The following is a 67,072-nucleotide window of genomic DNA, read 5'->3' on the forward strand; positions in this document are numbered from 1 at the left end:
TCTGCTATGGAGGGCAAGTCTGTCATTCATTCAACTGTGTAAAACTTTCAATGGTACTTTCTCAGTAGCACGGTGTCCACGGGTAATTGCCGGGGGAATCCTGGTTCGATTCCGGAGTGGGAGCCTAAGAAACGGCTACCACCACCACACATCCAAGGAAGGCAGCAGGCGCTCTGTGGGCAAAGGAGCAGGAACGGCTACCACACATCCAAGGAAGTTCAATGTATCTTGTGCTGCGCTTTACCCTTCACTAAGACCACAGTACATATGTCCACCGATTCCCCTTCCTCTGTGGATCGCTTTATTTGCAGATTACCAATCTGTAACAGTCCATCAATTTTTCAAAATACTGTGATCGCTCCTTCTAATCTCAAAGCATCAATCTCTGCCAGCATTACAAGGAAACACCTTAGGATGGGGAAAAAAAACGTATATGGTGTAGCCTGTTAAAATATCTATTCTATCACCCTTATGTGGCAGGCATTCATAAACATACAAGGTGTGAGAAACACAGAAGGGGACCCACCACCTGCGGGCTCAGGCGCTCCCCCCCCCCCCCCATATATCCCCGCTCACCAGAAATTCGCCTTTAGTCAACAACCAATGTCTGCCACCTGGGCATTTCCTCATGGATAAATCTGCAACCAAACTTAGAGAAATGCACTATGGGTAAAACCAGCTTTAATACTTAGATTAAAAGTAAGTAATGCCCGTACATTAAAACAAAACAATAACAGCGTTGTATATCACCATCCCCTCGGGTAAGGCAGGATTCAGCGTCTCGCGTCTCACCAGCCTTCACGCCGCCTCATAGACTCTGCTCGTATGTCCTGTAGCTCCGCCCTATCGGTTTCGTCATGTCACATGACTCATCAGTGGCAAGGAAGGCAGCAGACATGGCATGCACGTCCCGAGGTAGTGACCAAAAATAACCATACAGGAGGACTTTCTAGGCCCTGCTGTATATGACACTGATCGACTTTACTACCTGTAATGAGAATCTGTTATGGAGGGCAAGTCTGCCATCCATTCAAGTGAAAGGTATGCACTGACTGCCAGGTATAATACAATGTGCAGTCACAGACGCAGTGAAAGGTATGCAGTGACTGCAAACAGCTGTTTGTGTAATAACGGCCATGCTGGACTGGTGCGCACCATGACGAGAGTGCAGGTGATGGTGGCTTTCCAGCCCATATGGTCGCCGGGCTGAGGTAGCTGAATGACAGAACCGTGACTGTCCAGCTGATCAAATTTGGTCTGTCCACAATGAAGCAACGACCTTATTATTGTGGGTGTGCCCTGGTACTGTGAACAATTATGTAATGACTGGTATTACAAATGTGCACCTGTCACACACAGACAGGTACTGGACAGGCACAGTGACACTGCGTGCGCTCACGTAGGTAGGTGGGTGCACAGTGAACAACAGGTAGGTGTATGCAGTGATGGGTAATGTGCACCTGTCACACACACAGGTAGTCACTGAATGTGCTGGCCCTGGCAGTGGCACACACAGTAGGAATTACCAAGGCTGTCTATGCAACACAAGTGTCAGTGGGACACACACAAAAAAATAAATAAAAAATAGATCACAAGAACAAGATTAGCTCTCAAAAGAGCTGTTGTGGGGTGCTTTTTTAGCAATAAGAATCAGCAAGGAGCAAGCTAACGAGCCTACAGGAGCCTAACTAAGCTTTCCCTATGAGAGTCTGCAGCAGCTTTCCCTTCTCTAATTAATGCAGGCACACGAGTGAGTCCAAGGCCTGATGCTGCCTGCCTTTTATAAGGGAGGGGGGAGTGGCTCCAGGAGGGAGTGTAGCCTGATTGGTTACAATGTGCCTGCTGACTGTGATGTAGAGGGTCAAAGTTGACCCTCATGATGCACTATGGGGGCGAACCGAACTTCCAGAAAAGTTTGCAGTTCTCCACGATCGCGAACCCCTGAAGTTCGCCGGGAACCGTTCACCGGCTAACCGTTCGGGCCATCTCTATTAGGAATTATTGCCCAAGGACTTCTTACTGAATAGGTACTGGCACTATTCGAACTCTGGTCTCCGACTCCCATGTCAAAGGCAGAGCCCTTAACCAGTACACTTTCCAGCCACTACTTACACTTTCCAGTCACTACTTACTCTGCAATTGTCCTGCTTTTATACTGTGATTGTGCGTCCATTATACCGTGATGCCCTTATACCACGATTGTAATGCCTTTATACCTCAATTGTGCTGCCTTAAGGGCCCATTCACACTTACAATCGCAGAACGCCTGCGGGAGTGATTTTCCCGCGATTAGCGCGGAAAAATCACTGGACACTGCGGCGGTTTTGGAGCGATCGCGATTAGCGTGCTATGCACGCTAATCACGATCGCAAATCGCGGAACGCTCGTCGCCGGCAAACCGCTGCATGCAACGCGGTTGCGGTTATCGCTAACCGCAACCGCGGCAGTGAGAACACGGCCACTGGCTACAATGTGTAGCGGTTCTTGCAGAACCGCTAGCGGTTTGCCGCGAGCGGGAATCGTGCGATTCCCGCTCAGGTGTGAATGGGCCCTTATGCTGCAATTGTTATGCCTTTTTACTCTGACTGTGATTGTGCTGCCTTTGTACTGCAATTATCCATCCTTTATATTTTGATTGTGCTGCCTTCATACCGTGATTGTGATGCCTTTATATAGCGATTGTGATGACTTTAAACCGTGATTGTACTGCTTTTATACCGCGATTGTGCTACCTTTATGCTGCAATAGTCCTGCCTTTATATTGTGATTGTGCTTCCATTGTATCCTGGAACCAATCGTACCTGTCTGGACATTATTTTACCGTCTACTACAATACTAACTCCTGTCAACGCCCGCTGTCTGTTGGTCAGTGTTGCCAACCTTTCACGTTATTTTTTACTGACAAATACCTTAAAATTTACTGACAAAAGGTTTTTTTTACTGACAAAACCCCCTGCGCCGCTCGCCGAAAAAATGGGCGTGGCCACGCAACAGAATGTGGGCGTGGTCATGGGTGGGGCCAAATATACATGATTTTAATATTGCTGTGAAAGGTCTGCCAGGGAAGTTTGAGCTCTGCCATAGTGTTTCCCCCCCTTCCCCCAAAATACATGTAATCTTACAGCATTTCACCAAATATCCACGTAATCTGTCAGAGGTTCTTCCAAAATACAGATAATATGGCAGTGGTTCCTAAAAAATAGATGTAATCTGGCAGCAGCGAAGCGATTCCCCCAACATACACATAATCTGGCAGCAGTTCCCCAAAATACATTTAATCTGACAGCAGTGGTTCCCCAAAAATAGGTAGCCCCAGGTCTATAGGTGTCCCCAGAATAGGTGGCCAGGGGTATAGATGTCCCCAGAACAGGTAACCGGGGGGAGAGATGTCCTCAGAACAGGTAGCCAGGGGTATATGTGCCCAGTATATGTAGGCAGGGGTACAGGGCTGGTTCTAGACTGGCACATATGAGGGGGCAGTCAAATGGGTAGGGGGCAACATGTTCAAGGAAATTTGCGGCGACTAAAGTGGGCATGGCAAGTAAATGCACATAATGAGAGACAGAGTTTCACCAGTAAATGCACATAAGAGACAGCCTTTCACCAGTAAATGCACGTAATGACAGACAGATTTTCACCAGTAAATGCACATAAGAGACCGCCTTTCACCAGTAAATGCACGTAATGAGACAGCTTTTCACCAGTAAATGCACGTAATGAGAGACAGCTTTTCACCAGTAAATGAACATAAGAGACAGCTTTTCACCAGTAAATGCACATAATAGACAGCTTTTCACCAGTAAATGCACATAATAAGAGACAGCTTTGCACCAGTAAATGCACATAATAAGAGACAGCTTTTCACCAGTAAATGCACATAAGAGACAGCTTTTCACTAGTAAATGCACATAAGAGACAGCTTTTCACCAGTAAATGCACATAATGGCAAACAGCCAGTGTCCTCAGTATATGTAGCCAGCAGATATATGTGCCCAGTATATGTAGCCAGAGGTATATGTCCCCAGTATATGTAGGCAGGGTTATATGTGCCCAGTATATGTAGCCAAGGTTATATGTGCCCAGTATATGTAGCCAGGGTTATATGTGCCCAGTAGATGTAGCCAGGGTTATATGCGCCCAGTAGATGTAGCCAGAGGTATATGTGCCCAGTAGATTTAGCCAGAGGTATATGTGCCCAGTAGATGAAGCCAGAGGTATATGTGCCCAGTAGATGTAGCCAGAGGTATATGTGCCCAGTAGATGTAGCCAGGGTTATATGTGCCCAGTAGATGTAGCCAGAGGAATATGTGCCCAGTAGAGTTAGCCAGGGTTATATGTCCCCAGTAGATGTAGCCAGAGGTATATGTGCCCATGGGTAGCCAGGGTTATATGTGCCCAGTAGATGTAGCCAGGGTTATATATATGTGCCCAGTAGATGTAGTCAGGGTTATATGTGTCCAGTAGATGTAGCCAGAGGTATATGTGCCCATGGGTAGCCAGGGTTATATGTGCCCAGTAGATGTAGCCAGAGGTATATGTGCCCAGTAGATGTAGCCAGGGTTATATGTGCCCAGTAGATGTAGCCAGGGTTATATATATGTGCCCAGTAGATGTAGCCAGGGTTATATGTGGCCAGTAGATGTAGCCAGGGTTATATATATATATGCCCAGTAGATGTAGCCAGAGGTATATGTGCCCAGTAGATGTAGCCAGGGTTATATGTGCCCAGTAGATGTAGCCAGAATGTATATGTGCCCAGTAGATGTAGCCAGATGTATATGTGCCCAGTAGATGTAGCCAGAGGTATATATGTGCCCAGTAGATGTAGCCAGAGGTATATATGTGCCCAGTAGATGTAGCCAGAGGTATATGTGCCCAGTAGATGTAGCCAGGGTTATATGTGCCCAGTAGATGTAGCCAGAGGTATATGTGCCCAGTAGATGTAGCCAGAGGTATATGTGCCCAGTAGATGTAGCCAGATGTATATGTGCCCAGTAGATGTAGCCAGGGTTATATGTGCCCAGTAGATGTAGCCAGGGTTATATGTGCCCAGTAGATGTAGCCAGGGTTATATATGCCCAGTAGATGTAGCCAGAGGTATATGTGCCCAGTAGATTTAGCCAGAGGTATATGTGCCCAGTAGATGTAGCCAGAGGTATATATGTGCCCAGTAGATGTAGCCAGAGGTATATGTGCCCAGTAGATGTAGCCAGGGTTATATGTGCCCAGTAGATGTAGCCAGGGTTATATGTGCCCAGTAGATGTAGCCAGGGTTATATGCGCCCAGTAGATGTAGCCAGAGGTATATGTGCCCAGTAAATTTAGCCAGGGTTATATGTGCCCAGTAGATGTAGCCAGAATGGATATGTGCCCAGTAGATGTAGCCAGAGGTATATGTGCCCAGTAGATGTAGCCAGGGTTATATGTGGCCAGTAGATGTAGCCAGGGTTATATATATATGCCCAGTAGATGTAGCCAGAGGTATATGTGCCCAGTAGATGTAGCCAGGGTTATATGTGCCCAGTAGATGTAGCCAGAATGTATATGTGCCCAGTAGATGTAGCCAGATGTATATGTGCCCAGTAGATGTAGCCAGAGGTATATATGTGCCCAGTAGATGTAGCCAGAGGTATATATGTGCCCAGTAGATGTAGCCAGAGGTATATGTGCCCAGTAGATGTAGCCAGGGTTATATGTGCCCAGTAGATGTAGCCAGAGGTATATGTGCCCAGTAGATGTAGCCAGATGTATATGTGCCCAGTAGATGTAGCCAGGGTTATATGTGCCCAGTAGATGTAGCCAGGGTTATATGTGCCCAGTAGATGTAGCCAGGGTTATATATGCCCAGTAGATGTAGCCAGAGGTATATGTGCCCAGTAGATGTAGCCAGAGGTATATATGTGCCCAGTAGATGTAGCCAGAGGTATATGTGCCCAGTAGATGTAGCCAGGGTTATATGTGCCCAGTAGATGTAGCCAGAGGAATATGTGCCCAGTAGAGTTAGCCAGGGTTATATGTCCCCAGTAGATGTAGCCAGAGGTATATGTCCCCAGTATATGTAGGCAGGGTTATATGTGCCCAGTATATGTAGCCAAGGTTATATGTGCCCAGTATATGTAGCCAGGGTTATATGTGCCCAGTAGATGTAGCCAGGGTTATATGCGCCCAGTAGATGTAGCCAGAGGTATATGTGCCCAGTAGATTTAGCCAGAGGTATATGTGCCCAGTAGATTTAGCCAGAGGTATATGTGCCCAGTAGATGTAGCCAGAGGTATATGTGCCCAGTAGATGTAGCCAGGGTTATATGTGCCCAGTAGATGTAGCCAGAGGAATATGTGCCCAGTAGAGTTAGCCAGGGTTATATGTCGCCAGTAGATGTAGCCAGAGGTATATGTGCCCAGTAGATGTAGCCAGGGTTATATATATGTGCCCAGTAGATGTAGTCAGGGTTATATGTGTCCAGTAGATGTAGCCAGAGGTATATGTGCCCATGGGTAGCCAGGGTTATATGTGCCCAGTAGATGTAGCCAGAGGTATATGTGCCCAGTAGATGTAGCCAGAGGTATATGTGCCCAGTAGATGTAGCCAGGGTTATATGTGCCCAGTAGATGTAGCCAGGGTTATATGTGCCCAGTAGATGTAGCCAGGGTTATATGTGCCCAGTAGATGTAGCCAGGGTTATATGTGCCCAGTAGATGTAGCCAGGGTTATATGTGCCCAGTAGATGTAGCCAGGGTTATATGTGCCCAGTAGATGTAGTCAGGGTTATATGTGTCCAGTAGATGTAGCCAGAGGTATATGTGCCCATGGGTAGCCAGGGTTATATGTGCCCAGTAGATGTAGCCAGAGGTATATGTGCCCAGTAGATGTAGCCAGAGGTATATGTGCCCAGTAGATGTAGCCAGGGTTATATGTGCCCAGTAGATGTAGCCAGGGTTATATGTGCCCAGTAGATGTAGCCAGGGTTATATGTGCCCAGTAGATGTAGCCAGGGTTATATGTGGCCAGTAGATGTAGCCAGGGTTATATATATATGCCCAGTAGATGTAGCCAGAGGTATATGTGCCCAGTAGATGTAGCCAGGGTTATATGTGCCCAGTAGATGTAGCCAGAATGTATATGTGCCCAGTAGATGTAGCCAGATGTATATGTGCCCAGTAGATGTAGCCAGAGGTATATATGTGCCCAGTAGATGTAGCCAGAGGTATATATGTGCCCAGTAGATGTAGCCAGGGTTATATGTGCCCAGTAGATGTAGCCAGAGGTATATGTGCCCAGTAGATGTAGCCAGATGTATATGTGCCCAGTAGATGTAGCCAGGGTTATATGTGCCCAGTAGATGTAGCCAAGGTTATATGTGCCCAGTATATGTAGCCAGGGTTATATGTGCCCAGTAGATGTAGCCAGGGTTATATGTGCCCAGTAGATGTAGCCAGGGTTATATATGCCCAGTAGATGTAGCCAGGGTTATATGTGCCCAGTAGATGTAGCCAGGGTTATATATGCCCAGTAGATGTAGCCAGAGGTATATGTGCCCAGTAGATTTAGCCAGAGGTATATGTGCCCAGTAGATGTAGCCAGAGGTATATATGTGCCCAGTAGATGTAGCCAGGGTTATATATGCCCAGTAGATGTAGCCAGAGGTATATGTGCCCAGTAGATGTAGCCAGAGGTATATGTGCCCAGTAGATGTAGCCAGGGTTATATGTGCCCAGTAGATGTAGCCAGAGGTATATGTGCCCAGTAGATGTAGCCAGGGTTATATGTGCCCAGTAGATGTAGCCAGGGTTATATATATGTGCCCAGTAGATGTAACCAGGGTTATATGTGCCCAGTAGATGTAGCCAGGGTTATATGTGCCCAGTAGATGTAGCCAGAGGTATATGTGCCCAGTAGATGTAGCCAGGGTTATATGTGCCCAGTAGATGTAGCCAGAATGGATATGTGCCCAGTAGATGTAGCCAGAGGTATATGTGCCCAGTAGATGTAGCCAGAGGTATATGTGCCCAGTAGATGTAGCCAGAGGTATATGTGCCCAGTAGATGTAGCCAGAGGTATATATGTGCCCAGTAGATGTAGCCAGAGGTATATGTGCCCAGTAGATGTAGCCAGGGTTATATGTGCCCAGTAGATGTAGCCAGGGTTATATGTGCCCAGTAGATGTAGCCAGGGTTATATGTGCCCAGTAGATGTAGCCAGGGTTATATGTGCCCAGTAGATGTAGCCAGAGGTGTATATGTGCCCAGTAGATGTAGCCAGATGTATATGTGCCCAGTAGATGTAGCCAGATGTATATGTGCCCAGTAGATGTAGCCAGAGGTATATACGTGCCCAGTAGATGTAGCTAGATGTATATGTGCCCAGTAGATGTAGCCAGGGTTATATGTGTGTGAATGTGTGGCTGGCAGTGGCAGGCGGCAGCGAGCGGAACTTACCTGCGTCTTCTCTCGTCGCCGGCGCGGGATGATCTGCCGCTACTCTGGTCTGGTCCAGACCAGAGCAGCAGAACTTCCGGCGCAGGAGCGAGACGGAAGGTAAGTCCCGCCCGCTGCCAAACGCCACTGCCAGACAGATCAGGAGGGGGACAGTCAGCGAGGGAGGGAGAGCACGAAGGTGAGAGAAGGGGGGGGGGAGATTGCCCCCCTTCTCCACCGCTGCCCACAGCTCTCCCTCCACTGCGCTGCTGTCCTCCTGCAACAGAGCGGGCGGCCAATAGGCCGCCCTTTTACGGACGCTGCTCAATTCCTTACGGAATTCACGGGCAGGGTAATTTGTATAAAAAATTACGGGCTGCCTGTAAATTTACGGGCGGTTGGCAACACTGCTGTTGGTGTACCACAATGCTCCGTCTTGGACCTTTCTCTTCTCCATTTGCTCTCATGGCCTAGGACAATTTATAAACTATTTTGCTTTTCAATATCACCTCTATGCTAATGACACCAAAATCTATTTCTCAGTCCGTGACCTCTCTACGCTAATATCTGGAGGCCCTGGCTCCTAAGGCCTGAAACACACTGCAGAGAGCTTTTGGATCCATCAGCACTGCGTTTGCATAAAAAAACCCCGCTCAAATTGACTTGCATAAAAATTGCTACAAAATCGCTGTGATTTTTTTTTTTTTTAAATTTGTGATTTTGGCGATTTGGCCGCATTTTTACCACAGTTTTTCTGCAAGTCGATGGGAGCATTTTTTAAAAATGCAAATGCAGTTCTGGTGGATCAAAAAGCGCTATGCAGTATGTCTCAGGACCAAGGGCCTGTACACAATGGCTGCGTTGCACTGCATTTTTTCAACCGCAAAGACTTTTTAAAAAAAAAAAAAAAATTGTGATGAACTGTACACAGTGGTGCAATGTGATGTTAGAAAATCGCAGTGACTTCAGTGCTTTTTGATCATTGCATTTGAAAAATCGCATATAAAACAGTGATGCGACTGCATTGTGCTTTTTTCAAGGTCAAGTCCCAGGAGACCTTGCAACAGCCTGTTGAAGTACTTCTAGCCAATCACCAATAACAAGAAAAACACAAGTGCATTGAAAAACGCAGGCTAAAATGCATCTCAAAAATGCAAGTATGGTCAGTGTTTATAGGTCCTTATATCCGTTACATTGCTGCTAATATTGTAAAAGGAACGTTTTGTTGTTCGGTGGTGAAAACAACGAATTACAAGGATTAATGGCAAATTTTATTTGAATTTATTTACCTTGTTTATTTTCCTCGTTGTTTCTAGCAGAAATGCCCAAATGAGTTTATAACCCGTATCGATGAGTTTGTCAGTAGTTCCCACCTCAACCACTAGAGGGTAGGCTACATTTACTTTGTACGGAAATACAACACGGCACCGGAGTGAAGTCTCCCAACCTCCTCTTCCCTTTTTCCTGCTCGTTCACAGTATCATAGCAGGCAGTGGCTAGCAGCATATCAGCAATGGCTACCCGACTCCGGCTGCTCGGAAGATCCCTGCAACAACTGAACAGCTTCTCCAAGCATGTCTTCTGCGCAAGAGCTGCTGTGTGTGCTGGCAGCACCCGGTGAGACTATTGCCTGTCTGACGCTGTTGTTTATCTGCACTGACATTGACACCTTTCACATGGAGGTCTAGAAATCCTGTTTCATATACTGCTGTCTATAACTGCCCTCCTCCTAATGTTTTCTATCATATGGCTTTTGCTAACTTAATGTGAAATCATTTTTATTTGGTAAGTCTTGCATTAAACGTTTAAAGGGGACCTGAGGTGAGAGGGATATGGAGGCTGCCATATTTATTTCCTTGTAAACAATGCCAGATGCCTGGCAGCCCTGTTGATCTTCTGGCATAAAAGTAGTGTCTAAGTCAAACCCCTGGAACAAGCATATCCAGGAAAAATCCAGGAGTCAGCTGAATCAGAGTACCCGATCGGCTGCATGCTTGTTCAGGGTCTATTGCTAAAAGTATTAGAGACACATGATCAGGAAGACTGCCAGGCAGTGGTTGTTGTTTAAAAGGAAATAAATATGGCAGCTTCCATACCACTCTCGCCTTGGGTTCCCTTTATGTAGGTGCAGACATTTGTGCACTAGGTAAAGCCACTAGTAATATATCAGCAATATGACCAATATTTTACTATTAGGCACTGAATAATGCTGATAGAATATTGGTAAGTTTACTGATATTGTACTATTCTATCTAACTTTCCTCCCATGCTAACCCTCTACACTATCTGCTATCTTAATCATGTAAACACCTTGCAGTAAGACTGAAAGTCACTGACACATAAGCAGATTGCAGCACTTTTTCTATCTTGCCCTTTCATGCCTGTGAACTTTGTCCCACTTTCTTGCAGGGTAGAAGCCTAGATGCATGTAATCACTGCTTAATTCCTTGGCTGCAATGAAATATACACAACAATCACCCAGTTGTGGATATAAAGCATTTACATGTTCTCCATATTTAGATGAAAGTATTTTTTTCAAACTTTTTATGTAAAGAAAACAGAACAAAAAGACATGAGCAAATGTGGTCACTGCATGTAGAAGAAACGAACGTAATAACATATATCATCATGGAGTTCAAGAAGCATCAACATACAATAGACAAATAACAGGTTGGGATAACAGGAGCTTAAAGGGGCACTACAGCGAATAACTGTAAAGTTTAACAAACGTACAAAAAAGTAAATTTTTTTCCAGAGTAAAATGAGCCATAAATTACTTTTCTCCTATGTTGCTGTCACTTACAGTAGGTAGTAGAAATCTGCCAGAAGTGACAGGTTTTGGACTAGCCCATCGTTTTATAGGGGATTCTCAGGGATTTATTTATTTTCAAAAGCACTTAGGGCTCTTTCACATCAGACAACGCGTGCAGGAGCCGTTCTCCTGCACACGTTGATAGCCTGCGGCGTGTCGTCTGGTATCTGCGGTGCGACGCAATCAGCGGCGGTAGCTATTCATTGAACCCGACGGAAAACGCTGGCCCCTGGGTGCGTTGGAGGAAAAACTGCGCCTGGGTGCGTTGGAACCGCAACGTACCAAAACGCAGCGTCGGGTGTGAAAGGTAAAATGAAAGTCTATGGACTTTCATCTTACCTTGGTTAACGCAAGCTTTAGCATTGCGTTTAAAACGCTGAAAATCTGCGCATATGTGAAAGAGCCCTGAGTGAATGGCAGTTGCTCTGTCCAACTGCCAAAAAACTGTGTAGCGAGCAGGGAAGCTGGCCCGCATCATTGTTTAAAGAGACACTATTATGATTTGTATGTGTAGTACAGCTAAGAAATAAAACATTAAGATCAGATACATCAGTCTAATTGTTTCCAGTACAGGAAGAGTTAAGAAACTCCAGTTATCTCTATGCAAACAAGCCATTAACTCTCCGACTAAGTCATGGAGAGGGCTGTTATCTAACTTTTATTATCTCAACTGTAAGTGAACTGTTTACTTTTTCTCTGCTAGAGGAGAGGTCATTACTTCAGACTGCTCTGAAAGACTCATTTTGAATGCTGAGTGTTGTGTAATCTGCACATATTATAGAATGATGCAATGTTAGAAAAAACACTATATACCTGAAAATAAAAGTATGAGAATAATTTCTTTGCTGCTAATCTTCTAGTAATTATTCATAGTACACAACCAATTCACTATATCATATTTTTTTTTTCGCTTCAGTGTCTCTTTAAATCCTTTTTCGGGAATATCTTTTTAAAAAATAAAAGCCTTGCTGAGAATCCCCTATGAAGAGATGGACTAGTCCAAAACCTGTCACTTCTGTCAGATTTCTACTCCCTACTGTAAGCAACAGCAACATAGGAGAAAAGTAATTTATGGCTCATTTTACTCTGGAAAAAAATTACTTCTTTATTGTATATGTTTGCACATATTTTAAAGTTTACAGTTTTTCGCTGTAGTGCCCCTTTAAAGGTGGCCATACATCAGGTGACTTGGTGGCCGATCGACCAGCCGATTCAATTATTATAATCAGAATCGGATGAAAATCTCAGAGCCGGGACAACACAGAGGCCGGAGAGGCGGGAGCCTCTGAGCGGCAGGTCATCAGGTCAAGATAGGGCGCTTTCAAAGACATTCCAATTCTCAGACAGTTAAGGAGAAAAAAGGTTGTTTTTTTCCACTGTCCTGCAAGACACAGCTAAGGGAGGGGAGATAAAAAGCTCTTTGCACAGTTGTTCTGAAAGAGTGCACCTAATAAGGAGTCGTACTTAGTTTAGACAGTAAGATTGGTAGACAGTTCCTTGTTTGTTTTTTTTAACTCTTCTTAGCTGACTTCTGTCAGTGATGTCATCCAGCTGCTCCCCCAGGAAGCTGCCCGGTCAAGCATGGCTGGCTGATGGAGAATGGAATTCTAATGGCCCATACTCACGGCCAACTGTTTTTGCCTGTCGCCAGCACACGTGAGCGTGTGCGCGACAGGCCGGCGACAGCTCGTCGCCAGGTCCCTCCGCATACACACGGCGGAGGGACCTTTCAACTGATGCAGCGGAAGCTGTCGCTGTTGCTCCTCCCCTCGCCGGAAGCCCTATCTTGTTGCTGTCGCTAGTCCGCGTACTCATGCGGACTAGCGACAGTTGCGGCGGCGACTGTCGCCAGGCGATTGAGCAGTTCAATCGCCTGGCGACATCAGCGACGAGCGACAGTTCGGGGTGCACGCCCGTGCAACGCTGCATACTCACGGGCGACCTGTCGCCGCAACGCGCGCGCCGCGTGTTGCGGCGACAATTGTAGCCCGTGAGTATGGGCCATTACACAGAAGGCATTTATGTGAGAGAGAAGCCCTGCGCCCTTCCTCCATCCTGAACCTGTACTCTGGAAGTGAGGGAGACAGGCTGTAAAGCCATTTAGCCTTCTGTGCTTCTCCCTACCCCCCTTCACTCCCAGTACTGATAAGACAAGACAAGACAAATAAGGACGTGGACTTAATAAAATGACACTGCAGTGTGCTAATGTTACCATGCTAGAGTAAAGGCAGCCATACATCTAGAGATGATGGGCAGATTTCACCAAGAGACAAATCTCTCTCTTATCCAATCTGATTAGAGAGAGATCTGTCAAGTGCCCATACACCTCAGACCGATTCCCCATCGATTTTAGCATGACATCTCTTGGGAATCAGAGGAGTCCCCTGCTTCTGCTGCATCCGCCACCACCCCCTAGTGTATAAATGTGCCCCCAGTGTGTATTTATACATAACCTGTCCTGTGTTGCCCACCGTGCTGTGCCCATACGTCTTCAGCTCCTCCATTTGCGCTTCACACGCCGCTGGCATTTAGCACACGTGACAACACACATCCATCATACACTATATGCTGGTGGCATGTGAGCCACAAATGGAACAGGAAGAAGCTGAAGACGGATGGGCACCGTGTGGTATAAACAACACAGGACCGGTAATGTATAAATGCACACATTGGGGCACATTTATACATTTGGGGGAACAGCACCAGGTTTTTTGTCGCATCCATCACTCGCACCACTTTACAAAGTACATAGTCATGTCACTGACTGCCCTCTGATGAGCTCACTTTCTATTCTCTGCCAAAGTCATAATCTAATCTTCCACCATATTATTATTATGTATTTATATAGCACTGACATCTTCTGCAGCACTGTAGAGAGTACATAGTCATGTCACTGACTGTCCTCAGAGGCACTCACAATCTAATCTCTGTCATAGCCTAATGTTCTAACATATTATTATTATGTATTTATATTGCACTGACATCTTCTGCAGCATGTTACAGAGTACATAGTCATGTCACTGACTATCCTCAGAGGAGCTCACAATCCAATCCTACCATAGTCATAGTGTAATGTTCTACCATATTGTTATTATGCATTTATATAGCACTGACATCTTCTGCAGCACATTACAGAGTACATAGTCATGTCACTGACTATCCTCAGAGGAGCTCACAATCTAATCCCTGCCATAGCCATAGACTAATATTTTCACTATAGGATTGTTTGGGGGAGACCAGTTGACTTGTATGTTTTTGTACCAGTATGTTTTGAAGATGTAGGAGAATATGAAGTATCTGAATGAAATCTGGGGGAACTTATACCTGGCTTCCTATATTGGGGGAACCTATACCTCGAGTGATACTGGGGGCCCCTATACCTGTACCTGGCTCCTTAACCAGGGGGCACCTATACCTGGCTACCTAAAACTCATAGCAAAAAAGACTTCAAATGATCTCCAGTACTGTGATGATTACTGTAGGAAGTCCTGTGGAGCAGCTCACTATATACACCAGCCGGTAAAGAGGAACAATAACTGAGATCTGAGATGTGGCCGATGAAAGGGGGGGGGGGGCGCACTTGGGCAGCTCAGCCTCTGTTGGTGATGGACCTTTTCCCGGCCCTGGAAAATCGGTGCCTCCAAGTGCGTGCCTGACCGACAATACAACCAATTTCGGGTCGAAAGGGGGTGGACATTAAACATTAGGGCAGACAGTGTCAGGTTGGTGTGGTAGTCGGATGCAGAGTCACAATACCCATTTCTGATCCATATCAGCATGAAATTGATCGGGCATCAGCTTGCGGTGTATGGACAGCTGACAGATTTGTCTCTTGTCTCTGCCCATCATTGCTAGATGTATGGGTACCTTAATTTTGTGGTCTGCTCTCAAGGTATCCAAACATATAGAAATTTTGGCTGCTGATTGACCAAGAGATAGATCTCTTTCTGATTGGAGAGAGATCTGTTGGCCACCATAAACCGCAGACTGATTCCCAATCAATTTTAGAAAGGAATCTTTTGTGAATTGGCCTTGTTATACTGCCCTGTTGCACTTTCCCCCCTAATGTTGTATGTCCCCGTCTCGTCCACCCTAGTGCCTGTGCAGTTATACTTTACCTGTATACAGTGTTCTCCCCAGGCTTAATTAGGTGGGCGGGCCGCCCGGGTGTTTTGAAACCCCGCCCGCCTGTTGGTATGCACTTGCGTAGCTAGCAAATGTCACTGCTGTAATCTGCAGGCAGGAGCACTCCATAGCCTGCTATCAATCAGCGCTCGGCTGGGGCACGGAAGCAAAAGCCATCGCTTTACAGTGCAGGAGCGCTCCTCTGCCTGGGTGACCTCACCTTCCTAGTGGAGCTGTGATTGGCTGGGCGGGTTGTAAGGGGCGGGACTTGGGCAGCACGATGACCATCAGACATAACAGCAGCCATCCGCATGCACATGCTGGCAGGCTAATGCTGTGTGACTTGAGGCTGGGGAGAGAGCCTGGGGCTGCAGGCAGACTCTTACTCCCCAGCAAATACGGACTTGTTTCCTCTGCCCTGGGCTGGGTGCATGAATGTCAGCAGCCAGTCCCATCCTCTCCAGGCAGCTCCGAGGCTGAGTCACATGTGATCGGGCAGTGCAGGGCACGGAGTTCTGCCGCCCCGCCCCCTGTTTCCCGGCTGCTTGACTTCAACACACACGCTCTTCTGATGTGGTGGGGAGAACAAGTTGTAAACTCTGCAGATAAGTAATGATCTCCCTTCCACAGGATGAGATCTCTGCTATTGTCCTCTAACCAGCAGGAGCACGTTTTATCTGATTTTTCAGCTTGCTGGTTAGTCTGTGCCTCTCGGATTTACAAGCCCTACTCCATAGAGCCAAATGAATCCATGCCATGCACTGATGAGGATCAAACAATCCGAAACAGTCTGTATGCATGTTGGATTATTTTGGCTCTGTACATATTAACAAGCTGACACATCATTGCATTCCAGCGGTTCTGGAGGTGTGTTTAGCTTCTAAGGGTACAATGGTTAATTTGCATATATTCAGCAGTGGTGCCTGGGAGACATCTCGAGCTCACTCCAACCTGAATTATCGCAAATTCTTTCTGTTTTAGGAAAGCAAACTTTTGTTTTTCTTAACATCTTAGTAAGGGGGCTTTTAGGACCATTGTAGTCCCTTACACACCCCAATGAGTTCTGGGTCACCATGAGCTTGCTGGTTAGTCTGTGCCTCTCGGATTTACAAGCCCTACTCCATAGAGCCAAATTAATCCATGCCATGTACTGATGAGGATCAAACAATCCGAAACAGTCTGTATGCAGCGCTGCGTAATATGTTGGCGCTATATAAATCTAATAAATAATAATAATAATAATAATAATAATAATATGCATGTTGGATTATTTTGGCTCTGTACATATTAACAAGCTGACACATCATTGCATTCCAGCGGTTCTGGAGGTGTGTTTAGCTTCTAAGGGTACAATGGTTAATTTGCATATATTCAGCAGTGGTGCCTGGGAGACATCTCGAACTCACTCCCACCTGAATTATCGCAAATTCTTTCTGTTTTAGGAAAGCAAACTTTTGTTTTTCAGCTTGTGAGAGGGCAGGGAGCTGTCAAGCTAGGGGACGTGATAAAACAAACATGACTGCATTGACCTGCAATTTAGATTAGCTGACTTGGAGGGGATGGAGGCTGCTGCTGCTGACTCGTTTCTGTCTCAATCCCGTATTATTATTATTATTATTATTTGGTATTTATATAGCACAAACATCTTCTGCAGTGCTGTACAGAGTATATTGTCTTGTCATTTAACTGTCCCTTAAGGCAGCCATACACTGGTCGATGTGCCATCAGATCGACCAGCTGACAGATCCCTATCTGATCGAATCTGATCAGATAGGGATCGTATGGCTGCCTTTACTGCAAACAGATTGTGAATCGATTTCAGCCTGAAACCGATCACAATCTGTTCAGCTGCTCCTGCCGCCTGTCCTCCCCCCGCGCATACATTACCTGACGCTGGCTCCCGGGCATCTTCTCCACGCTGCACCGCTCTGTTCTTGCTCCATCTCGGCGCTTCCTGTGTCACTCCGTGACCAGGAAGTTCAAATAGAGCGCCCTCTATTTGAACTTCCTGGGTCACTGCAGTGACCCAGGAAGCGCCGGGATGGAGCGGGTGCAGCGCTGAGAAGATGCGGAGAAGACGCCCGGGAGCCCGCATCAGGTAATGTATATTTCATCGGATCGGCCGCCGCTAGCGACGCGCACTTTACCCGCGGGCGATCGAGGGTAATTTCCCGCACGGCGCGATCGACGGACCGATCCGATTTCGGGAGGAAATCGGATCGTCGGCGGCGTTTACCGCGAACGATTGGCAGCAGATTCGATCCCAGGATCGAATCTGCTGTCGAAACGGCCGGGAATCGGGCCAGTGTATGGCCACCTTTAGAGCGGCTCACAATCTAATTCCTACCATAGTCATTTGTCATATGTATGTATCATGTAGTGTATGTTTTGTAGTCTAGTGCCAATTTAGGGGGGTGGGGCAATTAACTTATCTGTGTGGTTTTAGGATGTGGGAGGAAACCGAAGTGCCCGGAGGAAACCCACACAGACACTGAGAGAACATACAAACTTGTAGATGGTGCCCTGGCTGGCATTCAAACGGGGGACCCAGCGCTGCAAGGAAAGAGTGCTAACCACTACGTCACCATGATGCCCAAACCAGTCTCCCCATGAAATGCAACTGTAACACCCATTTGTAGTGTTCTTCCCAAACTCTTTAAGACAGTTGCTTCACCTGGCTAATTTTGAGGAGCACCTGGCTCGACTCCTCATTCTCCTCCTTATACTGTAAGGGGGAAAAAAATCCCCCCCTCGCAACTCGCACACCACCCGGCTACTTTTTCATGCCACCCGGCTGGAAAAAAATTCTGGGGAGAACACTGTGTATACTTTACCTGTTCTTCCGCATTTGCACCCCCACGTGGTTGCCAGCGTTATAGCATGTGGGGCGCATGTGATATCACACACATGCTATACGCTGGTGGTCGGGCCTGTATGCAGTAGTCACTCAGCGTGAAGGGCAGACAAAGAATAACTGCAAGGACATTGGGAGGGACATAAAACAGTAGGGGAGACAGTGCTGGGGGTTCCGTTATGTTCGTCGCTTGTCCCGATATCGCACACTGTTATTGCCGCACACTTGATCAAGCATGTCGGACTGAGGTTTTCTAGCATGTCTGATCTGTACATGCAGTCGGTTTTGCCCTGAAATTGGTTGCGGCCTGAAATTGGTTGCATTATCGATCATGCATGCTCTTGGCAGCTGATTTTCGTTCAATTATTATTATGGATTCAGATGGTCGATTGGCCACCAAGTCGAGTGAAGTATAGGCACCTTTAGGGAGCATATGGCAGAGATAAGGGGTCTGGCCCAGTAAGTTCAACAGGAAGGACAGTATCCTGGGGTATGACCAAGTGGGCCCAGTATTCCATGGAAGTAGTTTTATGGGTTCATCACTTTGGTTAGCAGAGTGCCGACCTGTTGCATACTTTTCTTGTATTATGGTTAGGGAAAACAGTGATGGCAAGAGATTTGATATCTGTGGGCCCTTTTACACAAAGTGCACAGGAAGCACATATTACCTCATTAACGTTTCTATATCGGAACCCATCACACCTGCCTGTGAAAGCCACAGAGTAATATCATTACATCATGTTACTATGCAATGATGTTGTCCTTTGCTACACATTAGACTTAGTGTGAAAGGCCCCTAAAACCAATGAATACCAATTTTCATAACACTATTAATAAAACACCACGGACCAAAAGGTTTTTTTTTGTTTTTTGCATTCCAAAGTTCTTTTCACCTTATTCAATTGGTGATGAACAGTTAAGCTCTACATGCCATCAAACACCCCAGAATGGTATTTTCTGTTTTTGTTTCTAGTTTTTTTAATTTTGTGAATTTTCTTTGTAAAAAATAAACAAATTAAAATCTATGTGGTCTTCCCTCCCAGGCCTCATTTAACGCCTTGTCAGCCCATGCAAGCTGCAGGGGTGAACTTACCATGCATCCAACTGAATAACATTATTCAGATGACAAAATCTAGGGGGCGGCGTTTGGACAAACAGTTTGGGCAACCTGGTGCCTGCCACCTCTCCACTCTCCCGCCCGCCTACTTGGTGCACACACATCTCAGAATCCCTGTTTGCCCATTGGCCCTTCCCTATGACAGCTTTGACACGGGCATCTTTGGCATGCGACCAACCAGGCGGTGACTGGTAAACCACAGCTGCATGCTTCTTGCTAACTGGTGCCTATGGTCTCGAGGGTGGGACCACAGCACTGTCATTGGACCAATCACAGCACTGGATCAGTAGCAGTGACATTTGATACCTCACTGTGACAGCTCAGAGTGAATCTACAGGGTGGGCCATTTATAAGGATACACCTTAATAAAATAGGAATGGTTGGTGATATTAACTTCCTGTTTGTAGCACATTAGTATATATGTGAGGCTAAACTTTTCAAGATGGGTTGTGACCATGGTGGCCATTTTGACGTCTGCCATTTTGAATCCAACTTTTGTTTTATCAATAGGAAAAGGGTCACGTGACACATCAAACTTATTGAATTTCACAAGAAAAACAATGGTGTGCTTGGTTTTAATGTAACTTTATTCTTTCATGAGTTATTTACACGTTTCTGACCACTTAAAAAATGTGTTCAATGTGCTGCCCATTGTGTTGGATTGTCAATGCAACCCTCTTCTCCCACTCTTCACACACTGATAGTAACACCGCAGGAGAAATGCTAGCACAGGCTTCCAGCATCCGTAGTTTCAGGTGCTGCATATCTCGTATCTTCACAGCATAGACAATTGCCTTCAGATGAACCCAAAGATAAGTCTAAGGGGGTCAGATCGGGAGACCTTGGGGGCTATTCAACTGGCCCACGATGACCAATCCACTTACCAGGAAACTGGGGTGCATATTATTTCGGCACTGCTCAGTTCGGTGCAGTGAGAGCCGAATGACGGCTCTCACTGCTGCCGCTAAACTCCGAGGCGGCGTTAAATACTATTCCCCCTCCGAGTTGTCGCAACTCGGAAGGTGATGTAATTTGGGTCTGGCAGCCGCCAGAGCCCCGAATTACCGCTACGCACCCCACGCAGCATAGCATTGCTGCTATGGGGCGCCCGGTTTCGGCCCTTGGCTCTCAGAGCCACTCGCTGAAATCAGCTGATCCGAGGAAACTGTTCATCTAGGAATGCTCGGACCTGACACCCATAATGTGGTGGTTCACCACATTATGGTGTTGCTATCAGTGTATGAAGAGTGGGAGAAGAGGGTTGCATTGACAATCCAACACAATGGGCAGCACATTGAACACATTTTATAAGTGGCCAGATACTTGTAAATAACTCGTGAAAGAATAAAGTTACGTTAAAACCAAGCACACCATTGTTTTTCTTGTGAAATTCCCAATAAGTGTGATGTCACATAACCCTCTTCTTATTGAAAAAACAAAAGTTGGATTCAAAATGGCTGACTTCAAAAAGGCTGCCATGGTCACCACCCATCTTGAAAAGTTTCCCCCCCTCACATATACTAATGTGCCACAAAGGGGAAGTTAAAGGGCAACTGAAGTGAGAGAGATATGGAGGCTGCCATATTTCCTTTTAAGCAATACCAGTTGCCTGGCTATCCTGCTAAGCCTCAGCCTCTAATACTTTTAGCCAGAGCCCCTGAACAAGCATGCAGCAGATTAGGTGTTTCTGACATTGTCAGCTCTAAAAGATTAGCCTCATGCTTGTTTCTGACATTTATACACTACTGCATCCTTCTAGACCAGCTGGACTGCCAGGCAACTGGTATTGTATAATAGGAAATAAATATGGCAGCCTACACATGTCTCATTTCAGTTGTCCTTTAATATCACCAACCATTCCCATTTTATTAAGGTGTATCCATATAAATGGCCCACCCTGTAGTTATATTTGCATTACGACATGGACCAGGAAGAAAATTGTTTTCTATTTTTACTAGAATTGTTTATTATTATTATTTGTATTTATTTTTTTACTTTTAGGTGCTCTTTTACTTTTAAAGTGACCTAGTAATTAATGATGTGGAAGCTACCATATTTACAGTATTTCCTTATAATCGATGCCAATTGGCTGCCTGACTGACCTGCTAATCTTTCTGGCTTTTATAGTGTGATTAAACTTTGGCCAGAGCACCTTCCTCAGGGCCCGTTTCCACTATAGCGAATCCGCATGCAGTGTCCGCATGCGGATTCGCATAGGCAATGCAAGTGGATGGGGCTGTTTCCACTTGTGCGTCTGCGGGAGCGTTTTTGTGTGCGGCTGCAATCTGCTCGGCAGAGCCATCAGATTTCGCGTGCGAGAGGAATGCACGCGAATCGCCGCTAATGTATTTTAATAGGGAAATCGCATGCGGGTTGAGCATGCGATTTTTGACGCGAATTTGCATGCGTATTAACGTTAATTTACACAGGCAGTGACATGGTTAAATTCGCATATACCCTTACCTATGCGAAATCGCGGCAAAAACGCATGCGGAACCGCACCCGCATGCAATTTAGTCTGAGGTGAAATGCAGGCGATTCCGCACCGCACTAGTGGCAACGAGCCCTCACTGTATCTAAAACTAAAAACGTGCACACAGGCAGCTGATGTTTTGGGCTTCTGGTGTTCTTTGATTTCAATTCTATTTGTGTTTCACAGCTGTAAAATTTTAAGCCACGTGTATAAAATGAATGTATTGCCAAACAGGTTTGGTGTGCCCAGTGATTGTACTAAGGTGACTTGCATCAGCTGCTTTATTATAAAGTCCTCATGTGCTTTCAGTGCTGGCAACCTGCCTCAGGACAAGCTCACCAGGCCTAAACTCTATGCTGACCTTGGGAATACTCCAGTGTGGTATTAATAAATACAGGCCTGTTTATGAAACTGATAAAAATACAGAACTTTTTCCACTGGTTTCTATCGATCCACTGACTTCCCTTATGCTGGGCATACACGGCTCGTTTCTTCTTATCAATCGAGCCGCTGATGGCTCGATTGATAATTTCCGACAGGTCCATTTGCCCGCCGGATCGATTCCGCGCTCGATACCGGCGGGCAGAACAATAGAAAAAATGAAGCGCTGATTTGAAAGCACCCGCGGGGACGAGCGGGAATCGATCCGTGCGCACACGCGGACGAGCAGTGACGCGTCGGCATCGAGCCGCTGGCTCGATACCGACGCACTATCTAGCTGTGTATGCCCGGCATAACACAGGGGATGGTTTATTCTCACCCATACTATAGGGACGCTTCCGCACATGTCCATTGTGTCTGGGCACTGTTATAGTCCAGCGGCATACATTTTACTGGACAGCAGAGTGTCATTCATTAAATGAATGGGACGCCTCCTCACCAGTCTGCAATGGACCTGGCATCGGACACGTGTGCATTGGACTGAACATATGAGTTAAGGTAGCCACACACCATACAATTTTTTAAATATCTGTTCAATTTAAGAATTGCAATCAATTTTTCTAACTGATTGTAACATTTCAAAAATATGACCAATGTACCACACACCTATGTTAAATTTTTCCCCAATTATGATAAAACTGATTGGAATCTCTGAGAAAATTGCTAGGGTATGTATATTAATAAATTGACAATCTAACACACACCATACAAACTTTAAAAAAGTTGAAGAGAAATATCTGGCATTCCGTATCGATATACATCGAAAAAAACGGGAAATTTGATCGGATTTTTCAGTGGAATGAAAAAAAAGCTTTCGATTTTTCGGGAGATATGATCGTTTTTATCGAATTGCTGTTAAATCGGATCATTTTATTGTATCGTGTGTGGCCACCCTTAAGGTGGCCACACACGATACATTAAAAATGATCCGATTTTACGTTAATTCGATAAAAACGATCGGATCTCCCGGAAAAATCGAAAGCTTTTTTTTCATTTGACTAAAAAATCCGATCGGATTTCCCGTTTTCTTCGATTTTAATCGATCCGGAATGCCAGATATTTTTCTTCAATCATTCTGAAGATTGTATGGTGTGTGTTGGATTGTCAATTTATTAATATACACACCCTAGCAATTTTGTCAGAGTTTCTAATCATTTTTATCATAATTGGGGAAAAAGTGAACATAGGTGTGTGGTACATTGGTCATATTTTTAAAATGTTACAATCAGAAAAATTTCTTGCAATTCTTAAATTGAACAGATATTTAAAAAATTGTATGGTGTGTGGCCACCTTTAGTGTAACATTTGTATGTGAATAAAGTATGTGACAGAAGCTGCAGCAAAGACTGCATACATAGGGCTTGATTCACGAAGACAAAATGCACACCTTATGAAAGTTAACACACCTTATCAGAGTAGCATAGCAAACTTATGCCTGCTAATTGGCAATGACGAGAGCTCCACTCGTCCTGCCCTGAGCCACTGTAGGTTCGTAGCGCTCGTTGTGCTACTCTGATAAGGCGTGTTAACTTTGATAAGGCGTGCTATTTGTCTTAGTGAATCAAGCCCATGGTGTCTTGACATCATCACCCTAAACACGGTCTAATCCAGAAATGCTGCTAGAAATAGGAGTGGTCCTTGATATAATCAGTAGGTTGCACGTAATATAACAAGTTAACTTCCAAAGGCCTCACCCTTACAATCCCCTTGTGGTGATTATTACTGGAAAGATAATTAGGTTCTTATGGCTTACTCCACGGCGCATACAGAAGGCAGAGTTTACTGAGGTTTAAGAATTGCACTCTTTATAGGCCATTGTGAAAACCCAACCCCTGCAGGCAAAGTGCATTATGAAACCTGTATCCCATTGCTTTTGTTCCTACCTTATGCTAGATACACACTGAGATTTTCTGGCAGATTTACTGTCATATCGATTACTTCCAACATGTACGATCATTTTCCGATCGATTTCCGACTGTTTTACGTTAAATTCTATCGGAAATCGGATGGGACATGTTGGAAATAATCGATCTGACAGTAAAGCTGCCAGAAAATCTCATCTCATAGTGTGTACCTAGCATTAAAGCCAGCGGAGGTGCCGTCTGATGCTCTGCTTCTCTTTCCCCTGCAATACTAGGAATGGTTGGCTGAGCATACTGTTACTTCATGTGCAATCATATTTTCAAAAATTTGCCGCTGCGTAGACAAGTGTGGTGAAACTCAAATGTAAAAATTTTGCTCTAAAACATTAAACCCTGTTAAAAACAAACATAAAACGGTCTAATGCTTTTGAAGGCATATTTACCCTTCACTGATAACAATGCCAATTTCAGGACAAGTTATCAGGACCATAATGAAAAGTTCTCCGCTGCCCCCCCCCCCCCCTCTGGAAACAGTAGAAACATTTCTGCGTTGTAGGCACAGATTAGTATAGCTCAAGTCAATGTGTCACTTGTGGTTTGGCAACAGCAAGCTTATCAATTAGCTAATAAGTAAAAAGCAGTAAAAATGGCACCATGTAATGTCAGAATATAAATCGTGGATTTAAAAGATTTTACAATGGGCAAACACTGACTAAATCATTTATACATAATTATTGTAAAAATGAAGCACTTTTTTATGACATTATTTTCACTGGAGTTCCTCTTTAAACAAGAACTCATTTTAAGAAGAGACCTTGTTTTTGGGAAGCAGTTTTTGTTTTGATATTCTGCAATAAAATGTGTGTAAATTACAATGCTATCATTTTTTATTGTTTAGATACCAGCACACACAGCCCAGCCACGATGAGCAGAGCGTTCGGCCAGAACCTTCTCATTCAAAGACCTTAATGGATATCGGCACCAGACGCATCTTCACTTCTGACCATGACATTTTCAGAGAGAGTGTCAGGAAGTTCTTCCAACAAGAGGTGGCGCCCTACCATGGCGAGTAAGTGACGTCTCAACTCCCAGCATTCTTATTATAGCAAGTATTCCCAGGTATTATGATACAAACATGCGTTTTCCTCAGGTTACATCCATATGATAACCTACCGTAAGCTAAAGTGTGTCCCGAGCCACAGTAACTAGACTCCGCATCTTTCAGTATGATCAGGCAGAAACCTGTAGCCTTTCAGTACAAGTCCATTTTTTTTCACTGGATCCTGCAGTTGCTGTTTGAAAAGTGCTAAAGACATCTTGTGTTTTATGTTCTCTGACCGCAAACTGCAGCTTCCATGGCTGGTGAAACAGCAGTTCATAGAATCCATTTTCATTGCCTCTCTAGATTTACCTTGAGCATTGTACCTCACCCTTTCTCTGTGCCTTATACTTCACTAAACCTCAGTCCTTTACTGTGCCTCATATTTCACTTTATTTCACTCCCCTATCCCTTCATAACAAGTATGCAGCTAATCTTGTCAGATCTGACAATATTGTCAGAAACACTGAATCTGCATATGCTTGTTCAGGGTCTATGGCTAAATGTATTCGAGGCAAAGGAACAGAAGCATATCCTTCTCACTTCACTTGTCCTTCCACCTCTTGTGGACAGCCGTGATTGAAATCTATGCTCTGTTTTGGAACTTTTATTCCTGCCATGGTATAGATTTCAATCACTGCTGCGTGGTCCGGTCACTCTCACTGTTTGCGCTGCTCGCTCTTGCCGTTCAGAGCGCTCTGCTGTTAGCAGAGCTCTGTGCGCCAGTCAGGAGCCGATTTCATTGGCTCCTCGACACCGTGATCACTGAGCCCATCACAGTGATCACAGCTCAGCTTTTGGGGAAAAAAGTATCTGGTCTTTAAGGAGCCAGAGGCTGGACATCCGAAAGTGGCTAAGCTCCGCCCGCAACTCGGCATAGGTAGGTAGGGAGGGCTGGAGGCTGGGTCCAGCCCTGCTTTGGCAGGCCAGGTTAAAAGACTAAACAAGCCGAGCCATACATTGCCCATAGCTGGGCTAAACTGATTTATTCAATTCAGAACACTGAAACACTGCTTAACCACCCTGGCGTTCTGATTAAATCGCCAGGGTGGCTGCGGGAGGGTTTTTTTTAAATAAAAAAAAAACTATTTCATGCAGCCAACTGAAAGTTGGCTGCATGAAAGCCCACTAGAGGGCGCTCCGGAGGCGATCTTCCGATCGCCTCCGGCGCCCAGAATAAACAAGGAAGGCCGCAATGAGCGGCCTTCCTTGTTTCGCTTATATCGTCGCCATAGCGACGAGCGGAGTGACGTCATCGACGTCAGCCGACGTCCTGACGTCAGCCGACGTCCTGACGTCAGCCGCCTCCGATCCAGCCCTTAGCGCTGGCCGGAACTTTTTGTTCCGGCTACGCTGGGCTCAGGCGGCTAGGGGGGCCCTCTTTCGCCGCTGCTCGCGGCGAATCGCCGCAGAGCGGCGGCGATCAGGCAGCACACGCGGCTGGCAAAGTGCCGGCTGCGTGTGCTGCTTTTTATTTCGTTAAAATCGGCCCAGCAGGGCCTGAGCGGCAGCCGCTGGCGGTGTTGGACGAGCTGAGCTCGTCCAGACCGCTCAGCTGGTTAAAGAGAAACTGTAACCAAGAATTGAAGTTCATCCCAATCAGTATCTGATACCCCCTTTTACATGAGAAATCTTTTCCTTTTCTTAAACGGATCATCAGGGGGGCTCTGTATGGTTAATATTGTGGTTAAACCCCTCCCACAGTGGGATGTCAGGACCATGGTCCAGACAGTTTTCTGTCTGTGAACCTCATTGCATTGTGGGAAATAACTGTTTACTGCTGTTTCCATCTGCCAAAAAAGCAAGAAGCATCTCTTTCCACTGACATCACCTGCCAGCAGTAAAAATGTCACCATGTGATAAATGTCAGAATGTAAATCAGGGAGAGGAAAGATTTCACAATGGGCAAACACTGACTAAATCATTTATACATAATTATTGTAAAAATGAAGCACTTTTTTATTACATTATTTTCATTGGAGTTCCTCTTTAACTGTATTAGCATAACATTTTGCATTTGAAAAATGCATGGGGTTAATACTGTATAAGGCAGGTTAAGCTTCTGTTGTGTTTTGTGACTGTTTGACCACAGTAAATACAGCAGACAGTACAATAAGGAATAATTGGGTAAAAATCCACTTGATATGTAAACACCTGTGTTGCAAGAATTAAACTTTTTGTGAGGGCTGACCTAGAACTTCGGATTAGCCCGCTGCAAAGTTCTGCTTCTTCCAGGGAATATTCCGCTTTCTGTAGAACCAGGATTTGCATAGTCAAGTAGTTTTCATTTCATAACGGCTGATAAGCTCTCCTCACATTCTGACTTATGGTCTCAAAGTGAACCTGAGACGAGAAGCGTCTCAGGTTTCACACACCTTGGGCTTCCTTAAGCCCCATTAGGGCTGCTCGTCCCACGCCATCTCCCTGGGTGACTCCTGTCACCTGCATTTGTCCCTGAAAGTCTGGCCGAGTCATGCTCACCCACGCATGTGCGGCCTGGCGCACTCCCGTCTCTGGGAGCGATGTGCGCTTGCGCAGTACCTGCGCCGGTCCACACGTGCGAGGGAGTGCGATTCGGCCAGACTTTCAGGGACAATTGCGGGTGACGAGCAGCCCTAATGGGGCTTAAGGAAGACCCGGGTAAGTAATGTACCAGAGACTCGTCTCGTCTCTGGTACACTTTAAAGCGGACTTCTCAGGGAATATTTTCCCACATGATATGTGCATTTTGTCTGGTTTTTTTTTAATGCTCGCATTTTTTTACAGTAACCAGTGCTTCAATGGGGAATTGCATGTGTAGTGCATGTTGTATGTTTTTTTTTGTTTTTTGTTTTTTTTTTAACACTATACAGAATCGCACATGGCTCCTTAAAATGCTGTGGTACCATAGGAAAGTTGATTTTTGCAAGTGTGAGGCCTAGTGCACACCAGAGCGGTTCTGCTGCGATTTGTGATCCGCTTGCGGGTGCGGATCCGCTAGGGTAATGTATTTCAATGGGCTGGTGCACACCAGAACGGGAGGCGTTTTGCAGAAACGCATACTCCCGGGCTGCTGCAGATTTTGGATTGCGGATGCGTTTCTGCCTCAATGTTAAGTATAGGAAAAACGCAAACCGCTTTGAAAAATGGCACTTCAGAGCGGTTTGCCAGGCGTTTTTTGTTACAGTAGCTGTTCAGTAAAAGCTTTACTGTAACAATACATGAAATCTACTACACCAAAAACGCTTCACAAAACCGCAAAATGCTAGCTGAAACGCTACAGAAAAAGCGTTTCAAAATCTGCTAGCATTTTGCGGATCTGCTAGCGGTTTTTGGTGTGCACCAGGCCTGACTCCTGCCTTAGGTAATTTGGAGCAGGCATTCTCCTGGTGCTGGAGCAGCTTATTAGCAGCGATGCATGCTTGATTTTCTTATTCATATTTAAACTTTTGGTCTGCTTTCAGTCACTGCTCACTATGCTTATGTTTAAACATCATGTTGCTAAGGAGGACAAAAAAGTTCCCTCTGTTCACAGCTTACAAGCTATGGGGGTTTACCTCCTTTTTATAACACTGTTATGTAATGATACTGTTAAAGGTGTGTGTCTGGAGACATTTTCATAGATGTATGTTGTTTCCTTCCTCTTAGGTGGGAGAAGGCTGGTCAGGTTAGCCGGGAATTGTGGGAGAAGGCTGGCCTGCATGGACTGCTTGGCGCTTCTATCCCAGAAGAACACGGTGGTGTTGGTGGGGATATCTTGTCATCTGCTATTGTCTGGGAAGAACAGTAAGTCACAACACAAGTCATTCAGAAATCCAAAACTTTTTTTTTTATCTTTTGCTAACCTCGGTTACTAGAATCCACCTATTACTTGATTCACCTTTCACTTGAATCTGTCTATCATGAAATGACCAACATAATTCTCCACAGTGCACTGCTTATCTAAAGAAGAAGGTTCCGCACTAAGGCCTGTGCAATGTAGAAAAATCCTTTATTAAAATAAATAGCGATAGAATGGGGTTTTGGAGTACCCCATTTTTGGTGCGATCTGGCAACCCTACTCATATGCAGCTTTGTGGTCCAATGAACATGGCTAAAAACAAACAAAAAGAGCGGTCTGAGACTGGCAGTAAGTTGCAATCACACTGATCTGTCCAGGACAGGTCTCACCTGGAATGTAGTGGCTGTCGGCAAGGATCAGCCTGAGTCAGCTTGTGCCCCTCTTATGCTGGGGATACACGGTACGTTTCTGTACCGTGTATCGACCAGCTGATCCGGCCAGCTGATAATATTCAGCTGGCCCGATCAAGCCGCTCAATCCCCGCCGGCGGACAATAGCAGGGAATCGAGCGCTGATAAGGAGGGGCCGGCGGGGACGAGGTGGGGACGCGGCTGGGGTCGATCCGGCGGCCGTGTATTCCCAGCATAAGATGGCTGATCCTTACCGATGGCCACTACATTCCAGGTGAGACCTGTCCTGGATAGGACAGTGTGATTGCAACTTACTGCCAGTCTCAGAGCACCTTTTTTATTTGTTTGTTTGTCTTTAGCCTTCATTAAAATAAGGTAAAAGATACAGACGCCACTGCCGACATGTTTCAGACACACAAAGGACCTTAAACAGCTATGACTTTGGACCATTGTGTGTATGAAAAATGTCAAAGGGTGGTGCCTGTTTTTTTTTTTACCTTGTACAGTACTGGCCATTGTGCAGAACACTATTCTCCTTTGGACTGTTTGAGGGACTGAGTTACCTGGATCCCACACTGACCATACATATTGAGGTTGGGCAGTTTTCTACTACATTACTTACTCTCCTGGCATATATCTACTAATAAATATTTTGTTCTCTGTGCTCCCCAGGATGTATGTGAATTGTACAGGGCCCGGATTCAGTCTTCACTCCGACATTGTGATGCCTTATATCTCAAGATATGGCAGTAAGAGCCAGATACAGAAGTATATCCCACAGATGGCAGCTGGTAAATGCATAGGAGCCATCGCAATGACAGAACCAGGAGCTGGAAGGTAAACTTTAACCTTCATCTGTCTAGAACTGCCCACTTAGACTTGCAAGCCACAGTTTCTAATTTTCATAACACTCATTTTAGTGACTTGCAAGGGGTGCGGACCAATGCAAAGAAGGATGGGAGTGACTGGATTCTGAATGGCAGTAAGGTGAGTTCTTATGTGAAATGCTCTGCTGTCCTTAATGTGGTCCTGTAGGCAGGGGCGTAACTATAAATCTGGAAATTTGCCTGTAATGATGTGTTCATTTTTTACACTTAATACTATAGACTGTGTTGTTTGTCATGATTCGCAATGCACCAAGATGTTTTTGGCTGATCATTACTCAAGGGATAGATCATGAGATAAGTTCAGTATGTCGCCTCACCTGATCATTAGTGCAGTTATGCCCTCCTGAAATGACCTGAATTGAATCAAATGGCATTTCCTACCATTTTTATTGTCCCATTTCCAAACTGTGAACATTCACAATTTTATTTGTATGCAAGTCAGAATCGCTTGCTTCTCAATTAGATACTCACAGGTATAGAGTATAATACTCGGGGACTGATCCACAGATGTGAGTTACTGGTACAGTACTTACATTCATGAGCAGTGGTATGTTGGAACTGCAGTGAGTAGCAGTGCTGTGTAATGTAAGGTATGAGGGGCTGTTAGTGGCAAGGTTACTGCAGACAATAGGCTGGCAGGCTCTGGGAACACCTTATCAGACAAAAATGAGTAATGCATTGTAACTGCATCATTTATAGATAAGGGTGGGGGCAGTGCACGTCTGTTGTATTCGCATGTGCTTTCATTGAATACACCAGTTTTGAAGAGGAAGATGATCACCAATAATTTAAGTTTACACGGAGCAAGTTTTCAAAGGATTCTGAGCGGCAAGATGGGGGGGGGGGGGGGGGGGCTGTAATCATGTGGTCAGCCCATTATAGTTCTAATAAATCCTGCACCCCCAGCATCCCATGTGCACTTCTGTGCATACATCTCTCAAAACAAATTCCATAAACTCTTTATAATAATCTGCAACCTTTCTAAAACTTGCAATAATCAGAAGAAACAAATATTCCTGTCATTAACACAGCGGCAATTCTTAGTCATACCTGTATGTACAGTATGTTTTTTGGGTCCTCCTGTGTTAAAGGAGAACTTCAGCCTAAACAAACATACTGTCATCAAGTTACATTAGTTATGTTAATTAGAATAGATAGGTAATAAAATCTCTTACCCACCCTGTTTTAAAAGAACAGACAAATGTTTGTGATTCATGGGGGCTGCCATCTTTTTGGTTGAAAGGAGGTGACAGGGAGCAGGAGACACAGTTCCAACTGTCCTGTGCCCTGATTACCCCTCCCAGCTGTACACGCTAGGCTTCAAATGTCAAATTCAAAATGTAAAAAAAAAAATTGCACCAAAACAGCAGAATGAGAACAACAAAATCAGAAATCCCATCATGCTTTGCACAGCATCAGGGGAAAAAAGCCTGGGCAGTTTTCTTCTATGCAGCTAAAATGAGGTTAAAAATGAGAGAAACAAAGTTCTGATGCTGTGAAACTGTTAAAGAAACACCAAGCCTTTTCAGTGCTACTGAGTCGATTTTTAGTCCGGAGGTTCACTTTAGGCTGTCCCATGAATCCTGGAGAACTTTAAACAGTTCCACTGCAGAATTTGAATGTCATAATTCAGAGGTGGTGATTTTAGATAAGTTCACCCTCTCTGCTGGTTCAGTTTCACAGCAGGCTGAACTGAATCTCGCTCTCACCTGCCCATCCCTGCAACCTACCATGCAAGAACCTCAGAGATGGAATGCAGGGGGAAGATGATCATGGCAAATATTTTCGTGTGTCTTTATTAAAAATAGTTATCCGTAGCACGGTTTCAAAAAGAATTCCATTTTACAGCATTTTCTTAGCAGTCCCTAAAAGTGTATACACAGGTACTATTAGTGTTGCCCACCTGGAATCAAGCTTGGTACTGTGAGAATTGAGTATTGTACAAACGCTTTGCAGTGCTATAGCAGAATGATGTGTAATGTTGCTATGGGGAATGGCAGTGGCACAGTACATGATAAAGCAGCTTCTGGTGGGTGGGGTAAGGTGGGTAACAGTACATTTTTGGTGGGTCACTGTCATGTAAAAATCTAGTGTGCTAGAACTTTAAACCAGCTTGGTGGAGACTTGTACTCTCACTGGAATCTTGGCTGAGGTGGCTGTTTATGGCAGTCTCGGCTAAGTTTATTATAGCTTATGTACTTGGCTTTAGACAATTCCACACGTCTGTGGATCATGTGCTGTGCAAATATCACCTTGCAGAAAAGCCTATCCACTGAGACCTCTGGGGGTGTGAAAGGCAGACTTTTGTTGTTGCAAGATGGTATAAAGTATAGATCAAAACAGTAGGTCCAGAGCTACAGCAATATTAAAGTTTCAGATTTTCCTGTAAAAGTCGGGCCTGGCCACCAGCCTTTACAAATCCTCATTATTCCTATTGGTCTTTTTAAAGAGGAACTGTCGCGAAAATCTTAAAATTTTAAAACGCATACAATTGAGAAGTTCTGACTGCTGTCACTTACAATAAGTATTAGAAATCTGACATTACAGACAAATTATGGGCAAGTCCATCTCTCCATAGGGGAATCTCAGCATGGCCTTTATTCTTTACTAATAGACCCAAGCCCATTTAAAAACGGGCTCTAGGTCTGTTTTTTGAACGTGCGCGTGCTCCCGCCGCACACGCGCACCCGTTCAGCACGCACACACCTGCCCAGCTCTCTGTCTCTGTCCCTGTTGTCCTGTCTCAACGGCTGTCCGGGTCCGTGCTGTGCCCATGCACAGTAGCAAAAAGCATGGACCCAAGGACATAGACAAAGGAGGACGCAGGTACACTTGCATATTATTATATAGGATAAAGAAATTCTCTGAAAAAGATTTATACAAAGATGCTGGCCAGCCTCTGTGTTTGCTGCACGCTTTTTTGGCAGTTGGATGGAGCAACTGCCATTCACCAAGTGTTTTTAAAAATAAAGAAGACCCTGAGAACCCCGCCGTAAGAAGATGGGCTAGTCCAAAATCTGTCGGTAATGTCAGATTTCTACTACTTACTGTAAGTGACAGCAACATAGGAGAAAAGTAATTTATAGCTCATTTTACTTTGCTGACCCTCATACTAAATGGAAGTGGTAAGCTTGGCCAATCGAAATTGGATGTGTGTACTAGACTTTATCAGCTAGTGTTTACACTTTGCATTCTGGAATTTTTCCACAAGTCTCTTCCAAAAGAAGTTGCATGTCATCAACTAATAATGTAAGGAAGTCTCCTTTTCCAGTTTTCTGCTGCAAAACTTTGGAAGAGATTTATTGTTTGTCACATGGAACATAGAATTGATTGTCTAAGGAACAATTTACCACTTAAAAGAAGTTTGTCACCTTGGCTGTGTAAGGCAGGAGTAGACCTTGTACTCATTCCGACATTGGCTTTGTGTCATTTCTACATGATCTGTTCCATTGAAGCCTGTGGTGACACAGAGCCACCGGTGGGATGTGCGCGCTCTAATGTGTTGGCGGCGATAGACCTAGAGCCCGGGCTTAGGTGGCCTACTGTTACAATAAGAGGCCTCATTAGCCACTTTTTGAAGCCGAACTCCGCGCATCAAACTGAGAAAAGGCTCCAGGTGTTGCTTTTTATAGTGCTCATATATTAAAGAATACCTGAACGGAGAGGGATAAAAATCTTGCCATGTTTATTTACTTTTAAATGTTACCAGTTGCCTGGCAGTCTGATTTGTTTGGCTGCAGTAGTGTCTGAATCATACACCTGAAATAAGCATGCAGCTAATCCAGTCATAAAAATCTGATCTGCATGCTTTTTCAGGGTCTATGGCTATCAGTATTAGAGGCAGAGGATCAGCAGGACAGGCAGTATGCATTGTTTAAAAGGAAATTAATATGGCAGCCTTTGTATCCCTTTAAGTTCAGGTGTTCTTTAATATATGAGCACTATAAAAAGCAACACCTGGGGCCTTTTTTCAGTTTGATGCGCGGAGTTCTGCTTTAAGAAGTAGCTAATGAGGCCTCTTATTGTAACAGTAGATGACCTAAACCCGTTTAAAAATGGGCTCTAGGTCTGTTGCCACCAACACATTACAGCACGCATACGCCTCTCCCAATGGCTGTCAGTGCAGGGCATGCGCAAAAGCACTGACACAGGGACATGGGACGCAGGGACACTTGTATATTATTAGGTAGGATGCACAGCCCTGACACTGTCTTGAAGGATTTGTACTTGTGGATATTATACTATTTAAAACCATGTTAATAAAGTGCCTCTTTTTCATTTTTGTATCCTGCCTTTCCAGGTATTTATTACTAATGGATGGATGAGTGATGTGGTTATCGTTGTTGCTGTGACAAACCGCGAGGCTCGCACTCCTGCTCATGGCATCAGCCTCTTCCTCGTGGACAATGGAATGAAAGGCTTTGTTAAAGGCCGGAAACTGGAAAAAATTGGCCTGAAGGCACAGGTAAAACCATAGTGTATGTGGTAGATTAAGATAATCGGGTGATGGCAGAATTCCTGGATAGACACATGTAGCCAAAAAGCAGTAATATTGTTTGAATATTCTGGACATGTTTAAACTGTAACATGTTCTTTTCAAGAGTACAGTAAAACCTTGGATTGAGAGTAACTTGGTGTAAGAGCGCTTTGTAATACAAGCAACGTTTTTTGTGAAATTTTGACTTGATATACAAGCAACGTCTTGATATGCAAGCCCAAAAAAAAAAGTACCGTATTTTTCGGAATATAAGACGCACTTTTTCTTCCCCAAAACTAGGGAGGAAAAGTGGGTGCGTCTTATATTCAAAAGGTACGGTTTTGGGTCCCAGAATATACTCACCTGATCCTGCCGCCGCGCTCCTCTTCTCCATCTGCGGTAATCCGAGGCTGCCCGATCATCCAGATTCATGTCTTCTGTATCATGAGGCTTCCCATTCCATAAGGATGCAGCTCTTTGGCGTCCCATCCGCCGCGTTCCTCATCGCTGCAGTCTCGGTATACAGACTGCAGCCTTCCGGTGTACGCATTCCTCTGCCCGATACTCTTCCTAGTTACCGCATCATAGGCACTTCCTGGTTACAGTGCCTCCTCTGTGTGACCCGCAGCGCACGTGCGCCTGACGTCACGTGCGCTGTAACCAGGAAGTGCCTATGACGCTTTAACTAGGAAGAGTATCGGCAGAGGAACGAGTACACCGGAAGGCTGCAGTCTATATACCGAGACTGCAGCGATGAGGAACGCGGCGAATATGACGCCAAAGAGCTGCATCCTTAATGAGTGGGAAGCCTCATGATACAGAAGACATGAATCTGGATGATCGGGCAGTCTCAGATTACCGCTGATGGAGGACAGGAGCGCGGCGGCAGGATCAGGTGAGACACAGCAGAGGTTAGTTAGTGAAGTGTAGCATAGTGTAGTGTCGTTGGTGGGGGGGCAGAAGGGGTTAGTTAGTGAAGTGTAGTGTAGTTGGTGGGGGCAGCATAGCTTAGTGAAGTGTAGTGTAGTTGGTGGGGACAGCAGAGGTTAGTTAGTGAAGTGTAGTGAGGTGTAGTTGGTGGGGGGCAGAAGGGGTTAGTTAGTGAAGTGTAGTTGGTGGGGGACAGAAGGGGTTAGTTAGTGAAGTGTAGTGTAGTTGGTGGGGACAGCAGAGGTTAGTTAGTGAAGTGTAGTGAGGTGTAGTGTAGTTGGTGGGTGGCAGAAGGGGTTAGTTAGTGAAGTGTAGTGAGGTGTAGTGTAGTTGGTGGGGGGCAGAAGGGGTTAGTTAGTGAAGTGTAGTGTAGCTGGCCAGTGTAGCCTAGATGGAGACATTTTAGAGGGGAGTAGGTTGGTAAGACGCCCCTGCACCAAAGACGCATCTAGGTTTAGTTAATTTTTTTTTCCTGATTTTTGCCATCTAAAACTAGGTGCGTCTTATATGTCGGAGCGTCTTATATTCCGAAAAATACGGTATATGTGAGTCATAACAATAAAAGCCAATAGTTCTTCTCCTTTTGGCGCTGAAGGATTGTACTTAATTGTACTTAATCTGAGTGTAGACACAGTGCAAAGTCACATTTCCATGAAATCCTCAAGAGTAACCGTCATTGGATAAGTTCCTTGTTAAAGCCACACAAAAGAAAAGTTGGGGTGAGCCAACAGATGGCAATGATTCTGTTATGGTGAAAGTCTTGTTTACTTTTTTTTTATATTCTACTTAATTTTTTTTTAATTTTTTTTTTTTTTTTTTACTATAACTGTTTTTGGATTGTGGAACAAATCAACTGGGTTTCCATTAATTATTATGGACAAATTCGCTTTAATATAAGAATGCTTTGGGTTACAAGAATGTTTCCTGAATGAATTCTGCTCGCAAACCAAGGTTCCGCTGTACTTGAAGTTCACTTTCAATCGGTCTAAGCTATCTAAACAAGTGCCAGAAGACTTTAGGAGAAGGGGAGTTTTCTAAGTTCTCTTTCACTGAAAACCACGCAGACGTTCTTCAGATCTGCTGTGTGTTGTAGGCACTGGCAGGAAACTGTGCAAAGGAAAGCTCAGTGCTGGTGTAGTGTGAGTATTGGCATAGTCTCTGCAGTGCTACTCTCCTGGTGTTATAATGCATAGGAGAACAAGGAATGCCCCTGTGGATTTTGGTTAGAGAAATCAATGAGAAGTTCTTGATGTATCTTAACCTCTTCAGTACCAGCAGTCTCTGGCTCCTTAAGGACCGGAGACCACTGGTACCAAAAAACTGAGCTTTCCGACGAATTGCTGCGCGGACCCGACGAGCACGCTGCTCACCCGGCGCCTAACCCACCCACTCAGCCATCTCTGACACCAGAACTCCCATTTCATTGGCTCTTGACCCTGTGATCAATGTGAGACCGGCTCACAGTGATGACTGGGTCAGGAAGCAATAAAAGCAGCTCCTGACCAGCCCACAGAGCTCTGCCATCATAGAGATGCAGAGTGGCACGATCAGTGGTAGCAGCAAGAACGCGCGGCAGTTTGAAATCTACGTCCTGTCAGAAACAAACAGCCACAAACAGGACATAGATTTCAACTAGTGCGGTCTGGAAATTGTAAAAATATCCAGTCAGTGGCTTACTTGGTTTAAGCTAGTGAGTGATCCACCAGGTTGAATGCTGACCAAGACATTGGGGAGCAACAAGGGCCACGGTGCACCCACCAGAGGTTTGGCAGAGGCAGTCATTAACGCGCGGCAGTTTGAAATCTACGTCCTGTCAGAAACAAACAGCCCCCCCCCAAATCATCTAGTGTGTGTACGAGGTGTAAGTGTTCTCATATTTCCTCTAAGTGCACTTACGGAATTAGTTTGTAAATAAAAGCAATTGAAAAGTGCAATAATCAGTTTGGGGGAGAGGGGTCTTAGATCTTCGAAGTATTGACAGGCACTGCTAAAGTCCTAATGCATACGCAAGTACTAGTAAAGAACTCTGGATTGTAGTCATGTACTTTCCTGTTATGTCCTACTTACCTTATTGTGGATGGGGCAAAAATGTATCAATGTGCCATGCTTTTCAATGAGAAAAGAGACGAGCAGGGAGCCTTTGAAAAATCCATCATATGGCAGGTTACACAGGCTTAGTGTGACCTATCCTTACACAAATAGGGAAAGCTGAAGACTTTGGTATAAAGCAAACCTGAACCAATAAAAGAAGTGCACAATGAAACAAATTGAGAAACCAAAAGAGAATTATACGATTAAACAAACTGAGGTATCTCTCTGAGAGTAATTGCTTACAGCTGTCTGTGCCCCCCTGTTCCTGCAAGTTTAGTCTGACGTCTCAGGTGTGAGCAACCGTATTTTACTGCATATGCACAAGTTCACAAACCATACATGTCCAGTAAAAGAAAGCGCTTGTACATGTCTTTTTTTTTCCTTCATGCATGAGCAAGTCCTCTGAGTATGCACAGTTTCAGTTTGTGAAATATTGTATGCACAGTAAAAGTGCACGCATTCACGTGTACCTGGCGTGCGCTGGCCACAACCACTTTCAGGGCTCGTTCACATCTAGGGCATTTTCAAGCGCAGGAGATTTTCAAAATCGCCCCCACAAAACGCTTGTGCAATGCATCTGTATGAGAAAGTTGATATCAGCGTGTTTCGTCTGCTTTGCGCTCTGCAAAGTGGTGCCTGTACCATTTTTGGTGCGATTTTGGTCTAATGGAAGGTAAAGGAAGAGCGCTAAGCGCTCACAAAATCCCTTTGTGCGGTGATTGCGATTTTAAGAATACATTGTATTTATTCTTTTCTGGGTCAAAGAGTTCACTTCCTGACTTGCGTCAAGGAGTGAATTAAAAAATTAGTCTGCAAAAGCGCTTTAGAAAAACGCTTTAAAAATTGCAGCACACTGGTGCAAAAAAAGAGCACAAAATCGCAAAACTCTTGCGTTTGCGATTTTGTTTTTAGATGTGAACAAGGCCTCAGAGTAGGTTCCAAATTCCCAGGCAGTCAAATAATTTACGGTAACGGAAGGGCCCCTGAGGCATACAGGCAGCAGTAAGTACTTTGACATATTTCTAGGAATTTTAAACTTTTTTTTTTTTCAGTTACTCTTTTAACCCATCTCAGAAAAGGCCCAGTTTTCACACTACGCAAGTACTAGTAAAGAACTCTGGATTGTATTCATGTATTTTCCATTAGTAAATGAGCCCAGATGCTACATCATCGTATAATACTGATGGCTGTGTGCTCTTCAGTCCTATGTCCCTGTTACAACATCTACTCTTATGTACCTTGCCCTGTGTTTATCAGTAAAATGCACGAATCCCAAGAATGCAGACTATCATCTATCATTTAGTATTTAGCATACCAATCCCCTGTTGTCATTGTATGGCAAACTGCATAGTACAGATATGACACATTTAACACTGAAAGTAGTTGGTCACAGCGCAGGCATATTCTTCCTTTAAGGTTACTCCACTCCACCACCTGTGCGCACTCAAAGTGCAGATAAAGCAGACAGGGTTGCTCTCAGTGGAAATTATCAAGTTCGATTTATTTCTGGATAAAAGGGCAAATACAGGCAAGATGAGGTAGGCACTTACTTCCAGAGGGCCCTAATCCACTTAGGACCCTCCCCTGGCATGCAACACTTCCCACTCCTTGTGGTACTAAGACCTCAGTAAACGATCCTGTATCCGTGCTGCCCACTCTTGTCCCGACTAGTTTCGTCTGCTGCCGTTTATCCACTGATGACTGCATAGACCATAGCGATATTGACAGCCACAACACTCTAATGGTTTCAGGCAGGTTAGTGTCAGGCATAGATGGTGAGAGGTTAGTGTTAAGCATAGATGGGGGGGGGGGGGGGGGGTTTCATGTGAGCATTAGGGTACAGAGGGTGATAGTAGAATATTGGTATAATTACATAAAAATATTCTACTATTGGTGGGTAGGTAGGCGGTATTTTAATAGATGGTGGGAAGTTAGTGCCAGGTGTAGGTGGGGGGAGATTAGTGTTAAGCACATATGGTGGGAAGTTAGTGCTAGGTGTAGGTAGGGGGGAGGTTAGAGCTGTTCATATATGGTGGTAAGTTAGTGCTAGGTATAGGTAGGGGGGAGGTTAGTGTTGGGCATAGATGGTGGGAAGTTAGTGCTAGGTATAGGTAGGGGGGAGGTTAGTGTTGGGCATAGATGGTGGGAAGTTAGTGCTAGGTGTAGGTAGGGGGGAGGTTAGTGTTGGGCATAGATGGTGGGAAGTTAGGGCTAGGTGTCGGTGGGGGGTTAGCATTAGATGCAGGGAAGGTTAGTGTGAGAATATAATATTGGTAATATTACCTACAGAATATTGTACTATTCGGAATAGCCGTTAGTACAATATCTGTAATTTTTCTGCTATTATACTATCTTGAATATCCGTTAGTAGAACAGCGGTTATATTATTTGCCAATATACTGTTCTCTTCAGTGCTGATGCCCAAATTTACTAGCGACTTTTTAAAAATAAACTTTTCAGACAATATATTCACATCCACTGAAACTTTATCGAAAGCCTTGGATGTAAATAATGTCTTCTGCTACTAATGAGCACAGCCTGTGTGCTTACAGAAATGAAGAGAAAATAAAATCATTTTTGACAAAAATACCACCCAAAGAAAGTCTAGTTTGGTGTCAGAAGTAGCAAAATAATGATTGCTGCTTTAAAGGAAACCTGAGATAGGAGAAAAAAAGCATTTATACATACTTGAGGCTTCCTCCAGCCCCTTCAGGCCATTAGGGCTCATTTCCATGTAACACATAGCTGGGCGGCTCTGCATTGCGCGTCACTACTGGGGGTGGAGCTTGCGATCCCATTCATTAAACTGAATGGGATCGCGGGCGCAATCGCTCCGAAATGCAGGCAATCATGTGCTGTGATTCAAAAGTGAATTGCATTTCATGAATGGAAATGGCAGACAGTGCAATGTAAGTAAATCAGATAAAGTGGGGTCTGAGTGGCACTCCCTGTGCTATTGTGGAGCAGTGTGAGTAGCAGGAGGAAATAAACAAAGTTCTCACCAGATCACCGGCGCTCCCTTGAAAGGTCTGCTGGGACGTGTGCTCCACGGCTGTACCTGAAGAAAGGATTCAGTCAATGTCTATGAGGTAGAAAAAAGGAAAAAATGCCGGGCACCTTCCGTCCATATTCATTTATTGCAGTGCATACAACGTAGGGTAGCTTGTTGAAAATGTATCCATATTTCAAATCATTCGGTGGTGATGTGGTGGAGATGGGGGGGTACTGGGCACTAGTTGGGGCTTGCGACGGCCGTTTCGCGTCTCTCTAGACGCTTGGTTCCTTTTTTCTACCTCATAGACATTGACTGAATCCTTTCTTCAAGCACAGCCGTGGAGCACATGTCCCAGCAGACCTTTCAAGGGAGTGCCGGTGATCTGGTGAGAACGTTGTTTATTTCCTCCTGCTACTCACACTGCTCCACAATAGCACAGGGAGTGCCACTCAGACCCCACTTTATCTGATTTACTAGCAGTTACTCCTTCCTTTCTTCTCTACAGAGTTGAGCACCCTGAACATGAATTCCTGTTCCAATGAGGCTATAAGTGGAGTGTATAAATCTAATGATAGTGACAATGAGATTGATTCAATAGATATTGATTCACTATTATGTGTGAGCGACAAGGTGGCTGTCGGTAGGGAGGATCTTACCAACTTCTTCTCCAATACCGCAGCCTCCACGGAGGCAAACAAAGAGGTGGGGACCCGGGTTTTGGAGACCAAACTGGGGAGACTCAGCGAGCAGGAGACTAAGCTGTTCTGGACGGTCACTACTCTTAAAAGGTACAAGAGAGATGGTATAATGGCTAGGGAATTCAGAAGATATTGGGAACCATCAGAATATCGTGACGATAAACTATAGAAGAACTGGACAGAAGCAGATCTAGACCTTGCCAAGAGACTACAAAATATAGTTCTGGCACGCACCACGGTCGAGTCCAGCAAGGTGTCAGCAGAATTGGCCGATATTAAACAGAAGTACGAAAATTCAGTTAAAAAAGATAAGTTCTCGTCTGTGACCTCAAAGATAGAAGACAAAATCATAAAAATAAAAGATGAGATTAAAACGAGAAAATTGAAAAAATTATTTCGAGATCGAGAGGATTTTGACAAGGGTAAGATCTTCAATTGGAATCCGGTCCCTCCCCAAGAATCCCAAAGGCAGAGGATATTGGACCACTGATCGTGATCCTGACCAAGGAAAGCAAGGCAAAAAATTCACAAAAAAGAAACCTAGGAAACACCCTAAAACCCCTAAGAAAGAGGATAAACAAGACCCGACAGATTTACCATGTGTAGGAACAGTGGGCCCTTTGGACCAAGGGTCCGACGAGGAAGAGGACGCAGTCAAAAAAAAAAAAAAAAGACCAAGCGTCTAGAGAGACGCGAAACGGCCGTCGCAAGCCCCAACTAGTGCCCGGTACCCCCCACCTCCACCACACCACCACCGGATGATTTGAAATGATGATTTGAAATATGGATACATTTTCAACAAGCTGACCCTACGTTGTATGCACTGCAATAAATGAATATGGACGGAACGTGCCCGGCATTTTTTCCTTTTTTCTACCTCATAGACATAGACAGTGCAATGTATACACTGTCTGCTGTCCCTGCGTTCACTTTTCCATAAGCGTACCTGAAAGCATTCTATATGGAAATGAGCCCTTAGCTACCTTGCTGTCCTTCCAGGAGCCAATGGCCTGAAGGGTATGTATAAAAATTTATTTTTTTTTGTCTTTGGCACACTTTTTAAATAGGGCCATAGCTAAAATGTCACAACTGCTCTGGTCCATAAGGCAAAAACAACCTCTAGATGTGAATTGTAATACTGAAAAAAAAGAGGACAAATTGCTCCATAAAAATGGCACCACTCATTGGTATGGTCAAAAATCTAACAATTTAACAAAAAAGGATAAATGTCTTGTATATTATATCTTCAGATTTAAAGAGACACTAAAGCGGAAAAAAAATTTATATGATTTGTATGTGTAGTACAGCTAAGAAATAAAACATTAGGAGACATGTCTAATATTGTTTCCAGTGCAGGAAGAGTTAAGAATCTCAAGTTGTTATCTATGCAAAAGAGCCATTGAGATCCACCACTTTCAAAGTTGCAGAGAGCTCCTCTTCTGAAGCTTGTTATCTCAACTGTCAGTCACTCTATTTTCTTTTGCTCTGCCAGAGGACAGGTCAAAAGTTCACTGGCCTGCTCTGTAAAATCATTTAGATTGCTGAGTAGTGTATAAACTGCAAATATAAGAGAATGATACAATGTTATAAAAACACTTTATAACTTAAAATAAAAATATGAAAAAAATTGCTTTTAATATTCTAGTCATTATCTGTACTACACAACCAATTCATTCTATAATTTTTTTTCCGCTTCAGTGTCTCTTTAAAACCTAATTAGAAATACCCCTAAAAAGGCTGTCCCCTTCTAACAATGATAAATGTGTAACCAATCACATATTCTATATAACATAGATTCAACACCTGATCACCAGATATATACTGCAGGGGGTTCAAAATAAACCTGCACAGCTGAACTCAGGTTCAAAGAAATATGTGCAAAAACATTGCATATGGCAAGTATGATGAAACCTTCAGTACAATAAAGTGCAATGTGCCAACAATAAATCAAACTAGAGTGCAAAACCTATTCAAAAATACAAAACAATCATTATCACGTGGAAAACAAACAAGAAAAAAAGTGCATATAGTGCATCCTGTAGGATAGGGGACCATGGGGAGTGAACAGTGATGCACAAAGTGCTAGTGGCTTATGTGTCCAGGAGCTATGGCAACAGGCAGCACAGGATGAGGATCAGGGTGGCATAAGATATTCTACTGTATTTTTGATGTCTTTCACATTGTTCTGATTTTTGCCATTTAAACGTGTTTATCCTGTTCTGTATTGACCTTCGCTTTCAGGACACAGCAGAGTTGTTCTTTGAAGATGTCAGGCTTCCAGCTGATGCTTTATTAGGAGAGGAGAATAAAGGCTTCTACTACCTAATGGCGGAGCTCCCCCAGGTGTGTGAAGTCAAAAAGCTTTTCAGTAACTGGCAGTGGTTTCACAGGAGGGTCAAGGGTATAGAACACAATCCGAGCAATGCATATAAACATCATTAAATAGAAGTCAGGACAAAACAATCACAGGGCATTGGAAATTCTTATTACTCACTGTTTAAGTCAGTATGTAATTTCAATTATGCTATTATATCCAAATCAGCATTTTGTTTGTCAATAGAGTCATTTTCAGAATATGTATTTAGCCTCCCACCTGGTAAACTGTATCCATCTGTTTAACTTAGACGGCCTCCAGTTCTGAATCTAAGGTATCTCGTTTAAATGTGCAGTTCAATAAAGATTTATTTGAGGAAAAAGAGACCGGGTGGGGCTGTATCATCAATATCAGTCCTGCTAGATGCATCTATTCAGCATTTTTACATGATGGACAGCAAATTGGATAGCACTCATCTTGCATTGATGGAGTCCCTCTATCTATACCATCTGCATGGTGTTTGTATGTTCTCTCTGTATTTGTGTGGGTTTCCATTATGTACTCTGGCTTTCTCCCACATCAGAAAATTATATTGGTGAGGTATTTGCTTCCCCAAACTGGTCTCAGATTGTAGTAAGCATATTGAATTATGAGTGCCTCTGTAACCTATGACTGCTCTCCTCTGTAACCACCATTACAGTGACTGCTCTCCTCTGTAACCAGCACTGCAGTGACTGCTCTCCTCTGTAACCAGCACTGCAGTGACTGCTCTCCTCTGTAACCACCACTTCAATGTCTGCTCTCCTCTGTAACCACGGCTGCAGTGACTGCTCTCCTCTGTAACCACCACTGCAGTGACTGCTCTCCTCTGTAACCACCACTGCAGTGACTGCTCTCCTCTGTAACCACGGCTGCAGTGATTGCTCTCCTCTGTAACCACACTGCAGCGACTGCTCTCCTCTGTAACCACCGCTGCAGTGACTGCTCTCCTCTGTAACCACCACTGCAGTGACTGCTCTCCTCTGTAACCACCGCTGCAGTGACTGCTCTCCTCTGTAACCACCACTGCAGTGACTGCTCTCCTCTGTAACCACCGCTGCAGTGACTGCTCTCCTCTGTAACCACCGCTGCAGTGACTGCTCTCCTCTGTAACCACCACTGCAGTGACTGCTCTCCTCTGTAACCACCACTGCAGTGACTGCTCTCCTCTGTAACCACCACTGCAGTGACTGCTCTCCTCTGTAACCACCACTTCAATGTCTGCTCTCCTCTGTAACCACCAATACAGTGATTGCTCTCTTCTGTAACCACCACTGCAGTGACTGCTCTCCTCTGTAACCACCACTGCAGAGACTGCTCTCCTCTGTAACCACCACTGCAGTGACTGCTCTCCTCTGTAACCACCACTTCAATATCTGCTCTCCTCTGTAACCACTAATACAGTGACTGCTTTCCTCTGTAACCACCACTACAGGAACTGCTCTCTTCTGTAACCACCACCACAGTGACTTCTTTCCACTGTAACCACTACTGCAGTGACTGCCCTTATCTGTAACCACCACTACAGTAACTGTTCTCCTCTGCAACCACCACTGCAGCGACTGCTCTCCTCTGTAACCATCACTGCAGCGACTGCTGTCCTCTGTAACCACCACTGCAGCGACTGCTCTCCTCTGTAACCACCGCTGCAGCGACTGCTGTCCTCTGTAACCACCGCTGCAGCGACTGCTGTCCTCTGTAACCACCGCTGCAGTGACTGCCCTTCTCTGTAACCACCACTGCAATGACTGCCCCCTTTGTACCCACCACCAATGACTGCTTTCCTCTGTAAATGGCTCTTCCATTACTATTAACTTCTGTGTAACTCTGCTTACAGTGAGAGCATTAACGTCCCCACCCCAATTCTTATCCCACCTCCAACCAACACCTTGCAAGTTAAGTCTCTTTCTTGTGGTAACTTGCTTCCCTGGTTGACCACTCTGCTGCTCCTCTTTTCCTCCCCATAATTTCTCCCCACACTTCCTCTGATCTGGTGGCCAGCTGCTTTGCCTCCTTGTACTGCTTCAAAAGCTATTAATGATACAGATTTCTCCACACAATCCAGCTTGTATCAAAACAATAAGGGGCTCCCATAATTCTTCTCATAATTTATATTATGCCATTATTTTACATTTTGCTGTACAGATTACAATACAAACAGTGGGTTCCATAAGTACATACAAGGTTCTTGCACAGTCAAATCAGTAGCCACAATGAGAAACAATAAGTGTAAGCTTGTGAAGACTGGGTCCTCCAATCGTATCTATAATGCAAGTTACATCTCACTGTGATAATTGTGTAATTAAGTTTCTGAAGCAGAACATGGAGACACTGCACCTGTTCATCGGATCAGGATATCCAGTTTGTAGTGGTTGTCTGTGAAAATCCGATGAGGTCTGGTTAGAGAGCCAGATGGAAAAGGGAAGAAGCAGAATTAATAAGCTTGTGGAGATAAGGACACAATCGAGAGCCCACTGTAGTGTAGCACAGCATGTTAGGATGAAGTATAATGGTAAAGTATATAAATTGGTACTCACAAGTGTGAGTTACCAATAGACAACCACTTTTAAAGCAAGTAGGGAGATTAGACCCAACCTCACTCGGGATTAATATCTCGCTCTTTCTAGAAGCAGAAAAAAGGAGATAGCACCCCTCCACCAAGGGTGGACTCGTAATGATATAAACAGACAAAAATAGCGGTGTCAATCAGAATAAAATAAATTAAAAAAAGGTTTTATAAGGGAGGTAGTGGTGGACTTGCCCCCATGGAAGAATCCGAGTGGTTGTGTCAACATAAGAATTTTATTAGGTACTCCAAAAATTGTGATGCGTTTCGTGGTTATTCACCCACTTCTTCAGGCAGTAAAAGCAGGAGCAACTGGTGCCAACTCAAAGCAAGAGTAGCACCTCCTGTCTATTCTCTAGCTGCATATATTTGCATAAGTCTGCATCAAGGGTGAATTCTTTGAATCTCATTCACCGCCCCTGAGGATAGCTGTAGCAGGCAACACCTTTGGTATAGAGCTCAGGTTTACTTTAACAGTTTATCAGGGGTATTCCCTTAAGTACAGTATGGCACTGGTACCACAGGTGGCAACCTAAGACCCTGACTAGTTGGCCTAGATATGACCCTACTGTGGGTTTGAAATGCCTGTGTGTGTGTTAGTGCCACGAAAATGGAAACTTGTTTAAAGTAACTTAACACCACAATGTTTTAATTAACTGAAAATAATTTTTAAATTATATACAGTAAATTCAGAACTAAAGGTACACCTAGGCACTAGACAGCATATGACAACTGATGTCCCACATCTGCAGATTACCAATACCAGTAGCTCTGCAAGCTTCTGACACAAATGAAAGGCAATTGCACTGGAAAGAAACTTAATTTGTGGACAATACCTAATTTCTCTTCCTGGCAGCAGGGCTGATACAAACACATGGGGCTGAAGGGTATACGGTCTTGTAAGTACGGTTGCATGAAGTAAAAGTTCTGAAAAGCTGCAAATGCAGTAACATTGGTGACCTTTTGTTTTTACAGGAGAGGTTATTAATTGGGGATATGGCAATTGCTAGCTGCGAATTCATGTTTGAAGAAAGCAGGAACTATGTCCGGCAGAGAAAAGCTTTTGGAAAGACTGTGGCACACTTACAGGTAATACTTTATGTAACAAGAGAAATACAGGATTGTAAAAGGGATAATTGATCTATACGTTTGGTCATTCACTGTTAAAGTATTGAAAAAAAGTGCATAGTAAAAAAGAAAGAAAGGGAAGTATAAACCATACCAGTTATTTCACCACAACTACTGTTCAGTACTACTTTTATTTTTTTTGTAGTTTCCCCAGATCTTTCACTGTCCAAGCAGCATGCTGGACTGTGCATATGAACTGCAACATTAGATTTCCCCAGTAGGTGGTGCTGTATCCATAATTTAGTTGTCAAATGCAACCGAGATATCGTAGTGACTCTGCCAAGGGGCAAAGATTAAATGCCAGCAGGGCCGGCGCTACCATACAGTCAAAAGAGGCAGCTGCCCCAGGGCCCCAGAGCTTGTAGGGGCCCCCAGTGGCTACAAGAGGGAAACATTTTTTTTCAAGTCGACCTTATAGTTTTTGAGAAAATCGATTTTAAAGTTTCAAAGGAAAAACCAGCCGACTTTAATGGTTAATAGCAAATCCACCTTAAATTCTAGAAACCCTAAATTTGCAGGATATGTTGAGATCATTGGGAATAAGAAGAAAAAACAATTTTTCAAAAAGACCTTCTAGTTTTTGAGAAAATCGATTTTAAAGTTTCAAAGGAAAAAAGTATACTTTTAAATGCGGTAAATGTCACTTTTAGTACCTAATGGTAGTGTAATTTTACATGTATCAAAAGAGAACAATACATTTCCTGACGGGGTTTCCAGGGGTCCATACGCAGCTGCAGCGCTTTGGCCAGGGATCGCTATACAGCCGCAATATGGCTGTGTAAAGATCCCTGGCATTTTTTTCCTATTTTCCCCCCCAAAAATTTATGTTTAGAGTGTGGGAATTATTTTTTAAAAAAAATTATGTGGGGTCCCCCCTCCTGAAACTTTTGAACCCCTTGTCCCCCATGCAGGCTGGGGTAGCCAGAATGTGGAGCTCCGACCGATTGGGGCTTCACACCCTGACTATACCAGCTGCAAAAAAGGTCCCTTAATGCCAATTTTTGCTCCGGGGTATCTGTTGGGGGGGCCCCCCAGGTTTATTTTGCCTTGGGGCCCCATTGTTGCTTAAACCGGCCCTGAATGCCAGCAATTCCTCCTCAAGCAGGCCTGCTCAATTCAGCTCACAATGCCTTGGGAAAAGTTAAAGGGAGCAGTGGTTGAAAAGTAAGATTTGGGCTTTGAAAATCTTTTGAGAATGTATGCGTTATGCGGCCATGTCCCCCAAAATATCATTATTATGCAGACACATATAAACATTAGGAAGCATGGGGAGGTTGGATTGTGGGTTGCTCTAGCTGGGGGTTGTTCCATCACTGTTGTGCTTAAAGCACTTACGAGGGGAAAAAGCAAAAAAAAGGTAAATACCTAGGCTGCTTTATGACCCTTGGGGGACGCCATCCGCATCCCCCCCTTGCATTCTGCGACGTTTCTGTTTGAAAATCCAATCCCTCGGGTCGTCCTTAGTTTCCCCACTAAAGATGGCCATGTAGATAAAGAAGCAGAAGCGTGCCCCAATGTCCTCTGTGAAATCTCGCCTTTTAATCCTCTAGATTAAATCCATACACAGGGGATTAACATCAGCGTATACATTGGTATCATTGCATATACATACTGATGCTGATAGCGGTGGTCTGGTGGGTGCCTGGGGTGTGAAAGGGATCGGCGACTTGGTCACGCTGCGTTCCACCTTGAATAAAACAACTTAGTTTCTTGTTCACTCAGCCGTCCTAGCTTAAACTCCAAAACCCTGGCACCCACCTCCTTGTTAGCTTCAGTAGAAATGGAAAGGTTAGAGAAGAAATTAGAAAGGTCCTCTCTTCCAATGGCCACCTTTTCTCCCACATAAGACAATGATTCAATGTCTAAATCATCAATATCATCCTCGATACTTTCAGCATTGTGGTCATTCAAACCTGGACATTCACTTGCATTCATGATGGGGTGCTCCACACTCAGTATGAGAAGGAAGTAAACAATCAGTAGTTGAAAACAAAGAAGCAGTTCAGTGTGGCACTCCCAGAATGATATGACCAGTATGCAGGAAAAAACAACTGAAGCTAATAACTACTCTTTGCCACCAATACCCTTATAAAGGAATCCGAGGGATGCTGGGACATGTGCTCCGCCAATATTCGTGGAAGGAAGGGTATAACAACAATGTAGATAAAGAAGCAGAAGCGTGCACCAATGTCCTCTGTGAAATCTCGCCTTTTAATCCTCTAGATTAAATCCATACACAGGGGATTAACATCAGCGTATACATTGGTATCATTGCATATACATACTGATGCTGGTACCGCTTTTTCCTGCATACTGGTCATATCATTCTGGGAGTGCCACACTGAACTGCTTCTTTGTTTTCACCCACTAAAGATGGCCGCCAGGTCCGGCCGTGGCTGCGCAGTTCTCATTACCACAAGTGCAGCTGCGCAGCTCTACGTCCTCCCCCTGCTCCAAACTCTTTACCGGCACTCTCGCGTGTTTTATGTACGCGAGACTGCCAGTAAAGAGATCGGAGCAGGGGGAGGAGGTAGAGCTGCGCAGCCGCATTTGCGGCAATGAGAATGCGCAGCCGCGGCTGGACCTGGTGGCCATCTTTAGTGGGGAAACTAAGGACGACCCGAGGGATCTGGTCGGGACCCCTCCGAGCCTAGACTTTCAAATAGAAACGCCGCGGAATGAAAGGGGGGATGCGGATGCCTTTAACACAGGCATGGATGAACTGGCGGAGCTCTGCTGTCATACCGACGGCACAGAGAGTGGGCTGCAGTGACGGGAGAGTGGCGCGATCGGCAGTAGCGCACTGGAAGGGATAACAGGTCCCAAACGGCTTAGATTTCAATTACCACAGTCCAAAAGCAGTTAAGAGCGCCCGAGGTGGGCTCATAAAAAAAAAAAAAAAAATTATGCTTCCTGATCTGCCGCTCTGTTGGTCTGCACTGGCCCACTTTTACTTTTGTGACCTCTGAGTCACAACCCTGGAAGGAGAGAGATCTCTCTCTCTCTCTCACAGCAGGGTGGCGGGGGAGCAGCCAGGGAGAGGGAGCTGTTCAATCGCAGCTCTGGAAAGCCTGCAGGAACGCCCCTAGTGGGCATTTGAGCAGGGAATCCCTCTCCTCTATTTACTCTTCAAGATAGTGACAAATATCGTTGCTAATTTCGGGGGCTGTAGCGTGGAGGGGGCTATAGAGCGGGCATGGGCAGGCAGAGAACGACAGTGGGGATACACGAAGGCATGCCATGAGGCAGAGAACATGCCTCTGTGTCCCATCTGCCCCCCATGGAACCACCTTTCTCTTTAAGAAGTGGTTAAATATTTTTGAACGCCAATTTTTCCAATGTTTTCTCATATACCCAACATGAGTTTTTCTGACACAGACAAAAACTGCTTAATTACCAGCGCAGCATTATTTTGTCAATGTGTGGAAGAGAGCTGCTGTATGCAGAAGCATAAGTGTGGAGCTAACCTGTGAATGCCTCTTCTCTCTCCTCAGACCGTGCAGCACAAGCTGGCAGAGATGAAGACACAGATCTGTGTGGGGCGTACTTTTCTGGACAACTGTCTCCAGCTGCATGCAGAAAGACGTTTGGATTCTGCCACTGCTTCCATGGCAAAATACTGGTATGCATGAGAAAATGAGTGGCGCATGTTATGCAAGCATAACAAGCACACAGCCCGTGTTCATCTACATTTGTTTAATACGATACTCTTTGATAAAAGCATTTTCTGATGTAGGGGATTTATTTAACACTGCTTTCTGACTTTACCTGATATTGTTTGAAACCTTAGCTGGGCATGTCTGCAGAACTGATTTCCCAGCCCGGGTGATTAACATAGAACAAGCTGAAGGGGTTAAGCTGTGGACTGCGGTCCTGGTCTCTATAGTGATGTCCTTTTCAGCCCTTTCACAAGCTTGCCACTTGTTTCCACTTGATCTTTTCAGGGCATTGTCTGGTTAAAGGAAAGTGGGCATTAAATTCCCCTGTTTACAAGCACCTAATGTAGCAGCCTATTTAACACTGAGCTATGAGAGCTGACAAATTGGTCCGCATATTGTATTGTGGCTACATTCTTGCATTTTATGACACTCTGTAGACTTTCACATTCTTATGTAAAGATTGTGCAGAGACTTCTGATCTGTCGTCCAATGTTCTTGGTGAACAGGGACCTTTCCAGCTGTTTTGGGAACACAAATACCAGCATAGTTTGCCAGTTAGGGGTTGCTAACGTCAAGCCACCCTACACAACATATATACAGTGCACATGTATTCATCCCCCTTGGGGTTGTTTGTGTCTTGTAGCATTACAATTTAAAATGGATTTTTGAGGGTCAGCATCATTTAATTTTTACAAAATGCTTACCGCTCTGAAGGTGCTCAATATGTTTTATTGAGACACATACAATAATTAAGACAAAGCATTTATGATTGTGCATAGCTATGTCATATCATGTGACAATCTGATTGCATGCAGGTGGACCCTAAGCAACTAATCACGTGGCTATTGAAAATATTGGTTGTACCAGATTGTACTTTAAGGACCACTACAGTGAAAAAAGTAAGCCGTTAAAGTCTGACAGACTCAAAAGTTTCTGAACTAATCCATCTCCCCATGGGGGATTCTCAGGGATTTCTTTGTTTTCAAAAGCATTTCCTGAACGGCAGTTGCTAAGTCTAACTGCCAAAAACAGTGTGCATGGGAGTAGGGAGGCTGGCTGGTATTTTACCATTTTGGCTGCCATTCAGGAAATACTTTTTGAGAACCAAGAATCCCCCACGAGGAGATGGACTAGTTCAAAACCTGTCATTTTAACTGCTTACGTTTTCCGCTATAGTGGTGCTTTCAATGTGTTCCCGAGGCTAAACCTTGGGTTGAGAAATACATCTTCCCAAGGAAGACGGAAGCCTGGATCTGTAAAGACACGGGGGGGGGGGGGGGGGGCACAGAGGAGGTACAGGGGACAGAGATGGCACAATGTTCCGACTTAACAGATTCAGGTTAAGAACGAACCTACAGTCCCTATCTCATTTGTTAACCGGGAACGACCTGTATGTCTAAGCAGAACGCTGGAGCCACTCGTGTGTGAAGAGGATTTAATAAATGTTTTTTTTCGTCTTGTTAAAATCTGAAACACAAACCATACTCACTGAGAACCTGAAAAGTCATAGTTGGAGCAATCCTCAATAGCATTGTGATAATTATGGATCTGAATTGCACCTCAATAAATGCCAAGCTTCTTCCTTTATTAATCATGGGAAGCCTTGGTCTAATGGTTCTGATAGATATTTCCTCTTATAGGGCATCTGAACTGCAGAATACCATAGCTACACAGGGCGTTCAGCTTCATGGCGGCTGGGGCTACATGTGGGAATACCCTATTGCAAAGTAAGTACATTTCATTTTTCATTCTGTTTCTTGAATTTTAAAGTGTACTTGAGATGGGGCAGGAGAGAAAAAGCATACATACCTGGGGCTTCCTCCAGCCCCATCCGGCCTGATCGCTCCCTTGACTTCCTCCGCTGCCTCTCCATTCGTTGGCAATTGGCCCTGGTAAGTTGTACAGTTGGAACAGTCTGTCCGTGCGCCCTCCCATCTGTCGGGTTTCTGTAGCTAGGAGTGTTCTGCGCCTGCGCAGTAGTACTGCACAGGCTCAGAACGATCCCAGCGACGGGAATGCGATGGGGGCACGTCCGCAGCCAAGGCCGTGCATGGTCAGTTGGCCCCAGACCGGCGGAAGACTTAGAGGGAGCGATCAAGCCAGAGAGGGCTGGAGGAAGCCCCAGGTATGTATAAATGTTCTCTCCTGCCCCATCTCAGGTACACTTTAATTGTATTTCCAATATCAACTAATGTTGTCCGTTAGTGTAAGAACACTGATTCACAGTATGTTTGGCTTCATTACTCAGGAACTTGGAGGATACCTGCTGTCCTCACTACCTACTATATATCCCCAGCTATAGGTCGAGAAATGTAAGTCTGACTCCTTTAGAGGTCGACTCTACTCATAGCTGAGGAGGGGGAAGGCGGGGCCCACACCTCTCTCTCAACCCTTGCAGCAGCCAGCATGCCTTGATCTTGATCATCACCTCCTCATCATGCCATAATTGTTACCACTAACTGCTAACTACATTTTCAGCAGGTTTGGTTAGTATTTATTGTGCATTCAAAAACAGGAAGCTGCTGCCAGTGTGCTTTTTAATTCTTGCTTGGAAAAATACTATTTTGTGTAGATTATTTTTGATAATAGTAATTTGTAGAGGGATCCATTACCTGTGAGTGACATTTTAACCAACCAATGGCTGCAACACTGAGCACACTGAGCAATGTGTTGTGTGTACGATTAGTGACATTCCTCTTTGCACCAATGTACCCAGTGGTAAGTGACACTTTCTTGAAAAAGTAAATGCCAGGAAAACACTGGTTTGAAAGTCCTGGCCACGATTAAAGTGGACCTGAACTCAGAACTCCTCTCGGCTCTAAAAGATACCCAAAAGCATAATAACCTTTAAGCCCCGTCTACACGGGGAGATGTGCAGGCGATGTGACTTATCAATCGAGCCGCTAATGCGGCTCGATTGATAAGATCCGACAGGTCGGATCTTGCCCCTGCCGATTCCCTGCTCGTTCCCCACGAGGGGACAATGGCAGGGAATCGAGCGGAAGATAAGCGGCGCAGGGACGAGCGGGTATCGAATCCGGCGCACGCGGGGACGCGGAAGAGGCGATCGGGCGGCTAATCGAGCCGCTGGATCAGAGCCTCATCTACGCGTGTAGATGAGGCTTTAAACAAAAACATTTCTTTGTTACAGCTGATACAAATCCTAAAATAAATTTACACTGATTCTACTTCCTGATTCATGGAAGCAGACATATTTTTTACAGCCTGTGCTTTCAAATGGGCTCATCTGATATACACAGTCATGTGACACAGGGGAGAGATCAAATTACAACTAGTGATTAGACACAAATGAGGGTAATTAAACAGGCTAAACTCTCTAAATACATACAGGATACATTTATCTACGTTTTTCCTTTTTGTTCAGTGCAAGAGTTCAGGTCCACTTTAACTTCCCTGCGACCGCCTAACGCCAATTGGCGGACGCAAAGTGACAGCCTCAGGACCGTCTAGGCCAATTCCTGGGGCGGGGTTTTGCAGGGGATTGCTTGCGCTGATGCGCTCCATCATCAGTTTACCAGCAGCGATAGCCGCTAGGAGTCTGTTAAACGGCGAAACCACAGTCAATTTACATTGTACAGCATTGTACTGGGGACAGACGTGTCACTCGGCTATTCCCTGGGGAGGCTTAGAGAGCGATTGGCTCTCATAGGCTGACACCTATGAGGGCTGATCGCTGGGATTGGCCCTCGAGAGGTGGGGGAGGGCGGTGGGAAATAAATAAATAAAAAATGGACAAATTTATCCTACTTAATAAATCCCCTGTGTCTCTGCGTCCCATGTCCCTGTGTGTGTGTTTTCATTGTGCGCATTTGCAATAACGCAGAGACGCTGAGGAGAACTGGGGGAATGATGCGTGGCGTGCAGGGGAGGATGGGGCCAGGAGGGGCGGGCGTGTGCACGCATGCGGTAGACGTGTGCGTACACGGCATGCGCACTGACATGTGGCGGTGACAGACCTAGAGCCCTTTTTAAAAGGGCTTAGGTCGTCTGGTTAAAAATAAAACCACAAATAAACATCCCATCAGCGATCGGAGCCCACCAAAAAAAATCTCTGTTGGTGGACCTTTAACCACTTGCCGACCGCCCACTACCTATGGTCGTCAACAAAGTGGCACCCCCAGGACCGCGTAACGCGATCGGCGGTGGCACCTGGGGGACTAAATAGCCGGGGATCGCGCGGCATCCGCCGGCATTAGACTCCGCCCAATCGCAACGTCAACATGCCGGCCAGTTAGCAGCGCCAGCGGGTTGTTAACCCCCGATCTGCCGCATGGAATACGTGTAATACACTTTGTAATGTATACAAAGTGCATTATACAGGCTGGCTCCTGCCCTGGTAGTCCCAGTGATCGAGGAACCACCAGGGGAGGTTGCAGCTGTGCATATAGACACACGCACGCGCGTCACCTCCCAAGTGCATTGTTTACATCTGTTCTCCCCTCTAATCACCCTCTGTCACCTCCTGTCACTGCTACCCATCAGATCAGACCCTAATCTGCCCTTTGCGGGCACCCAATCACCCGCCCGCACCCTCAGATTTTTTGGGAGGCCTTCTCATTAACATGGGTCTAGTCAAAAAGAATGTATTGCGGTCATATTGGTCTACGCACCCAATACATCACATGCCCATGTTCTCTGCTGCCATGTCCAGGTCACGATTTGAGAACATCCTGCGCTTCCTGCACTTCAGTGCCAATACAATCTGTCATCTAAGAGGCCACCCTGCTTATGACCGGTTCCACAAAATTTGGCCCCTCATAGACCACCTGTCATCAAAATTTGCAGATGCTTATACCCTTGAACAGTCATTTTGAGGCATTTGGTTTCTAGACTACGCTTCACGGTTTTGGGACCCTAAAATGCCAGGGCAGTATAGGAACCTAACAAGTGGCCCCATTTTAGAAAGAAGACACCCCAAGGTATTCCGTTAGGTGTATGGTGAGTTCATAGATTTTTTTTTTTGTCACAAGTTAGTGGAAAATGACACTTTGTGAACAAATAAAACAATAAAAATCAATTTCCGCTAAATTGTGACAAAAAAATAAAATCTTCTATGAACTCACCATACTCCTAACGGAATACCTTAGGGTGTCATCTTTCTAAAAATGGGGTCACTTGTGGGGTTCCTATACTGCCCTGGCATTTTAGGGGCCCTAAACCGTGAGGAGTAGTCTAGAAACCAAATGACCTGTGAAATCCTAAAGGTACTCATAGGACTTTTGTGCAGCCTAGGTGCGCTAAGGGGCCCAAAGTGTCACATGTGGTATCGCCGTACTCAGGAGAAGTAGTATAATGTGTATTTTTGGGGTGTATTTTTACACATACCCATGCTGGGTGGGAGAAATATCTCTGTAAATGGACAATTGTGTGTACAAAAAAAAAAAATTTAATTTACAGAAATATTTCTCCCACCCAGCATGGGTATGTGTAAAAATACGCCCCAAAACACATTCTACTACTTCTCCTGAGTACGGCGATACCACATGTGACACTTTTTTGCAGCCTAGGTGCGCTAAGGGGCCCAACGTCCTATGAGCACCTTTAGGCTTTACAGGGGTGCTTACAATTTAGCACCCCCCAAAATGCCAGGACAGTAAACGCCCCACAAATGACCCCATTTTGGAAAGTAGACACCCCAAAGTATTCAGAGAGGGGCATGGTGAGTCCGTGGCAAAATTCATTTTTTTTTTTTTTTTTGTCACCAGTTAGCAGAAATGGAAACTTTTTTTTTTATTATTTTCATTTTTTTTGTCAGTGTCATTTTCTGCTAACTTGTGACAAAAAAAATAAAATCTTCTATGAACTCACCATGCCTCTTAGTGAATACTTTGGGATGTTTTCTTTCCAAAATGGGCTCATTTGGGGGGTATTTATACTATCCTGGAATTCTAGCACCTCATGAAGCATGTCAGGTGCTTAGAAAAGTCAGAGATGCTTCAAAATGGGAAAATACACTTTTTGCACCATAGTTTGTAAACGCTATAACTTTTACCCAAACCAATAAATATACACTTATTGGATTTTTTTTTTTTATCAAAGATGTAGCACAATAAATTTGGACAAAATTTATATAGAAAATTTACTTTATTTGAAAAATGTCAGCACAGAAAGTTAAAAATAAAAATCATTTTTTTGGACAAAATTCATGTCTTTTTTTGATGAATATAATAAAAACTAAAAATCACAGCAGCAATCAAATAGCACAAAAAGAAACATGTATTAGTGAAAAGAAAAGTAGGTAAAATTCATTTAGGTGGTGGGTTGTATGACCGAGCAATAAACCGTTAAAGCTGCAGTGGTCTGAATGGAAAAAAAAGTGTCTGGTCCTTAAAGGGAACATGTACTGAGTAAAAATATTTCAAATAAACACGAGGTAACTTTAAATGAACATTACATAGTTACCTTGCTATCGGTTCCTCTCAGAAGCTCACCATTTTCTTCTGACAATGATCCCTTCCAGTTCTGACAACATTTTGTCAGAACTGAAGTATATCGTTTGCTGTCAGTTATTTATCAGTTGCTGTCAGTTATAGCTGAGAGGATGACGTAATGTCTGTTTCCCTATGGCTCAAGTGGGCAATGTTACAGTTTAACAGTGTGCTGACCAGAAAGCTGTTATGGGGTAATGGCCATTTTCAAAATGGAGGACGGAGAATTCCCTTGTTCACAGTGGACAAACAGGATGCGGAAAAAGGAGAAAGAGATTAAGGAGTACACTACACGGGAGGTAAGTATGACTTGTGTATGTTTGTTTTGACTTTTTTAATTTTCAGTTCAGGTTTTCTTTAAGGGGTTTTAAGACTGCAGTCCTTAAAGAGAACCCGAGGTGGGAATCTTAGAGTTAAATCTATACAGAGGTTGGGTCTGGCTATAGTGCCCAGCCTCTGTTGCTAGTTGAATCTTCCCTAAGTCCCCCCTGCGCTCCGCTCTCCTCCCATAAATTACAGCCGCGCTGTCGACACTGAGCGTATCGCAGCAGGCTCTGTTTACCATTCTAGTGCCACTCACGCCGCTCCCCCGTCTCCTGCAGAGCGCCGATCCCCGCCCACGTCCCTTCCCTCGCCACTGATTGGAGGGAAGGGACGCGGGCGGGGACCGGCGCTCTGCAGGAGGCGGGGGGAGCGGAGATTTTCTGCGTTTCAACGCAACGGGTAAAGTTTGTGTTACCCAAGGTAAAATGAAAGTCCATAGACTTTCATTTTAGCTTTCACATATAACGCAGCATTTTTGTGCGTTGCGTTGCACTGCACCCAGGTGCAGTTTTTTGGCCGACGCTAGCTTTATGCGTTACAATGTTAGTCAATGTAAAACGCACGCTATGCGCGGTTTTAAAACGTTAACGCAGGCAATCAGTCCCAGAATGCAACAGAGGAACAATGTAGAAAGTTGAAAACTAAAAAGAAAAAAAAAATTACTTGCCTTTTTTCCTATGTGCTGTAACGCATTTAAAACGCATTAAAAACGCACACTCACTGCAGTGCAACGCATATCAAAACGCACACAACAAAACGTATGCTTTGAGCGTTCTCCAACGCCAGCTCTGATATGAAAGAGCCCTCATGCACAGAAGAGTAACAGGCTTCCTGCAGACAGCTCTACCTGTGCCTGTGTTTGTAATCCCTCAGTATGTGTCAGCCAGTTCCTTTCACAGCCTAACAGGAGGATTTTTATCCAGCTCTCTTTCACTGATATCAGATAGCAGAGACGCTGCTGGCTTGTGTAAATAACACACACACTGGAGTGTGCATAGAGGTGCCTGGAGAGGGTTGTGCATAGCAGATCAGCACAGAAGAGTTGGCAGCCTTCCAGACACAGGACGACAAGTCCGACAGGGGAAAGATACATTGATTTATTACAGAGACAGTGATAGTAGAAAGTGCTGCAGTAAGCCAGAGCACATTAGAATAGGTTTAGGAACTTGTAGGATGGTAGAACAAAGCATGACATTTTTGTTACAGAGTCTCTTTAAGCAAAAACTGCACCCCATGTTTAATCTTAACAAAAACAAAAATTTGCTTTCCTAAAACAGAAAGAATTTGCGATAATTCAGGTTGGAGTGAGCTCGAGATATCTCCCAGAGCACCACTGCTGAATATATGCAAATTAACCATTGTACCCTTAGAAGCTAAACACACCTCCAGAACCGCTGGAATGCAATGATGTGTCAGCTTGTTAAATTGTACAGAGCCATAATAATCCAACATGCATACAGACTGTTTAATCTTAGTTGATCTTTTCAGTGACATTAAAGGCAGTCAAACTGAGAATCTAGCATTTACGGCTCCCACTGGAAGTCGCTTCGTTGTGTGAACCGCCCCCTCCACACCAATAGCAGCAGAACCTGTCGCTTAGCTGTTGCCAACGATCTGCAGGTGCCCACTGTGGGGGGCACTTTCTTTTCATCTTTATTCTTTGCAGAGAAACTTTGTGATGCGGTTATGAATGGCATTCAGTTTATTAGCTGCAATATAACAACCAATACCTTTTTTTTTTGCCTTGCAGAGCTTATGTGGATTCTCGCGTCCAACCAATCTATGGCGGCACTAACGAAATAATGAAGGAACTCATTGCAAGAGACATTGTGAAAGACAGATGAGCCTTGTCTCTATCCTGCACCTGTGCCTGTAACATGTAAAGATGTTTTGTGTCTAATTAACTTTTTAATACTGACCGATTTTACAGTTTTCAAAAAAGTGTAATTTGTGTACAAGCAGAATAAATTAATTTAAAAGAACAAATGTAACTAAACTTTTTTTTTTTAAAGATGTTTTTTCTTTGCAGACAGTTTTTAAACCTCAACCAATGACAATACTGAATTTGTGAAATTCTAATAATGGACGGGTTGTATGTAACTGTTGTAGCTTTGTTTGCCTGCACCATATTTATAAGATACAAGACCCCTTCACTTTCCTGACTTCCTGGTCAGAGAGACGGATGGCTCAGCTGACGGATCGAGTGATGGTCACTTTGACAAACCGTACAATGGCCTGGCTCTGCAGGAACTAGGAAATGTAATCAGAAAGTGCATTTAAACTCCAGTCAAGACACATTTTAGTACCAAATTGGGGATGTCACAGTCCGCTTTATCTGACTGCAAAAAACATAAATAAATAAATAAATGCCCGTCTTATGTCTGTCATGAAAATTTTATGAATACAATGTATTCAGTAGAAAACATGGGTACACCACTGACAGACCACAGCTCTAGCCTATCAGTGAACTTGTTTCAATCCCAGGTAGCCAAACAGAGACTTTGGGTGCATACACACATCCAATTTTGATTGGCCAATTTGACCATTTCCATGCAGTATGAGAGCACAATCTGTTCATAGTACTCAGTCTGTTGACCCACATACTACATGGAGATGGTAAAATTGGTCCGTGGTTGACTAATCAAAATTGGATGTGTGTTTGCATCCTTTTTGTGCACCATCAGGATTGTTAGAGACTGCACTTTCCACGGTTATAGGTTATGCTGTAGTGTAATAGAACATACTAAGGCCAGCCAAAACCACCTGCCTAACATTGTGCAGGTCCCCTTTGTGTCACATTTGCTTAATCACGTGTTAATCGCAGAGCAACACGTGGTGTAAATAGAGAAAATTGTGCTTACATCACAGTCAAGTGAAGTAACTATCTGGGGTGGGGGGTGGTCAATCTTCTTCCTTACCTCTGAAAGTGCCCCCCCCCCCCCTATGCTCCCCTATAGGCTGCCCCTCATCCTCCCCTCATTTGCAGGTAGCCACACATCTAATGGGAGGGGACAAGTCATGTTGGGTGCATTACTTGGTATGGGGTGAGAGGGGATATACTATATCAAGGGAGGTGATTGGTGGCCATACTTGTCAAGGGCAAGAGGGGGAAGTGGGGCCACACTTGTTAACAGTTGGAGATGGTGTTTGCACTTGTTAATGGGCATTGAAGTATGGTAAAGTGGTGACTGCAATGGGGGGGGGGGGGGGGGGGTGTTTGAGGTATCCACACTTGTTGTTGGGGGAGGGGAGGTTATAATAGCTGTACTAGCCTTTATGACCCCAGAGTCGCCACCAGGATACTAATGTAAGAAGGAGCTGAATCAAAGGGTTTTTTTTCTTGGTTTGTTTTCATATTTTGGGGCTATGCCTCTCTGTGACCCTCCAGGTTTGGGCTCCACAAAATATCTGAAGGTGTCCTGGGGTATCTCCCTCCAAAACATAAGCAACAGATCTTTTAAAGTGACACTGAAGCGAAAATAAATTTGAGATAATGAATGGTATGTGTAGTACGGATAGTTAATAGAATGTTAGTAGCAAAGACAATAGTCTCATATTTTTATTTTCTGTTATAGCTTTACTGTATGTATAACATTGCATCATTCTGTCATATTTGCAGTTTGGAAATCACACTCAGTATTTTAAGCTGCAAAAACAGTGCAGAAATGATGGCCCTTAGAACTTTCCTGCAGTAAAACCTTATCTCAAGCTGTCTCTCACTGTTGGTGACAACATCTCCACAAGTTTATTTTCGCTTCAGATTTGCAGCTAGTTGCTTGAGAGCCGGCCCGCTGGAAGCAAAGCTGGCAGAGTATGAAACAGCCCCCCCCCCCCCCCCAGAGATTGCTGTATTCCTCGGCCATTTCAATGTGGAGTGGTGAGTGGAGTGTGGTAGTTTACTCACCTCTCAGGGCCAGTATCTCTCTTTAGCTGCATCGCAGGGTCCCTTCTCTAGAACTCCTCCAGCAGCATCTCTCATCATGTGATGGTGCTGGAGAAGTCCTAGAACGGGGATGCGGCTGAAGAAAGATCCCGGTGCCGAAAGGTGAGTAAACTATCATGCTCCACTTGCAAATCTGCATATTGGTGGCTACCTAAACCTGGGGTCACATCTGCTGTTTATATTGTGGAGGGAGATACCTACTACTGGGGGAACAACAGGCTATATTGGGGGAGGGGAAATCCACTTACTACTGACGACACACTTGCTACCTATGCTGGGGTGGGCACAATTCAGGGTGGTGCGCACTTCTTTGCCACTGGTGGTAGACTGCCTCTATGCCTCTATGGACAAACGTGTATTCCCACCACTGCACATACAGGAGATGCTCCATTAGACTAAAGATCTGGGAAATTTGTAGGCCTAAGGGAACGTGGTTCATCTGCCCAGGCCACCGTCCGCTGCTCCATGGTTTGTTTAGAAGTTTACATGCCCATGTAAGTGATTTCAGCAGTAGACAAAGGGTTGGCATAGCCCTTTATGCAGGAAACTGATGCACTCTGTGTTCAGCAGTGTTTTAATTATCAAGTCAAATTTGTGCTACAAAGTTGTTGTTTTTTTAACTGAACCAGAGCGTTTTCTCCTCACACACATCGAGCCTTTGGTGCTCCTAACCCTGATCACCTGCTATCCTTCCTTTACATACTGTTGGTAAGTACCAACCAGGGGTAGGCCTGGGAACCAGGGGGATCCTAGCTCCCTCCTTCCAATCCCACTTTCTTCTGCTCCAATACTTCCCTCAGTTTGCAAAGTACTGAATTTTGCATATTCTAGTGCTGAGTTGGTTCACTGTCCACTTCACAGTGGACACACCCTGTCATGCATAAGTCCATATATCTCTTGCTGCATGTGTCACATGGCATGCACCAGGATCCAATGGAAGTATGCTGCAGTGTGCAGTTGCAATGAAGAGTAGAATGGACTGACCTGGCTCTGGCATCAGGTAATTACACTGGTACCGGTATTTTGGGAGGGTAATCTGTCACTTGTTTGAAAGGGGAATGTTATCCTGGCCAAACTTCTAAGCTCTCTTTTCCACAGGCGGCTGTACTGTTCGCTTGTCAGCAGGGCTGTAGAGTCGAGGAGTTGGTGCAAATTTGGGTACTTGGGAGTCGGTGGTTTCATAAACTGATGAGTCGGAGTCTGATGATTTTTGTACCAAATCCACAGACCTGGCTGGTGAGTATTAGACGAAAGTCAGTCGGGCTAATTTGGGTACTCTGAGTCGGAGTTTCGTAAACTTTGGAGTTGGATGAATTTTGTACCAACTCCACAGCAGTTCAGCCTCCTGACTGCCAACCATGAGCACCTTTCAGCTGTAATTTTATGCAGCAGATTTGCAGCTTTTGGTGGCACCAGGTTTGTCATCGTTTGACACGCAGTGGGATTATCTGACATAAATTGTGTTTTTAGACATAAGGGCTCAGCCTATAAGCGCATTTCTGAGCGCTTGTGATTGATAAGCGCTTTCTGAGTGCTTTTTCAAAATTGTTCCCATTCATGTTCATTAAAATTGCGGTAAAAATCGTCATGATTTTACGTGTTTGTGTCGATTTTTACCTCGATTTTAATAAAAGTGAATGGGGAGCGACTTTTAAAAAGCACTCAAAGCGCTTATCAATCACAAAGCGCTCAAAAAGGCGCTTATAGTGTGGCTGAGCCCTTAGTGTTTTTTTTTTTTTTTTTTTTCTTCTGCTGGGAAATGCCACCACGTGTCCAACAATGACACATGGTGGTGTTACCCGGCAGCAAAACGAGTTGCTGCCTCTGAGAATGCATGTGTTGTGCTCAGATGTAACTCCTTTGGGGGTGCCTGTTCACGGCCCGTGTTGAATGCTCGTAAGCACCTGAGGGGTGAGTGGAAGCACCTTATGGGGCACTAAATTCACCACCTTCAGCCTCTGTGGAAAAGATCCCTAAAAGAGGTGGGAAGGGTGCTATACTGGCCACAACTCTAGTGGGGGGTAAAAGTGGTGCTATACTGGGGGGGGGGGGGGAGAAAAATTACACCGATTATACATGTTTAAGAGGTTGGGAGGAGAGTCAAGCAGTTGTATTTGCAATGTGGGGGGTGTATTATGTTTTAGGAGAAAAGTAGTGGCAGCACTTATGGGTGGAGAATAAGTGTTTGTGCTCCTCATGGTTTGTATTTACACTCATTATTTCTTTATTATTGATGATTTATGCAGCACCATCATACACTTTACACCAGGGATTGCTCACTAGCCAACTAGCAATCACCATTTGGGCTTTGTCAAAGTTGCTCAAATCTTTACGTTTGCCTATTCTTCCTGCTTCCAACACATCTTTGTCAAGGACTGATTGTTTATTTGGTACCTAATACTTCCAATACACATTCAATTTTGATTGACCAATGTTTGGCCAATTTTACCACCTCCATGTACTTACAAATTATATTTACAAATATTATATTTTACTTACAAGTTATGTTCAGTTTTTCAAAAACTGTTGACCTTCATACTACATCAAGATGGTAAATTGGCCAATCATTGGCAGTGGTGTAGTTAAGGAGCTTTGGGCCCCCAAGCAGTGTTGTAGTTAAGGAGCTGTGTGCCCTGATGCAAGTTTTACATTGGGGCCTCCTAAGCACTTCATACATACTAATTGATAAGGTGCACCAAAACTTGCCAGTGTCAGAGGTGCAAGAAGGGGGACAGTTTGTTAATGATTACCACTATTGAATGTATCTATAAAAGTGATTATTATGAGCACAGGACCAATAGAGAGCTAATACTGTGCTTGAGGGATGGCTCCTTGGGACCCCTCTACGGTCACAACTTTTGCACCCCCTATTGCTATGCCCCTCCCCCCAAGCATTCTATACATAACAATTCATATGGCCAGAAAAACCTGCCAAGGACATTCACAGTATGAGAGGTGTAAGCAGCAGGGGCGTAGGAATAGACCCTGCAGCCCCTGCAGTTGCAGGGGGGCCCCTAGCAAGTCAGGGGCCCGGAGGAGGAAAGGCTGTCACCACCGGCGTACCTACCGGGGATGCGACTCTCTCAGCCGCAGGGGGGCCCGGCCGCCCGGAGCTGCTCTGGGGCCCGCTCACTGTCCGTGGGGGGAGCGCTGCTCTGGACCCCCCAGCAAGGTGCTCAACTGGCCGCAGCGTCTAATAGACGCTGCGCCAGTTCATTCCCCGCAGCCCCGCTTCAGCAGCCTGCATAGTCTCCGGCAGGCAGAGCAGGGCTACGGCAAGATGGCCGCCGAAGAAGCCCTACACTGGAGACTTTGTGTCTCTAGTACAGGGCTTTGGCAGCCATCTTGCCGTAGCCCTGCACTCTGCCTGTCAGCGCGGGAGATCTGCTGCAGGAGGACTCGGGGAGCTGCGAGCCAGAGATGCCGGGAGAGGAGAAGACTTCTGTCAGGTAAGTGAATTGTTTTTTTTTCACAGGTGCATTTTTTTTTTCTAGTGTCTGCTGCCTACATTGTGATTTTCAGGTGTCTGCTGCCTACATTGTGATTTTCAGGTGTCTGCTGCCCACATTGTGATTTTCAGGTGCCTGCTGCCCACATTATGATTTTCAGGTGTCTGCTGCCCACATTAGGATTTTCAGGTGTCTGCTGCCCACATTATGATTTTCTGGTGTCTGCTGCCCACATTACGATTTTCTGGTCACTGCTGCCCACATTGCGATTTTCTGGTCACTGCTGCCCACATTGCGATTTTCTGGTGTCTGCTGCCCACATTACGATTTTCTGGTGTCTGCTGCCCACATTACGATTTTCAGGTGTCTGCTGCCCACATTATGATTTTCTGGTGTCTGCTGCCCACATTGCGATTTTCTGGTGTCTGCTGCCCACATTACGATTTTCAGGTGTCTGCTGCCCACAGGGCCGGGCCGAGGCATAGGCTGGAGAGGCTCCAGCCTCAGGGCGCAGTGTAGGAGGGGGCGCACAATTCATTCAGCTGTCATTCCTAATTTTGTTTGAAGCAGAAAGAAATAAGAAAAGGGGATACATAGCAGTGACTGCAAGCCAGATAACTAGATATTAAGGTGTTGGGGAGGTTGTGGGCCCTGTGGCACCTCTTAGTCTAATAGCAATCAGTGTGTGACGGCTGGGGTGGGAGGGATGGAGGGGCGCACTTTGCTGTCTCAGCCTTGGGTGCTGGAGGACCTTGTCCCGCCTCTGGCTGCCCACATTGCGATTTTCAGGTGTCTGCTGCCCACATTGCGATTTTCAGGTGTCTGCTGCCCACATTGTGATTTTCAGGTGTCTGCTGCCTACATTGTGATTTTCAGGTGTCTGCTGCCCACATTGTGATTTTCAGGTGCCTGCTGCCCACATTATGATTTTCTGGTGTCTGCTGCCCACATTATGATTTTCTGGTGTCTGCTGCCCACATTACGATTTTCTGGTCACTGCTGCCCACATTGCGATTTTCTGGTCACTGCTGCCCACATTGCGATTTTCTGGTGTCTGCTGCCCACATTACGATTTTCTGGTGTCTGCTGCCCACATTACGATTTTCTGGTGTCTGCTGCCCACATTACGATTTTCAGGTGTCTGCTGCCCACATTACGATTTTCAGGTATCTGCTGCCCACATTATGATTTTCTGGTGTCTGCTGCCCACATTGCGATTTTCAGGTGTCTGCTGCCCACATTGCGATTTTCAGGTGTCTGCTGCCCACATTGCGATTTTCAGGTGTCTGCTGCCCACATTACGATTTTCTGGTCACTGCTGCCCACATTGCGATTTTCTGGTCACTGCTGCCCACATTGAGATTTTCAGGTGTCTGCTGCCCTCATTACGATTTTCAGGTGTCTGCTGCCCACATTACGATTTTCAGGTGTCTGCTGCCCACATTACGATTTTCTGGTGTCTGCTGCCCACATTACGATTTTCTGGTGTATGCTGCCCACATTAGGATTTTCTGGTGACTGCTGCCCACATTGCGATTTTCTGGTGACTGCTGCCCACATTGCGATTTTCTGGTGACTGCTGCCCACATTGCGATTTTCTGGTGACTGCTGCCCACATTAGGATTTTCTGGTGTCTGCTGCCCACATTACGACTTTCTGGTGTCTGCTGCCCACATTACGACTTTCTGGTGTCTGCTGCCCACATTACGACATTCTGGTGACTGACTGCTGCCCACATTAGGATTTTCTGGTGACT

The 67,072-nt window shown here is 44.9% G+C and overlaps 1 protein-coding gene across 1 annotated transcript; it reads left to right on the forward strand.

Moving 5' to 3' along the window:
* The first annotated feature begins 9,709 nt into the window (after positions 1 to 9,709).
* Positions 9,710 to 59,910, forward strand: ACADL (acyl-CoA dehydrogenase long chain). The gene is made up of 11 exons (XM_068245167.1): positions 9,710 to 10,031; positions 24,997 to 25,167; positions 28,825 to 28,962; positions 30,040 to 30,204; positions 30,288 to 30,354; positions 34,555 to 34,719; positions 43,687 to 43,788; positions 47,340 to 47,453; positions 50,987 to 51,114; positions 52,792 to 52,878; positions 59,675 to 59,910. The coding sequence occupies exons 1-11, from the start codon at positions 9,928 to 9,930 to the stop codon at positions 59,766 to 59,768; spliced, it is 1,335 nt and encodes a 444-aa protein (XP_068101268.1). The 5' UTR covers positions 9,710 to 9,927; the 3' UTR covers positions 59,769 to 59,910.
* Positions 59,911 to 67,072: the final 7,162 nt, after the last annotated feature.

The sequence above is a fragment of the Hyperolius riggenbachi genome, chromosome 7 (genome assembly GCF_040937935.1).
Source record: "Hyperolius riggenbachi isolate aHypRig1 chromosome 7, aHypRig1.pri, whole genome shotgun sequence".
Taxonomy (NCBI): domain Eukaryota; kingdom Metazoa; phylum Chordata; class Amphibia; order Anura; family Hyperoliidae; genus Hyperolius; species Hyperolius riggenbachi.

Excerpts from the sequence above, each read along its gene's own strand:
- ACADL (XM_068245167.1), top strand. The coding sequence starts at position 9,928 with ATGGCTACCCGACTCCGGCTGCTCGGAAGATCCCTGCAACAACTGAAC. Across the intron at positions 30,205-30,287 it reads ACAGAACCAGGAGCTGGAAG|TGACTTGCAAGGGGTGCGGA; the intron begins GTAAACTTTAAC and ends CACTCATTTTAG. Across the intron at positions 43,789-47,339 it reads TAATGGCGGAGCTCCCCCAG|GAGAGGTTATTAATTGGGGA; the intron begins GTGTGTGAAGTC and ends TTGTTTTTACAG.